This window comes from Arachis hypogaea, chromosome 7 (genome assembly GCF_003086295.3).
Source record: "Arachis hypogaea cultivar Tifrunner chromosome 7, arahy.Tifrunner.gnm2.J5K5, whole genome shotgun sequence".
In the NCBI taxonomy this organism is placed as follows: Eukaryota; Viridiplantae; Streptophyta; class Magnoliopsida; order Fabales; family Fabaceae; genus Arachis; species Arachis hypogaea.
The window spans coordinates 44,368,371-44,440,459 of NC_092042.1; the positions used below are offsets into that span (position 1 = coordinate 44,368,371).

General features: G+C 39.4%; 1 pseudogene; it reads right to left on the bottom strand.

The window, feature by feature from the left end:
* Nucleotides 1–6,553: 6,553 nt before the first annotated feature.
* Nucleotides 6,554–57,286, bottom strand: LOC112701426 (uncharacterized; annotated as a pseudogene).
* Between the last annotated feature and the right edge of the window lie 14,803 nt (nt 57,287–72,089).

Genomic DNA, 72,089 nt, shown 5'->3' on the forward strand with positions numbered 1-72,089 from the left:
TTCTTTCCTGTGACATATAAATCAATCACAAGGAATACACAGTGGTATTTTTGAGAATAGAGTGTAGTTAATTGAGACAAAACCTCAAACAGTTAGCGTGTTAATAGAGGCAAATCTTCAAACAGTTAGTGGGTTAGTCAAAAATAAAGAAAAAGTGCTTGATCTAAACTACCACCTCACTTAATCATTGTCAATCTAATCAATCCTCGGCAACGGCGCCAAAAACTTGATGTGCGGAAAATGATCCGACACAAAACTCACCGGCAAGTGCACCGGGTCGCATCAAGTAATAAAAACTCACGGGAGTGAGGTCGATCCCACAGGGATTGAAGGATTGAGCAATTTTGGTTTAGTGGTTGATTTAGTCAAGGGAATCAAGATTTGGTTGAGTGATTTGTGATTTGCAGAAATGAAATTGCATTGAAAGTAAAGGGAATGTGTAAATTGCACGAAATTAAAGAGGGCAAGGAATTAAAGTGCTGAATCTTAAAGAACAAGAAATTAAATGGCAAAAACTTAGAATGTAAGAAATGTAGATTGCGGAATCTTAAAGTGCAAGTAATGTAAACGGCTGGAATTGTAAAGGGGATTGGGGATTGGATTTGCAGAATTTAAACAAGGAAAAGTAAATTGCATCAAACAGAAGCATAAAAGAGGGTTTGGGTTGAATTGGATCTAAAGCAAAACAAGTAAATGAACATGAAAAGCAAAAACAGAATGTAAACTTTGGAATCAGATCTCAGGACCCAGAGACTAGAAAACCAAGTCTAGATCTCAATGCCTTCCTAGATCCAACAAGAACAATAGCAAGGGAAATGTAAATTTGCAAAGAAAGTAGATGAAGAGCAATTAACCGACACTAAAATTCAATTAAGCAGTAAATAAACAGAGAGATCCAAGGATGAGATTGAAACATAATTTCTTCAATTCTCCAACCCAAGATCCAAGACAATTGTAATTGAAATTGAAAGCAATAAAACTAAGAGGAAGAGAAGTGAATTCTCCTTCCCCGAGACTAAGAAACTAAAGATCACTCAATACCAAAAGCTCTCCGAAAACTATTCTAAAAACTAAAAGGGAAAGCTCCCTATGAAAACTAAAAGAAAAAAGCTCCCAGAAAACTTGAATTCTATCCTATTTATACACTTTCTTCAAATGATCTTCAAGCCTTGAGTTGGGCCTTTGCTCTTGGTGGAATTGGGTTGAGAGAGGCCTTGGTTGATTGCTCTTGGAGTTTGGAGAGGAATCAAAGTGAACCAATTGAACCGGGTTGGAGTTTTGCAAAAGTTTGAGTAAAAGTTTGAGTAAAAGTTTGAGGCTAACTTTTACTCCAACTTTTCACCTCAGCTTCCTCATTTTGCTGATACCAACGTTGGTGCAAAAGTTAGGGGTCTAACTTTTGCTCCAACGTTGGCCTTCCTTAGTGTACTTATGGCGCCAACGTTAGCCCAAAAGTTAGAGGCTAACGTTGGCGCAAACTTTTGCTCCCCCTTTGTGATTTTCATGCGCCAATGTTAGCCTAAAAGTTAGGGGCTAACGTTGGCGCAAACTTTTGGTGGCCAGAGGGTGTTTTTTCATGTGCCAACGTTAGCCACAAAGTTAGGGGCTAACGTTGGCGCAAACTTTTGGTTCCCAGGGAGTGATTTTCATGCGCCAACGTTAGCCAAAAAGTTAGGGGCTAACGTTGGCGCAAACTTCTGGTGCCCAGGGAGAGTTTTGCATGTGCTAACGTTAGCCCAAAAGTTAGGGGCTAACGGTGGGGCAAAGTTTTCACCAAAAATTTGTGCAAAAGTTTGAGGCTAACTTTTGGTCCAGCTTTTTGCTTCCTGGTTCATTTTCACTCATTCCAAAAGTTTGAGCTAAAGTTTGAGGCAAACTTTTGCTCAAACTTTTTGTCCTCTCTTCCTCTTAGCCATTCCTTCTTGCTTCAACCTTTCTCCAAGCTTTCTTCACCTATCATTAATCAACCAAACACATCAAAGCTATGCTCAAAATCATGAGATATTCATTCTTTCACAATATGTAACAAATATAGCATAAAACCTCATGAAATTGCATTAATTCATCTATGGTTGATTCAATCAAAGGAATCATGAAAATCTACCCAAATTGGCTTGCTTAGAGCTCAAGAAAGTGCATAATTCAAGTGAAAACAAAAGAAAAAGACTAGTGAAACTAGGCTAAGATGACTTGTCATCAATGCTCATTACCATTAGATACCAGTGATCATTCTCCTTGATTGGGACATATATATGTATAACAAATAGGCACTAATATGTATAAGTACAAGTTTGAGTACTTTTATTATAAAAAAAATATTCCAATAATCAATGAGAACTTACAAATTGAAGGTCACGGGTTGGTGGCATATTATGTGCATATTTTTTCAGAAGGTCATAATCCTCCATATGTAACCACACGTCATCCTAGGAATGTTTGAGCACAATGGTTATTTATATTACTTAGTTAAAATGAGAAAATCAAGATAATGACTTACTGCAAATGATGGTGGAAGGGACCAAACATTTTTTAATTTGGTCATGCTAATATTTGATGTTATCTTCAATGCCATCAGCTTTATTACCAGTTCAGACACTTGCTTTTCAGGTATGAGACAGAACAAATCTTCTCTAGTTGCAGTTGTATCGTGAATATGAACCAAATCCTCTCTAACACAAAGCCAACATGTTAGCCACAGAGAGAACTAAAATTAAAAATAAAAGATAAAAAAAGATGCTCATGCTATATCATTATCAGCAGCAAAGATGTACATAGCCATATTGACCAAATCCTCACTCAACCTCATATCTTGCGGTGGTTTGAATGAACAGTTAAGATTTTGCACAAAACATAAAGGTTATCCACAATATCCATATTTGAATACTATGCCAATAAATTATTTTTAACTAAATCAAATCCCTTTGGGATATGAGTGTTCTTGAAAGCCATTTTTTTCGTTTTGCAGAGGTCGTTAACTATGAATTGTCTATGGTGAAAGTTAAAGGTCTTTTGTGTACTCTAGTTTCTGCCATCTTGCTTGATAGTTGACATTTGTGCTCAATTTTTGGCATTTTAGCGGGTCGTGCAAACGCCATATTTTGGATAGATGGTGGATTATTGACTCTTGCCAATTTGTTCTTTTGCTTTACAAACGTACTCAGAAGTTCTTGCACAGTTTTATTAGTTTTGCTATTTCTTTGAAAATCGAATCTTGGCTTTGGCTTCAATTTTTCTTCTCCATCTGGTATGTTTGCGTCCCTTTGTAGAACGATGGTGGCAGATTGTGCAAAATCTCAACGTCCTTATTCTCGTCGGATAAATCCATAAACACACAATGTTCGGACTTTACTTGCAACAGGCAAGAGTTTTTCTTTGTTACATCATCACAGGATTTATTCTTCATCTCATATAGATTCGTATTGTCCAATTTCTCATGCTTCTCATCAGTTTTACATTGAAGGGCGGTTAATTTATCAAGTGACATCTTTGCCATCCACATTTTTTTTCCATCTCATCAACTCTCTTGGATAAAGACTACATTATCAAAAAGAAAATTAGCATTGGTATATATAAATAACATTGTAATTTATCATGAGATGGATATATTACCTCTATTGCATGTAGTATTTGTTTCAACGGAGAATTTTCAATAATTTTCATCGAAGAAGATCCAATGTGATTGTCTACTACTTTTTCTTCCATTACTCTACTAGATTGTAATTTTAGTTTTAGTAGAGATAGTTAATAGTATTCTATGCTTGAGTGTTTATATATAGGAATAAGATTATGTTTCACACAACTAATTCTCTTTTAATAATTTAAATATGATAACCAATAATTAGTTATTTAACTTTAAATTAAAAATAAAAATATATCCAAAATTTAACAAGTTTCAACGGCATATATTACTATCCCTTTATCTTGTATTAAAAAAAATAATAAATTTGAGATTATAATTTAAATATTATCTTTTTAAAAAAGATAAAATTAGATTATTTTATATAATCTTATTATTCTTAACTTCTTATCTTCTTACTCTAATTAGATAACTTTTTAAAAAAAAAGATAAAAATAAAATATCTTAAAATTTGTATTATTTTTATGTTATCTTATCTTATCTTTTATAACCGAATTTGCTATATATTCATCTTAATGGGTTATATGGCACCGTACAAGACAAAATACTATCCGAGTGAGTAGTAGAAGATTATTCCAATGAAAAATATGCAGGTCAAGAGTATGTTTAATGATATAACAAAAAGGATAGAAAACTTAGAATCGGTTATTCATGTTCTACACCAAAAAATTGATGTGATCATGGCACAACAAAAAACTTCCACAAATAGTAGTTCGATATTGGATCCTACTGTAGTTGTGCATTCTTCAGAAAGTACAAAAACTAGTGATCTTACTAGTATCATGCCAATTCAACCCAAAAAGTTATTCCACTCGAATATTACTCGTGAAGCTATAACTCCACCTAATGGACAACCACATGTTAGAGTAGGAGCTGTACTGCCAAAGGTAACCTTATTTTTTTTCTTCTTTCTTTTACTTTTTTTCTTTATTTTTTAGTGTAATCTTGCAACTATTTTTTTTAACTGCAGTGGTGGACACTTATTGCATTTGAGCCTACTCCTTCGATGATGTTAACCGATTCTCAAGCTGCTGTTGCAGCATATATTTTTTCGGATACGTTAGATCCGTATGTGTCATTTATGATTATGTGTAATATGTAATGGTTTAAAAATTCTATGATTCTCCCAGCTAACCATTTTATGATTTTGGCAGTTCTGAAAAGTTGGTAATCTCAGGTGAAAAAGACTATAGAAGTACATTTAGATGTTTTGTGCCGGAGAGATGTGTCGGATCACGAGTAAGTATAGAGGTCAATGCATATTATATAATTTCTTGTAATTATATTTTTAAGCCTCTATTTACCTATAAACATGTTTTACATATAATTTTAACATATTGTAGGTTATAAACCTGGTGGCACTTATAATGACACGTGTATTTCGATGTAGGAATGAAGATCCAATTTGCTGGTTCATGTCTAAACATTTTGCAGTAAAATTATCCCTATAATATTTCTAAATTATTAGTTAATATTTTTGTCTAATAGTTTGAGTGGATATACTAATTTATAAGGAAGTTCTTTTTTCTAGACTAAACCATGCTATGTACTCACATGAGTAAAGTGTATAATTAAATTATCAATTCAAAAATAGTTGTTAAATTGAAGACATATTTTCATTTAACAATTTTTTTGTATGCAGCGATATGCTTTAAGTGACAAATACACACCGGCTGAGGTTATCTGTGATTTCCTTGGAGCATATATGTCACTGAAAATTAGCCACGTCATTAGGGTACAAGTGACCAATTTGTTTTCCATTAATATACTGTTATATTTCTTTAGTGTTTATAATGGTTTAAGGTTTTTTGCAGGTTTTTATCCCTATCTGTGAGGAAACACATTGGTATTTAGTTATTGTTGACTCTACGAGTCGTCGTCTAATCGTATTGAATTCATTGCCTTGTGTCGGAAAACATTAACAATGCAAAAGGAACGTAATTAAAGTGGTAATTATTTGTTCTAAATCAGTACTCAATCATCTAGAATCACTTAACAATTTAAATAACCATTTGTTGTAACTAGTACTCTTTGTCAATTAAAATCATTTACAATTCACTCTTCTTTTTTTTCATGAATTTACTCTTGTACAGGTAACTTATTTAGAAGCGATGTTAGATGATCATATTTTTTATGATGATAAGTCTAAAGTTGTAGATTGCTCCACTTTTTGGCCTATGACACCTTTTGGCCTACCCACTCAAAAAAATAGATCGTAAGTCTAATATTAAATTTTTTTTAAATATCATAACTCATTCAATAGATTATATCTTATATGTATATAATAACTATTTGTTGAATGCTTTTTATCATAGGAATGATAGCGGAGTTTGGGTGACTGGTTGAATCAGAGAATGTACTTTACAAGATGACTTCAACATTCAGGTCATATTTATAAGAAAGTATTTTTAACATAATTTTTCCAACACACTTCTAATTAGAATTATATTGTTGGTGCTCTAAGCAGATTAACGACTCCACACGAATGAGACTTGCCGTGGATTTGATTTTAGAGAAGTACAACGATTTATGTCTCGTAATACAAGAAAATGCTTGGCAATATAGGACCAAGGTGGAAGCAGAGCGTGAAGACATTTGGGAATGAGGAATTATCTTTTTAGATATTTTTAATATTTTCTTTGAAAGACAAAGTACTAAGCTATGTTTCATTTGTTTTTACACTAATTTATCCTTGTATATATTACAATTCTATATTACTAATTTTCTTTACTTTATTGGTTAATATAAATTATTCATAACATATATATTTCCGTAACTAATTATTGCTGAGTATGATGAATACAATATATAACTAATCCATGGTGACTTTATTGTGCTAGTTCACCCAGGAAACTGAGGTACAAACTTATTTAACTAAGCCAAACTTAATATATAACTATTTTATTCAACCTTTAACTATAAAAATATACATATTTCCATCATTCTGTATCAAATTTGAAAGACAATGCTGGCATAGAGAGTAAAAAGACAAGCGTAATCTCTATATCATTGAAGAAAATATTTGACACAGTAGTCAGAACCAACAAGCTGTGTATAATATGGCTTCTAAGCTTTAGCTAACAACCACTTGTGAGAACCGATATCTCATGTTGATGAAGAGGACGATATTTTGGATAGTAAAGCATCAAGTGAGGATTAATCAGTCACAGGCGGGCTACAAGTGAAGTTTTGGCATACAAGAGCTACAACCTTGTTTGCTGCATGATTATTTTTCGCCATCAAAGCAATGTTGCTGTTATTCTGTTCCCAAAATTCCATTTTTTCTTTGTTGTTGGGATCTATATGAAGAACCTACAACCAACATCCACACAGATGTTATTGATGACAACCAAAAACAAATATGCAGTATCAAATCAATAAAGGAGTTAAATATACTCACCGTTTTGTTTGGATCATATGATGCATGTGATGCTGCAAGTATTCTTTCAAATTTCTCAGAATTCCTTTCTCCAACCACAACCACTTGCTTTCTGGAAGGTACACGCAACATATCTACTGCACAACACATGAGGGGCACCGCCATAAGCAAAGCTTTCAATCTTTTCTCAAAAACAGCCTGCACTACCATGTAAAGGGGAATCTTAGACAACTACCAAGTGATAATCACTTTCCACCCTTGGAAACTTGTACAAAGAAGAAAACAAGTTTTCTAGGAGGAAAATGGTGGCAGTTTACGGACCAAAAGGTGCTCTGCATTTCGCTTATAGTGCTCAGCCTTACTTTCAGCAAGCATGGAAGCCAACCTAATAAGATTTAAAGCTGACACCGAGTTCCCAAAGGGTTCTGCCCCATCATGGTCTTCTTTCACAGGGAGAAGAACTGATGTATCTTCCCCAGTATTATTGAAATATCCACCTCCATCCCCATCAAAAAACAAAGCATCCTGCAAGTAACACATCTCAGGAGGAACTCGATGTCTGGCAAAGCACCGTGAAATTTCTTTCAGATTCAGATATCAATCTTTACCTAAATGCCCTACAATTCAATTGCCGATTGAAGCCAGTTGATTTCACCACCAAACTCATAGAGATCCAGTAATCCAGAGATCAGAAAAGCATAATCATCCAAGAAACCGGGTATTTTACATGGAGAATTTCTGAAACTATGATTCAGCCTTTGAGTTTCAGCATTGTGAAGTTCCTTTTTAAAAAATAATGTTGCTTTTTCTGCAATTTGCATGTATTCCTTTGGCTGGAATTTGCAAAACAAAAAGGAGAAAGTTGAATATATTAGCAATTACTCAAAACTAAAAAAAAAGAAGAGAATCTAATTGTCTCCAAGTGTTCCTTTAACAAGCTTCATCCACAATTTCCTTATAACTACCAATGCCAACTAACTCATAAATTGCCAATTCCCATTTTGATCAACAAAACAATATGTGAGTCTTTGGTGCGGTATAAAAGCAGTGTGTCTTTGGTGGGGTATTTTATAACCCACACTACTAACCGGCAAGTGCACCGGGTTGTACCAAGTAATACCTTACGTGAGTAAGGGTCGATCCCACGAGGATTGATGGATCAAGTAACAATAGTGTTTGATAGGATTAACTTAGTTAGGCAAGCAGAAAATGGTTTTGAGATGTTCAAAGAGCATTAAACAGCAAATTTGGAATATTAAAGACAGACAGATAAATAAGTTGAGAATAAAGTATTGAGAAAGCAGTTAAGGTTTCAGAGTTATCTATTTTCCGAATTAACTTTTATTACTAATTAATTCAATCATTCAAGATTTAATTTCATGGCAAACTATATGTGACTAGACCCTAATTCTTTAGACCTTCCTAGTCTCCTCTAAAATTTATTAATTGCTAATTCCTTGGTCAGTTAATTCCAATTAGAAGGTGATGATCAATTTCTAGTTTATATGCCAAAAGAATCCTAATTATCCAAAAATAAGGGAATTATATGTCACGTATCCTGTTAAATACAAACAATTAGGAATTCAGTATAAAATGTTTTCAAGCTGTTGTTCAAGTAAAGAGCTTTTCCAAGTTTTACGAGAACTCAATTAGAACATGGGTCATACTTCCGTTCCACCCATTTTCATGAAATAAACAACGAAAACAATTATTGAAATATAAATCAAGACATGAATTAAATTAAAAAGATCAAACGAATCAATCCATGAAAGTAGACAGAGCTCCTCACCTTAACAATGGAGGATTAGTTGCTCATGATTCAGAGAAAAATAAGGGTTCTGATAACAATGTGTACCATGTCTAAATGTACAGAGTTCCTATTTATAACTAATCCTAATAAATTTAAAATCTAATTATCTAAAACTAAAAATAACATCTTTTCCTAAAAGATAAGATTTGAATTTTTAAATTTGAATTAATTAACAAGTCTTCAGCTGATGGGTGGAGACCACTTGCTTTGTCCATTCTGCAACTTCTAATCTGTGTTTTCTGGGCTGAAAGTTGAGTCAAAACACGACCCAAAATCCACACCAGCGATTTCTGTAGATTCTGCAGATCACGCACGTCACGTGTACGCGTTAGTCAAGTGTACGCGTTGCTGGTCTTCTTCGCAAGTCACGCGGACGCGTCGCTGAGAAAATCTTCAATTCATGCGTACGCGTCGCCATGGATACTTCCAGATCACGCGCACGCGCCAGGCACGCGTGCGCGTCGCTCCTCGCAGCCATCTCCTTTGATTCTTGTGCTGCAGAAACTCCATCAAATCTAGCCGAATGCTACCTAAAATAAGCAGTATTGCACAAAACTCAAAATAGCATCTATAGTGGCTAAAATATAGTTAATTCTTGATTAAACTCAACAATTTAAGTGCAAATTCACTAGGAAAAGATAGACAAGATGCTCACACATCACAACACCAAACTTAAACTGTTGCTTGTCCTCAAGCAACCAAAACTAATATAAGCTTATGATGTGAATTTGCATGAGAATGAGAGTTCGATTAAGCTCGTGTCTCGTCTTATAGTGGGGTTTACAACTGCAATCCTGAATAGGTTTGGCATCTCACTCTCCTTTGAATCAGAAGAGTGTTAGTATCATTCAAAATTAGAATTCGGATAATATTATGAATTATCTGATCTTTTATATTTCAGTTTAATCCTTGAACACAACAAAATTTACTTTAGTTTATTTTTCTTTGGTGCTTTGCACCTTGAGCCTAGTCGTAGACTTTAAATGTTTTGTCTCAAGGGTAACTTGACACAGAAACACCACAAGCACTTAACTGGGGAACTCTTTTTGAGTTCTGATTTTTCTTTTAGTTACTCCCAGACATTGGTGCTCAGAGCCTTTGGCATACTCTGTTAAATGCACTTGGTCTCGACTCTAAGTGTTCTGTCTCAAGGATTACTTGACACCATCACACCACAAGCATGTGACTAGGGAGGCAACTCTTTGAGCTTTTAAACATGTCTGACCTCCCTAGTCATTGATGCTCAGAGCCTTGGACCTTGCTTTTTTATTTATTTATTTATTATTTTTTTCTTTTGCTTCAAGGATTAAATTTTTCTAGATTTCAGAGAAGTCATAATAATTCTCTAAATTCATGTTCCTTATTCATTAACATCCCTTGATTCAAATTCAAATATACACTGTTCATATCATGTATTCAAAAATCATAGAAAATACCACCACTTATAAGTAAATCAGACCATTCTTGAAATTAACTCAAATTCTCATGCAATACATCACTTCTTTTTCCTTTTTTATTATTTTTTTTATATTCAAGTTCAGTGAGTGGTACATGAAACATCTTTTCAGCATTAAAGCAATTAAAAGAAAACTACTAGTCCTAGGATTCTAACTAATAAAGAATCATGCAACAGACAAAGCAAAATAGCAAAAAATCGGAACATAACATAGAAGAAGAGGAGAGGAATAAAAATGAAAGGAACTCAACCACCTTAGTTATCCTAGCGGTCGCTTTATTCTTCAGGTTGTGTTCCTTAGTGAAGATGATTCACCTCCCTTTTGTGCCAGAAAACCAATAAGCGCAGCGTCAATACCAAACTTAAAGGTTTGCTTGTCCTCAAGCAAAGAAGAACTAAAAATAGGAATACATAGTGCTAGGGGAGAGGAATATAAAGATAAAAGAATAAGAGAGACTTAGGATTGGGAGAGAGAGAGAGAAAGAATAGTGAAAACGGTGCGGCGATGGCGATGCGTACTGATAAACCCATATTTTGTGCTTAGTTTGAGTGATTTATTCAATCCTTCACCCACTTATTCATATTAATTGCATGGTTTTACTTTCCCTTCCTTATTATGCGATATATGTGAAAAACATGTTTCTTATGCTTTAAAATTAATTATTTTAGTTACCTTTATTTTCCATTCGATGCCATGATTAGTGTGTTGAATAGTTCAGATATTCTAAGGCAGGAATGACTTAAAGGATGAAAAAGGAAACATACAAAAATGGAAGGAAAGCGTAAAATGGAGTTTTGGAGAAACTGGCATCCACGCGATCGCATGGACGACGCGACCGCGTGCCAAGAGCGAAGAAGCAGCGAGCGGCCGCATGACTGACGCGACCGTGAACCTAAAGAAGAACACCTATGACACGGCCCCATGACTGGCGCGACCGCACGACAAGAAAAACTCCAATTGACGCGACCGCGTGACCCACGCGGACGCGTGACAGAGGCCACACACCAGAAATTGCAGAAAACGCTCATAGCAAATTCTAAAGCCCTTTTTGGCCCAAATCCAAGTCCAGAAGGCATAGAGCAGGGGTTATGAAGTGTGGGAATGCATCCATTCGTAGGAGTCTCCGAATTTTAGTCACTTTCGATGATTGAGGTTTAGTTGGAGAGAGGTTCTCTCCTCTCTCTTTAGGATTAGAATTTAGATTTAGGATTTATTTGCTTTGAGGATTATCTTTTTATCAGGTTCAATATTCCTTTTTCATTACTTGCTTTCTCAATTTAGTTTATGAATTCTTCTATGTTATATATTACTCTTTCGAATTAATGTTATTTGAGGTATTTTAGTTAATATTGCTTTCTTTTATTTATGTTATTGATTATTCCCAATCTGAAGACATTTTTATTCCAGTAGATTTAATCCCTTTCCTTTTGGTCTTGGTTAAGAAATCAGTAATTCAGGAGTTATCTTAGCTCAACATAATTGATAACTGTTATCTTTGCTAATTGAATTGAACTTCAATAATCCCAACCTTTTCTTAGGAAATAAATAGGATTCGAAGGTCAAAACTAATTGGCCCCTTGACTTTCCTTTGCTTTAGCAAAGGTTAACTAAGTAGAATTAAGATTCAACTTTCATTATTATTGATAAGAATAACTAAGTCTGGACTTCCAATTTCTCATACCATGCCAAAGGGTTTGCTTTACAGTATTTATTTATTTTAATTGCCATTTAAATTATTTGCCATATTGATTCTTCATCCTCAAACCCCAATTTACAATCTCCATAACCAATAATAAGAACATACCTCCCTGCAATTCCTTGAGAAGACGACCCGAGGTTTAAATACTCAGTTATCAATTTTAAAGGGGTTTGTTACTTGTGACAACCAAAACGTTTGCACGAAGGGATTTCTGTTGGTTTAGAATCTATATGTACAACGCGACTACTTTTATAAAATTCTTTACTAGCAAAAATCCTAACGTCAAAATGGCGCCGTTGCCGGGGAATTGCAAACGTGTGCCTTATTATTGGTTATTGTAAATATTTTTCAAAAAAAAATATATTTTTCTTTTACTTGTTTATTTGTTTCTCCTTTTTCCCCCTTATTTCTGATAACTACTATGAATTCTCACCCCTCTCGCTTTGAGTTTGGTTCTAACTTTGTTGAAGGAAATAGAAACCACAGAAGGAATATGCATCAAGGTCAGACCAATCAAGGATGGATGGAGCCAAGAGGATCTAATCAACCCTTTAGGCAACAACACCCTCCAAGATATCATGGACAACGACCATTCTACAATGCATACCCAGCTGAAAGATATGGTGGACAACCTTGTAACTACCAACAAGCCCCACCCTGTGCTCTGAGACCATCCTCTCGGCATAACTTCGAACCACCACACTCACAAGCTTCTTTTCACCATTCACTACCACATGATCCTTATCCACCCCAACGCCAATCCAATTACTCCCACGAACCACCACTCCCTTATGCACCATGTCCATATCCATCAAGCCAACAATCACAGGTTCGCTTCGAAGAATCAGTAAACCAATTCAATGCAACCCTTCATCAACTGGAGCAAGCAATAAATCAATTATCTTCCAGACGTTCAGACACTCAACAGACTCCCATGGCTTCATGTGGAGAATCTAATGAAGAACGCATCACGAAGAAAATACTAGAGACTCCAGTGGACAGCATAGAGCATAACTTCGTACTGGAACCAATAGAGGGCGCTATCATTGCAGAAGAAGAAGAGTTGGTTGAAGATTTAGGAGATGCCGAACCGCCACCTGAATCCAGAGTTGTGGAGAACTCCGTCAAGGATGTTACAATTGATGCTAAAGAGGATGTTGCGCAGCCCCCAATGTAGATATCTTATGAAGAACTAAACGGAATTACCCAAGACACATGTTTCCTTGATGATGATGATCACCAGTCAAGTCTTCCTAGTGACGAACTTGCACCCACAAGTGAATTCTTTGAGACAGAAGAATCTTCCCCAAGTGAATACGACCATAATGCAGAGGTCGACCTTTCTCAACCTCCTAATTATGACTCAAGTGATGAGGAAGATATGGAAGACTTTGACCAGGACATGGCTGGAATGGAAAAGGTTTGCAAGGAAGTGGAGGAATTCACTGAAGACCACAAGGGAGTAGAGCTTGTAGAACCACTGAAAACATTGATCCCAAGGCCACTACCACTCAACACAAACTTCAAGTGGGTATAATCCTTGACCTTTATCTTCAATTTTCCACTTGAATATGGTTTGCTTGAGACAGATGGCCAGCTTAGAGCTCTTTGCGGCTTTAAGAGGAAAAGGGAAATGACTCGCACTCAGCGCTGGTATGCAAGATTCAATGAGGTTTCGCACTTCAATTTGAGGTGCAAGAATTGGTGTCAAGCTCAATCTAAAGGATCTCGAAAGCTGTTTGGTCACTGCAGTGAGAATTCGGATTACTCATCACCCGGCTGGAACGATGTAGATCAAGACAAAGATGGGTGTAGAAGAAAAGTTTGGGATCCTGGAGTCTATTCTGACATTCAACACTCCGGGAGCCTGCAAGCCTGTTTGAACTCACACAAGGGCTTTACGTACTTTGTTTGGGACCCCGGAGGATGCTGGCATTCCAAACACTGGTGGAGATTTCTGGACGAATTCAAGCACAAGCCACCATGACAGGAAGCTCATCAAATGTCCAACTTAAGGACTTTAACTAAAAGTGCTAGGTGGGAGACAACCCACCATGGTATGATCGTTTTTGTTTCCATTTTATTTCGTTTTTGTTTATTTTATATTGTTTATTTCTATTGAACCTGGATGTTATTCATAACATTTGCATTTATCACTGCATACTGCATAATTACATACCTGCATAAAAAAAAGAGAGAGAAAAAGGGCGTGCGACGCGACCGCATCGATCATGCGATCGCGTCAGTTGTGACAAAACACCTCCCACGCGTCCGCGTCACTCACGCGGCCGCGTGACCTGGAAATTGGCGTAAAGATCCAACGCCCAGAAAGTTGGGCTGGAATCGTGTGGCCATTGTGCGTTTCGCACAAGACGCGACCGCATCAATCACACACAACCAATCCCACGTGACAGCGTGAGCGACGGGATCGCGTCGCATGGATTGCACAACCCCCAACAAGGAGACAGAGAGTTGCGCCGACACGACGCTGGAATCGTGCGTTTAGCACAATTTCAAGCGATGCGATCGCATGCCTCAGGCGATCGCGTCATCCCCTCTTTTATCCGTTCCATGCGATCGCGCGACCCACGCAATCGTGTCAACCCCTATTCCACCCCAACCACGCGACCGTGTGCCCCATGCGATCGCGTGAATCCAAATTCGATTACACCCTGTGACCCAAAACCCTACCCATTCGCATGCCCCCCCAAACCCTTCTCCTCCCTCTCTTCTCCCCAACCATCCAGCCACCACCACCGGCCACTGCCGCCCCCGTTGACCACTCAGAACCCACCGCCACGCCACCCCCATCCTTCCTCCCCCTCTTTCTTCTTCTCCTCTCCTCTTCTCCCTCCACCTCCGCTGCCCCACCTCCGCGATCGCCACCTACCGCGCCGCCATCACCGCCACACCCCTATCCGCCCACAACCACCACCCTCAACCCCCGTCCCAACCCTTTCCCCCTTCCCTTTCCCGAAGCCCCTACCCCCAACCAGCAGCCACCGCCACCGCGCCACCCTCCTCCATCGCGCCAGACGCCTGATGATTGGATTTTTGACGGTTTAGAGTTTCTCAAATAAAATCTCGTCGAAGTATAGTTTCTAAACCAAGCAATAATCTTTTCATACAAAAAGTTGTTTGTCACTAAAACAAACCCCTAAATTTATAAACCGAAGTATTGAAACCTCGGGTCATTCTCCCTAGGAATTACAATAGAGTGTCTTGTTATTGGTTGTGAGTTATTTTGGGGTTTTGATATGAAGCATGAAAAGTAAAGGGCAATGAAAATAAACTAACAACTATAAAAGGCTCTTGGCAAGGTATGAAAATTAGAAGTCCTATCCTAGTTATCCTTCTCAATTGTGATGAGAATTGTTCATTGCTACCACTTAGTTAACCCTTACTAAATAAAGGAAAGTCAAGTGGATGAATTGACTTGAGCCACAAGTCCTAGCCAACTCCCAAGGAAAGACTAGCTTTAGTGCACTCCAAACCAATCAGTAATCTCTCCAATTACCAATCAACAAAGGAATTAGATAACTCAAGTGTCACTAATTACTCTACCTAGGCCAAGAGGGACAAAACCTACCCTAAAATCCAACCAAGCATTTTATCAAACACTTGGAAGGCATATAAGAAAAGCATAGAAAATTGATAACAAGAATAAAATCTAACAACAATTATTGCAAAGAATTAACAACAACAATCAAGGAAATCACAATTATCATAAATTACTTCAAATTGCATTATTCAAAGAAAACAAAGTAACAACAATCTATCCAAAACAAAATGAAGAATTACAATTATTAAAGCACATAACTAGAAAGAGGAGGAGGAGAAGATTGAGAATTGGTAAAGGAAAAGTGAATCAAAGCATGAATTAAACCTAGATCTAAGAAGAGAGATTAACCTAAACCTAATCCTAATTCTAGAGATAAGTGAGAGCTTCTCCCTCTAAAACTAATCCTAATTATGCTAGATTGATTGCCTTCCCCTCAATCCTTAATCCTTTTATTCCTTTCTATCAGCATTTGGCGCCAAAATGGGTTCAGAAACCCTCTCAAATCGCCAGGCACGTGTTGCTTTAATGAAGTCATGTGCAGTCATCGACGCGTGCGCGCACGGTACGCGTGCGCGTTCCTGGTCGATTCTGCAATGTGCGCGCGGGCGCCTTGTGTGCGTGCGCGTGCATGGCTGACTTTGCTTCTTTGACTTTTTATGCTTCTCTCCACTTGTATGCTTCCTTCCTTGCTTCCTTTGATCCATGCCTAGCCTATTTCAATCCTGGAATTACTAGCAAACACATCAAGGCATCTTATGGAATCAAGGAGAAATTAGAATTCATCAAAATAAGGCTTAAAAAGCATGTTTTTACACTTAAGCATAAATACAGGAGAGATAACAAAACCATGCTAATTCATAGGTTAAATGCGAGAAAAAGGTCATCAAAATACTCTAAATTCAATACAAGATAAACCCTAAAAATGGGGTTTATCAACGCCACCACCCCATTCCCCATCCACCTCTCTGCCTCAATCTCCTTCATTAGCCTTCCAGGTTCCGCAAAACGTCACCCTTCTATCCATTCGTAGTTACTTCATATTTTTCTGTTCATGTTCATATTTAGGCTAGTTAGATATGCATGTTGTAGTGGATTCTAGGTTGTTAGGTAGCCTAGGATGTGGTTAGTGGATTTAGGCCTGATAATTGCGCTGTTCGTGTTTCTTGCTTTATGATTTTCGCAATTCTGATGATTCTGTGATGTTGCCATTGTTCATATGCTATACTTGCTTATTTCATGCTACTTTTTACATTGCCTTTTTCATGTTCATACTCCTTATATGTGATTGCAGCTATGTTTTAATTTTCATTCATATGAACTGTTTTGTTGATGTTTATTTTCCGGGATAATCCAATTTTAGCCGTAATGCTGCCCAAATTTCTATAAAATGTTTCCATTCATGTCTTGGTTTTGGCATTTTCAACTGTGCTTTCCTTAGATTTTACCAAACCAATTCATGAATGCCAGGGAACGCATTCTTATTCTCTTTGATCTCCTGGTTCATAAATTGCATTTTGGATGTTTGATTCCAATTTTTGCTATTTCTATATCTATCTAAATCAACATCAACCTATTTTCCTTGTTTGGTTATGAGTTACCTGTAGCTTCTAATTATGAATGCTTGTTACTTAGAAACTTATCCTTATGCCACTTACCTTAACCCATTTTTCACTAACTCACTAATTTTAACTTCCTAAACTCTTTCTCAATTCTAACCAAACTAACCTTTTAAAACATCTCTTCTGGTTTTTCACTTTCTTTTAACCTTCTAACTATGGCATACTGATACTTTTTCCTAATTAACATGCCTTCTATTACATTTTGGATTGTCAATTCTTCCTTTCGAACTTTTAACTCCTATACAATCCTTAATGCACATTTACTTAACTCATTTTCCTCATTCTAATTCTCCTTTGCCACTTTGTGTCTCTTTTGACTATTTGCCTATTTGTTTTCCTATTTTTTATTATATCCTGGTTTTCTGTTTTTCAGGATGTCAGATTCCCAGAGAAAGGGAAAAGAAAAGGCTACCACTGGCAAACGTAAAAGAGGAGATTCATCTATGTCTATCATAGATCTTATGCATGATGCCTCCTAGCGGGAGAAACACTTTACCGCGCAGGAGAAGGCTGACCAGCTACTCCCTACTACTGATCCAATTAAGTTTGCAAACCGGTACTGTGAGCTAAAGTTTCCTAAGTTTGCTACCTCCAGAAACCTGTACCTGGAGAGGACTTTGAAAATCCCAAAAGAACTACAGCAGTACACCTCCGATCAGATCAAACAGAGAGGCTGGTTCTTCTTGGAGCGAAACTTGACTGAGGTAAATGCTTCCTGGGTAAGAGAGTTTTACTGCAATTACTTCAAGACTTCCCTAGATGCCGTGCACCTAAGAGGAAAACAGATACTGGTCACTGAAGAGGTCATTGAGGATATTCTGCACCTTCTACCAAAGTCTGATCAGCCTGACGGTTACCACAAGGCTGAGGAGGACATGCGCTTCATGAGGTTTGATTGGGATGCTGTCAAGGCAAGGATAGCCCTTGACCCGACTGTTCCATGGGAATTGGGTCAGGACACCACCATGCCTAAGGGAATCAAGCGAATTTACTTAAATGATGAGGCTCGGCTATGGCATCAGATCCTGAGCAACTTTGTTATGCCAAGTACCCATGAGACTGTGATACCTGCTGCCATGATCACCCTCCTCTGGTGTGTGATTGAGGGTAAGGACCTGTACCTGCCACGTTTTATCCGGTCCTACATGGCCAGGGTCCACATCTGAGCCACTCTACCCTTTCTGTATCTGATTACCCAGCTCGAACGTCGAGCTGACGTACCGTGGGAGGATACTGATGAGAGGCCACCTGCTGCAGAGTGTAGGAAGATTATTCCTCACAGCAGGAACTTTCTGGCCTTGGGCTACAGACCTAATTTCCTTACTCCTTTAGATGAGACAGCACACCTTCAGCTGCCCCCTCTTCTTCCACTGCTGTACCTACCCCGCCCACTGCTCCTCCAGCTACTCATGAGCCTATCTACCATTTAGTGCATCGACTGTTTGCCCACTTGGACCGTATGGAGCGTCGCAGCAAGCGACGCTATGAGCACATCAAGTTGATGATTCGGTCCGGCGGCGACATCCCCTCCAAGCCTGACACCCGTTCTGATACATCTGAGGCGGAGGCATTCGATCACGAGGAGCCGGCACCCACACAGGCTGCGCAGGCAGGCTCAGAGTAGACTGCACCCCAGCAGGAGGACCCACCTCAGATTCAGGCTGCAGACCCTGAGATCCCTATTCAGATAGCCCCTCCTCTACAGCAACCAGATCCTCAGACCACCACCACAGAGACTCTAGCTACCCATCCTTCTGGAGATGACACTCCTTCACACCCAGCTTGAGTGAGCATCGAGGACGATGCTATTATTTAAGTGTGGGGAGGTTGCCATCTCTGGCATATCTTTATTTTGGTGAACCACTACAAACTCTCTCTTATTTTGTTCATTTTCTGTATTTTTGCATATTTTTCTCTTTTTTTTGCTTTTTATTGTACTTTTTGCATTTTGCACTTTGAGCTATATGTATACTATTTTGGATATTTTAGCTTGATTTGCACATTAGTTTACTAGTTATATTTTAAGTGGATTAATTAGTATAGTTTACCCTTTTTAGTATATGATAGTTGACTTGATTGAAAATAAGAAAAGGAGTAAGCTAGAGACCTCAACAGAAACAATCCACACACCTTGTATATATAGCATTACATGTTAGATAGTTAACAACATTTCATCAAGGAGAAACACTAAAACCTTAAAGGCCACCCAAAACAATTTTTTTTATGAGAATAATGGGAATTTTTAACTAAACCTGCATGACATATATGAATGATATATGATGTTTGAGTTAGAGAACACACAGCCTGTGAGTTTTGAGCTTAATTGTATGGTTACATTCAAACCATAAATTTCATTCCTGTGTGTTTGCCCTTCTTTTTATTTTTCTGATGTTCTTTACTTTGCTTTAATCTATATATCCAGTATAGAATATAGATACATACCAAGATAGGATTGAGGCCATTTTTTATTAAAACTCACTTATCCCAAATAAAGCCTACCTTTTATACCATCCTTGTTAACCCCCTTGAGCTTTTAAATCCCCCTTGTTTTATAACCACATTACTAGCCTTAAGCAGAAAAATAAATTAAAAATCTCAAGTTGAATCCTTGGTTAGCTTAAGATAGAAATTGTGTAATTGTTTAAGTGTGGAAAAACTTTATGGAAACATGGATGATAGAAACAAAGGTAGTTGAAAAGAATAAATATGTTTTGGGAAGCATGCTCATGTGAAATTAAAATAATTAATTACCATGTGCATTTAAAAAAAATGCAAATTAAAGCAAGTGCACATGGAGCAAAAATTAAAAGTAATGCATGAGCATGTAACATAAAAAGTGGGAAATATGGGAAAATAGGTAAAGAAGCTTTGCTTTATAAAATATGTATGTTAGGTGAGATCTTAGACTAATCAAGGATTCACTTAATTAGCTCACTTGGCCTTATACATATACCCTTACCTCTACCTCGGCCCCATTACAACCTTGAAAAGACCTCATGATCTTTGTATGTCTATATTTTATGATTGTTGATTGGTTAGATGAAGAACAAAGTTATAGAAAGCAAGGATAAAAAGAAGAATAGAGTGATTAACCCAATAAACACTGAGTGATTAGAGAGTAAACACAAAATCCAGTGAGGGTTCAATAACTCATCAACATATATCTATGCTTAATTTGTTAATTGTCTTGCAAGTTTATAAAATATTTTTCTTCCCATCTCAAGTGTAAAAGTGCTTTAACATTATCTAAGGTTGGCTATGTATATATGATTCCTTGAGAATGTGAATTGATTTAACTACATGTAAGCTTTATATATGAGTGAATAAAATTAGAATTGCATTGCATGGTATTCCACCACTTCAACCTTATTTTTATCTTGGATATAGCATGAGGACATGCTATTGTTTAAGTGTGGAGAGGTTGATAAACCCATATTTTGTGATATATTTTGTGCTTAGTTTGAGTGATTTATTCAATCCTTCACCCACTTATTCATATTAATTGCATGGTTTTACTTTCCCTTCCTTATTATGCGATGTATGTGAAAAACATGTTTCCTATGCTTTAAAATTAATTATTTGTTACCTTTATTTTCCATTCGATGCCATGATTAGTGTGTTGAATAGTTCAGATCTTCTAAGGCAAGAATGACTTAAAAGATGAAAAAGGAAATATACAAAAATGGAAGGAAAGCGTAAAACGGAGTTTTGGAGAAACTGGCATCCACGCGATCGCATGGACGACGAGACCGCGTGCCAAGAGTGAAGAAGCAGCGACGCAGCTGCATGACTGATGCGACCGCGCACCTAAAGAAGAACACCTATGACGCGACCGCATGACTGACGCGGCCGCGCGACAAGGAAAACTCCAATTGACGCGACCGCGTGACCCATGCGGACGCGTGACAGAGGCCATGCACCAGAAATTGCAGAAAATGCTCATAGCGAATTCTGAAGCCCTTTTTGGCCCAAATCCAAGTCCAGAAGGCATAGACCAGGGGTTATGAAGTGTGGGAATGCATCCATTCGGAGGAGTCTCCGAATTTTAGTCACTTTCGATGATTGAGGTTTAATTGGAGAGAGGTTCTCTCTTCTCTCTTTAGGATTAGGATCTAGATTTAGGATTTATTTGCTTTGAGGATTATCTTTTTATCAGGTTCAATATTCCTTTTTCATTACTTGCTTTCTCAATTTAGTTTATGAATTCTTCTATGTTACAGATTACTCTTTCGAATTAATGTTATTTGAGGTATTTCAGTTAATATTGCTTTCTTTTATTTATGTTATTGATTATTCCCAATCTGAAGACATTTTTATTCCAGTAGATTTAATCCCTTTTCTTTTGGTCCTGGTTAAGAAATCAGTAACTCAGGAGTTATCTTAGCTCAACATATTTGATAACTATTATCTTTGCTAATTGAATTGAACTTCAATAATCCCAACCTTTTCTTAGAAAATAAATAGGATTCGAAGGTCAAAACTAATTAGTCCCTTGACTTTCCTTTGATTTAGCAAAGGTTAATTAAGTAGAATTAAGATTCAACTTTCATTATTATTGATAAGAATAACTAAGTCTGGACTTCCAATTTCTCATACCTTGCCAAAGGGTTTGCTTTTCAGTATTTATTTATTTTAATTGCCATTTAAATTATTTGCCATATTGATTCTTCATTCTCAAACCCCAATTTACAATCTCCATAACCAATAATAAGAACATACCTCCCTGCAATTCCTTGAGAAGACGACCCGAGGTTTAAATACTCAGTTATCAATTTTAAAGGGGTTTGTTACTTGTGACAACCAAAACGTTTGCACGAAGGGATTTCTGTTGGTTTAGAATCTATATCTACAACGTGACTATTTTTATAAAATTCTTTACTAGCAAAAATCCTAACGTCACTGATGAGAGAACTTTTGCGTGGTCTAGAATTCAGAATAAATTCTCGTTGCAGGTATAGCTTCTAAACCAACAAAAGTCCTTGCATACAAACATTTTGGTTGTCACAAGTAACAAACCCCTTAAAATTGATAATCAAATATTTAAACCTTGGGTCGCCTTCTCAAGGAATTGCAGGGAGGTATGTTCTTATTATTGGTTATGCAAAAGTATGTTTGGGGTTTTGGATTAAGGTATAAGGTATGTTGAATGACACTTAAAATAAAATAATAACAACTGTAAAATAAACTCTTGGTAAGGTATGAGAACTGGAAGTCCTATCCTAGTTATCCTTATCAATTGTGATGAGAATTGGATTTTTCTCCCACTTTGTTAACCTCTAACTATGAAGGTAAGTCAAGTGAATGAATTAATTCGAATCCTCAAGTCCCAGTCTTTCCTTGGGAAAAGTCAGAGTTATTGGATCTCGAATCAATTCTTGAAGAATTCCAATTTTCAATCAACAATGAGTTTGATAACTCAAAAGTCACCAATTAATCAACCAAAGCCAAAAAGTAGAAAAATCTAAATTATTTATATCATAAATAAGAGAAATAAATCATAGATCTGAAGATATCTCAAATTATATTTAAATAAGAAAATTAATCCAAACTTGGAACATTGAAAATAAATAAATACAAAGAATATTGAACTTGAGATGCAGAAGAAATATTCATAATCCAAATAAAAATCCTAATCATACTCCTAATCCTAATCCTAAGAGAGAGGAGAGAACCTCTCTCTCTAAAAACTACATCTAAAATTGTGAAAAGTGAATTATGAGAGCCTCCTCTCAAGTCCCCTTCATTCCTCCACTTTGCAGCCTTTAATCTGCATTTTCTGGGCTTGAAACTGGGCCGGAAATAGCCCAGGATTCGCTGTTTGCGAAATCTGTCACGCTGATTTTCGCAGATGCAACGCGTCCGCGTGGATGACGCGTTCGCGTCGCCTATCTGTATGGCCACTATGGAAAATTATATATCAAATTGAAGCTCCGGATGTTAGCTTTCCAACGCAAGTGGAACCAGGTCATTTGAACCTTTGTAGCTCAAGTTATGGTCGTTTTAGTGCGAGAGGGTCAGGCTGATAGCTTTGCAGTTTCTTCAACTTCTTGTATTCCTTCCACTTTTGCATGCTTCCTTTCCATCCTCTAAGCCATTCTTGCCCTGTAATCCCTGAAATCACTTAACACACATATCAAGGTATCTAATGATAATAAGAGAGGATTCAATAAAAGAAAATAAAAGCCAAAGAAGCATGTTTTCAATCATAGAACAAATTCTGGGAAGGAATTGTAAAACATGCAAATAGTATGAATAAATGGGTAAAGAGTTGATAAAATCCACTCAATTAAGCACAAGATAAACCATAAAATAGTGGTTTATCAGTCACGTATGCATGCAGCATGCGTATGTGTCGGTCACGAATTTTTCATAATGACGCGTAAGTGTCAGGCACGTGTCCGCGTGCTCTTGATTTTGTGTGATTCGCGCGAAGCCAGCCGAGCGCCCGCGCGACTCTCTGTTTGCATGGCTTGGGAGCCAATTTTTATACGATGCATTCACGTCGTGCATGCGCTCGCGTGGATGGCCATAAGTGCAACTAACACGAACGCGTCGGTCACGCGTCCGCGTGCCCAAATTTGTGCTTTTAGCACACTTCCTGCCCCAAGGCAGCACTACTATCTGTCCAAACACTCTTTGACGTTGATTCTGCAGGTCACGTGTCTGCGTTAGTGACGCGCACGCGTGGATGGCGAAAATTCCAAACGACGCACACGCGTAGAGTACGCGTACGTGTGGTCATGTAAGTGCGCCAAGCATGAGACCAGCGCCATTCCCGCGCAACTCTCTGTCAATTATTGTTTTTCACGCACACATGATTGACTAAGTGCGCCAAGCATGAGACCAGCGCCATTCCCGCGCAACTCTCTGTCAATTATTGTTTTTCACGCACACATGATTGACGCGTTCGCGTCAGTGATGCTTGTGCATCGTGTGCTTTTTCTCTCTCTCTTCTTTTTTTTATTAGCTTGAGGTGTTCGATTCCTGTGATAAAATAGCTGCATGATCAGAAAATTAGTGAGAACTCAATAAAATACTAAGAAGACTACTATTACAAAAAATAGCTAAGGATACGAATTTATCGGGTTGCCTTCCGACAAGCGCTTCTTTATCATCACTAGCTTGACGGTCAGTTCTGCTAATTCAGCAGATGAGTGGACCTCTGGCGATCAATCTCGCCTCCAAGATAGTGCTTCAACCTCTGGCCATTCATTGTAAATTTCCTGTCAGAATTCTCGTCCTGTATTTCCACATGACCATATGGTGAAGCTCTGGTAACCACAAACTGTCCTGACCATCGGAATTTCAGCTTCTCGGGAAAGAATTTGAACCTTGAATTATATAAAAGCACTCTTTGTCCTGGCTTAAAGACTCTTATGGCAATCTTTTTGTCATGCAGTAGCTTGGTTCTTTCCTTATAGAGCTTGGCATTCTCATAGGCTGAATATCTGAATTCATCAAGCTTATTCAACTGAAGTATTCGCCTGATTCCTGTAGCTTCCGAATCAAGATTCAGATACCTGATTGCCCAGTAAGCTTTATGCTCCAGCTCAACTGGCAAGTGACAGGCTTTGCCATAGACCAATTGATAAGGGGACATGCCAATGGGAGTATTGTACGCTGTCCGGTATGCCCAGAGAGCATCATCAAACTTCCTAGACTAGTTCTTTCTGGAAATACTGGCGGTCTTCTCTAGAATCCTCTTAAGTTCCCTGTTGGAAACTTCAACCTGTCCACTTGTCTGAGGGTGATAGGGGGTTGTCACTTTATGACAGACTCCATATCTCAACAGAAGAGAGTCCATATGTCTGTTGCAGAAATGGCTTCCTCCATCACTAATGAGTGTCCGTGGGACACCAAACCGGCTAAAGATATATCTCTGAAGAAAGCTCATTACCACTTTGGCATCATTGGTGGGTAAAGCCACAGCTTCCACCCACTTGGACACATAGTCAACTGCCACTAGAATATAGTTGTTTGAATGTGAGGGTGAAAAAGGTCCCATGAAATCAATACCCCACACATCAAACAACTCAACCTCAAGAATTCCCTATTGTGGCATTTCATGGTTGGCAGGGAGATTTACAGCTTTTTCACATCTGCCACAGTGCTTGATAAACCCCAATTTGACGGTTTATCTTGTATTGAATTTAGAGTATTTTGATGACCTTTACCCACATTTATTCAATGAAATAGCATGGTTTTATAACTTCTCCTTTAATTGTGCTTAAGAGTGAAAACATGCTTTTTAGGTCTTAAAATAGTTAAATTTAATTCACCTTGATTCCATTAGATGCCTTGATATGTTTGTTAAGTGATTTAAGGTTTAGGAGGCAAAGATTGGATCAAGGGAATGAAGAAAGAAAGCATGAAAAGTTGGAGAACTCATGAAGAAATAAAAGAACCGGAAAGCTATCAAGCCGACCTCTTCGCACTTAAATGACCATAACTTGAGGTACAGAGGTCCAAATGATGCGGTTCTAGTTGGGTTGGAAAGCTAACATCCGGGGCTTCAAAACGATATAAGATTTGCCATAGTTGCTACACGTATGGTGGCGCGCACGCGCATAGTACGCGCACGCGCCGTTGCTGCCACCTGGTTCAGTTAAAGCAAAACGTGGCCAGCGAATTCTAAAGCCTTGTGGGCCCAATCCAACTCATTTCTGATGCTATTTAACCCAAGAAATGAAGAGGGAAACACATGTTGGTTACCATTAGTCATAGTTTAGTTTCAGAAGTAGTTAGAATTAGTTTCTAGAGAGAGAAGCTCTCACTTCTCTCTAGAATTAGGATTAGGATTAGGATTAGTTCTTAGATCTAGGTTTTAATCTTTGCTTTCTTCTACTTCTACATCTCAATTCCTTGTTGTTAGATTCATTCTTCTTCCATTCTTTTGTTGTAATTTCCTTTATGTTGTTCTTGTGTTTTTGTTGTAGATCTACTTTTGTTTCTTCTACTTTCTTCCAATTCAATTCAAGGTAATTCATAATAGATGTGTTTCTTTTGATTGTTGTTATTAATTCTTTTCAATAATTGTTGTTAGAATCTACTCTTGTTATCAATTTACTATGCTTTTCTTTCGTACCCTCCAAGTGTTTGATGAAATGCTTGGTTGGATTTTAGAGTAGAATTTTATACTCTTGGCTTGGAAAGGTAACTTAGGAACCCTTGAGTTACTAATGTCCAAGTAATTGAAATTGGGAGCCATTTACTCTAGTTCTCACTAATTGAATTAGTGGAGAGTTAGGACTTATGGACTAGGATTGATATAGCTCATTTGACTTTCCTTTACTACTAGTTAGAGGATGATTTAATGAGATTAATCCTTGCCAATTCTCATATTGTGGTTAGTGATTAGGATAGAGATCCTTGACCACCAACCCTTGCCAAGACCTTTTTTGGCCTTAGTTTACTTTCTTGCCATTTATCTTTCATGCTTCATATCAAAACCCCAAAATAACTCACAACCAATAACAAGACACTCTATTGTAATTCCTAGGGAGAACGACCCGAGGTTTGAATACTTCGGTTTATAAATTTAGGGGTTTGTTTTAGTGACAAACAACTTTTTGTATGAAAGGATTATTGTTGGTTTAGAAACTATACTTTACAACGAGATTTCATTAGTGAAATTCTAAACCGTCAAAATCCAATCATCAAAATGGCGCCGTTGCCGGGGAGTTGCAATGGTGTTGTGTTATTGGTTATTGTATATATGAGAATATTGTGAATATGTTTGCTTTTTTCTTCTTTGTTAATTTTTAGTTTGTTCTCTTTAATTGTTCCTATTTTTTTGTTTTTCTTGCCCTCTCTTGCTATCATGAATTCTCATTTTGGCTGTGTGTGATTACAATTATGTTATAGGTGATGAGGACTATAATGGAGATGTGTATCAAGGATGGGACAACCAAAGGTGGGAGGAGCCATATGCATATGATCAATCTTCTTGGCAACAACCTCCACCAATGCACTATGAAGAAGAGCCATTCCATGATGCATATCAATCAAATGGCTATGGTGAATCACCTTGTGACTTTCAAGAACCACCACCATATGCCTATGAACCATATCCTCAACATAACTCTCAACCATACTCACAAGCCCCTTCTTACCAACCACCTTCATATGACCCTAACCCATATCTATCTTACCAACAACCATATGAGCAATATGAACCACACATAGAGCAACCACCACAACATCAACATTTTCAAGAGCCACCCCCTCCATATTATTACCAAGATGAACCACCTCCAATAAATGAAAATTTTCAACCACAAGATGAATACTACTTTCCACCACAACCTCCCATGGAAGAATACTCATATCTATTGAACCAAGAGCAACATGATCCTAATCATATTATCCAAGAGGAACAAGAGTCAAGGGATCATCTCAAAGAAGCATTAGATCAATTTCAAGCAACCATGGAGTGTGTTGTGCAACAAGTAGAAAGAGTGGAAAACATTGAACCACCACAACTCTACCAAGACGAACCACCTTCCTATTATAAACCCTTTCCCCAAAATGAGGAACCCTTCCACCCACCCCAATCTCTAATGGATGAAACCCTTGGTGTTCTTGTTCAAGGGCAAGAAGAGATGAAAAGGGATGTGCAAAATTTCATGGCCGCCTTGGATGCGGTAACAAATCAATTAGCCTCCCAATGCTTGAACACTCAAGGAACTCCCATGGCTCAAGAAGAACATAGCATGAAGGAGAGATTGGAAACTCTGGTGGGAAATGAAGGAAGTTGCTTTGTATTGGAACAATTGGAGGAAGCTTTAATTGTTGAAGACAAGGAAGAAGTGGTAGAAGACTTAGGAGATGCGGAGCTTCCATGGGAACATAGAGTTGAAGAAAACCCCTCCAAGATGATTGAAATTGATGCTAGGGAGGAAAGTGCACACCTTCCAAGGCATACTCCATATGAAGACTCGGACGGGATAGAGCAAGAATTGAGTTCCCTTGGTGATGAAGATCATGCATCCAATCTTCTTAGTGAAGAATCCTTTGAATTTGAAGAACCTTTTCCCAATGAATTCAAAAGTGATGTGGAGGTAGATTTCTCTCAACCTTCCATTTATGACTTGAGTGATGGAGAAGAGTTAGATGAAGTTGTTGAACAAAGGATTGAGAATGAAGAAGTTTGTGAAAAGGTGGAGGCAATCAAGGATGAAAACAATGGAGTAGAGCTTACTAGCACATTGGAAATACCTCTCCCCAAGCCACCACCATCCACTCTCTCATTCAAGTGGGTAAATTCCTTATACTCAAGCTTTATTATTCCCCTTGAATATGGTTTGCTTGAAACGGATGGTCAACTTAGATATATTTGTGGCTTTAAGAGTAAAAAGGAGATGGTTAGTGGTTGGAAGCATCATCCTAGGTTCATTATGGTCACATGTCCAAAGCTTGATAGCAAAGGTTGGTGTATAACTAGAGTACATGGGCCTAGAAGGATGTTTGGTCACTTTGTTGAGAATTCACCTTGCTCACCACCCACATGGATTAATGATAATCAACTTGGAGATAGGTGTGAAGATAAAATATGGGATCCGGGAACACATGAGGATCAACATTGGGAGCCCATGGTTTGTGAAGAACTCCATCAAAGCTTGGAGATATTAATCTTGAATGATGGAGCTTATTGGAAGTCCAAGCATTGGTGGAAGTTCCAGGATGGGTACGAGCACAAGCCACCTTGAGAGGAGCTCCCCATAAGTCCAACTTAAGGACAATAAACAAAAGTGTTAGGTGGGAGACACCCCACCATGGTAAAATCCTTTCATTTTCTCTTTTGTACATATTAGTAGAATTAGTTTAATTTCTTGTTTTGATTGTTTTAATGAGTCTAATTGGTAGTTTAGTATGTTAAATAAGGTTTTATGGTATTTTGGTTGCTATTTGGAGGTTTGGAATGCTTGGATTGGTGCAAAAACATAGCAAAAAAATTTTTGAAAAACAGAGCACCATCCACGCGTACGCGCACTGCGTGCTTACGCGTGCATCAAGCGTTTTGGACCATCCACGCGAGCGCGCCATGCACGCGTACGCGTGGATTGAGAAGTTCTACCTTCCATACCTTGACCCGCGAGTTAGGCCTGCACTGTGCGGAAATTGGGCCTGAGGCACAAACCAATTTAACGATTTATCTTGTATTGAATTTAGAGTATTTTGATGACCTTTACCCACATTTATTCAATGAAATAGCATGGTTTTATAACTTCTCCTTTAATTGTGCTTAAGAATGAAAACATGCTTTTTAGGTCTTAAAATAGTTAAATTTAATTCACCTTGATTCCATTAGATGCCTTGATATGTTTGTTAAGTGATTTAAGGTTTAGGAGGCAAAGATTGGATCGAGGGAATGAAGAAAGAAAGCATGAAAAGTTGGAGAACTCATGAAGAAATGAAAGAACCGGAAAGCTATCAAGCCGACCTCTTCGCACTTAAATGACCATAACTTGAGGTACAGAGGTCCAAATGATGCGGTTCTAGTTGGGTTGGAAAGCTAACATCCGAGGCTTCAAAACGATATAAGATTTGCCATAGTTGCTACACGTATGGTGGCGCGCACGTGCATAGTACGCGCACACGCCGTTGCTGCCACCTGGTTCAGTTAAAGCAAAACGTGGCCAGCGAATTCTAAAGCCTTGTGGGCCCAATCCAACTCATTTCTGATGCTATTTAACCCAAGAAATGAAGAGGGAAACACATGTTGGTTACCATTAGTCATAGTTTAGTTTTAGAAGTAGTTAGAATTAGTTTCTAGAGAGAGAAGCTCTCACTTCTCTCTAGAATTAGGATTAGGATTAGGATTAGTTCTTAGATCTAGGTTTTAATCTTTGCTTTCTTCTACTTCTACATCTCAATTCCTTGTTGTTAGATTCATTCTTCTTCCATTCTTTTGTTGTAATTTCCTTTATGTTGTTCTTGTGTTTTTGTTGTAGATCTACTTTTGTTTCTTCTACTTTCTTCCAATTCAATTCAAGGTAATTCATAATAGATGTGTTTCTTTTGATTGTTGTTATTAATTCTTTTCAATAATTGTTGTTAGAATCTACTCTTGTTATCAATTTACTATGCTTTTCTTTCGTACCCTCCAAGTGTTTGATGAAATGCTTGGTTGGATTTTAGAGTAGAATTTTACACTCTTGGCTTGGAAAGGTAACTTAGGAACTCTTGAGTTACTAATGTCCAAGTAATTGAAATTGGGAGCCATTTACTCTAGTTCTCACTAATTGAATTAGTGGAGAGTTAGGACTTATGGACTAGGATTGATATAGCTCATTTGACTTTCCTTTACTACTAGTTAGAGGATGATTTAATGAGATTAATCCTTGCCAATTCTCATATTGTGGTTAGTGATTAGGATAGAGATCCTTGACCACCAACCCTTGCCAAGACCTTTTTTGGCCTTAGTTTACTTTCTTGCCATTTAACTTTCATGCTTCATATCAAAACCCCAAAATAACTCACAACCAATAACAAGACACTCTATTGTAATTCCTAGGGAGAACGACCCGAGGTTTGAATACTTCGGTTTATAAATTTAGGGGTTTGTTTTAGTGACAAACAACTTTTTGTATGAAAGGATTATTGTTGGTTTAGAAACTATACTTTACAACGAGATTTCATTAGTGAAATTCTAAACCGTCAAAAATCCAATAGGTCGGGCAACGTTAAATCAACTCGGTGCAATAGTCTCGACTCCGCATCTATGCATGAAGTTCCCAACCACAGAAGGAATAGCCACAGTAAAGGCAGATCAGAAGATTGCCCGCCGCTGTTACAACGAAAGTCTAAACCTCAAATGCAGAGGAGAAGAATTCCACACAATTGAGCTCGGGGGAGTTCGGAGGCGGGAGGAGCTCCGCCCACAACCTAAAGGAGAAATAGAGAAAATACAGATTGGGAACACCCCGGACCAAACAACCAACATCGGCGCACTCCTAAAAGGGGACATGAAAGAATCATTCATACAGTTCCTATGCGACAACACCGACCTCTTTGCCTGGAAGGCCGCAGACATGCCAAGCATAGATCCCAAACTAATGTGCCACAAGCTAGCAGTCTACCCAGGATCTCGGCCGGTACAACAAAGGCATAGAAAGCTAGGACCATAACGCTCTCAAGCAGTGGAAGAATAGGTACGAGCTCTACTGGAGGCAGACTTCATAAGAGAAGTCAAATACCCGCTATGGCTTGCTAATGTCGTTTTGGTAAAAAAGTCAAATGGAAAGTGGAGAATGTGCACCGACTATACCGATCTCAACAAAGCTTGCCCGAAAGATCCTTATCCGCTCCCAAACATCGACGCACTGGTAGACGCCTCCTCCAAATACAAATACCTCTCCTTTATGGATGCATACTCGGGATATAACCAAATTCTAATGTACCCACCCGACCAAGAAAAAACCTCTTTCTTAACCCCAAAGGCAAATTACTGCTACATCGTTATGCCCTTCAGTCTCAAAAACGCGGGAGCCACATACCAAAGATTAATGAACAAAGTTTTTCTGGATCACATCGGAAAGATCATGGAGGTCTACGTAGACGACATGCTAGTGAAGATGCAACACGAAGAGATGTTATTATCCGACATGACACAAGTATTCAACACCATAAGACGACACAGCATGCGGCTCAATCCCATGAAATGTACCTTCACAGTAGAAGCTGGTAAATTCTTGGGTTTTATGATCACACAGAGAGGAATCGAGGCAAACCCAGACAAGTGCAGGGCCGTACTCGACATGAAAATCCCGACTTGTATCAAAGAGGTATAACAACTCAACGGACGGTTGGCAGCCTTGTCCAGATTCCTGGCTGGATCAGCAATAAGATCTCTCCTCTTCTATGCCATTCTAAGGAAGGGAAAGGAGTTTGAATGGACAGCTGAATGCGAGCAAGCCTTCCAAGACTTCAAAAAATTTCTGGGACGGCCACCTATATTAAGTCGGCCACGGGAAGGAGAACCACTCATCTTGTACCTCGCAGTGGGAAATCGGGCAATAGCCTCAGCACTGGTCCGAGAAGACAACAGTGGGCAACAACCCATATACTTTATCAGCAAAGCGTTACAAGGGTCCGAGCAGAACTACAAGAAAATAGAAAAGTACGCTTACGCTCTCATAATAACATCTCGACAACTTCGCCCATATTTCCAGTCTCACACCATTAAAGTTTGGACCAACCAGCCCATAAAAGGAATCTTACAGAAAACAGACCTGGCAGGTAGAATCTTGCAATGGGTAGTCGAGTTGTCCGAATTCGACCTTCAATACAAAGCTCGGACGGCCATCAAATCTCAATATCTGGCCGACTTCATTGCGGAATTTACGGACACACCGGAAATGCTCGCAGAATAGAGTCTATGCATGGACGGCTCCTCAAATAAAATGGGAAGTGGCGCATGCGTAATAATTGAAAGCAACCAGGGGACCCAAATCGAACTCTCCCTCAAATTCAGGTTCCCTGCCTCAAACAATCAAGTGGAATATGAGGCACTACTAGCTGGTTTGAAGCTGGCTAGGGAGGTTGGAGCTCAAAAACTTATCATCTTCAGCGACTCACAGGTAGTCACTTCACAAATAACAGGAAGCTACCAAGCCAAAGATCCCACTATGAAAAAGTACTTGGACAAAACCAAGGAATAGCTCAGACAACTCGGAGAGTATGAAATTCGACACATACCCCGAGAACAGAATGCCCGGGCCGATGCACTCTCAAAACTAGCCAGCACCAAACCAGGAGGCAACAATAGAAGCCTCATCAAAGAAATTCTACAGAATTCATCAATCTCAGAAGAAGAAAAGGTCCTAGCCATAGCAGGTCGCGATCAGGGATGGATGACCCCCATAATTAGTTACCTCACGATAGAAGCCCTCCCTACAGATGAGAAAGAGGCAAAGAGGTTAAAACGAGAAGCACAATACTACACCATCATAAATAATACGTTATACAAAAGAGGGATTTCAGCACCATTGCTAAAATGCATGCCGACCTCCAACACTAAGGATATCCTAGAAGAAGTACACAGTGGCATTTGTGGCAATCACCTCGGAGCGCAGGCACTCGCCAAAAAAGTACTTTGGGCAGGATTCTATTGGCCAACTCTACAAAAAGAAGCCACAGAATTTGTAAGGACATGTTCGCCATGCAAAAGCATGCCAACTTCCACGCCGCTCCACCAGAGGAACTCATCAGCGTAACCTCACTTTGGCTATTCACAAAATGGGGACTCGATCTCCTCGAACCTTTTTCTCAAGGATCAGGACAAGTCAAATTCCTCATAGTAAGAATAGACTACTTCATAAAATGGATCGAGGTAGAAGCCCTAGCCAATGCCACAGCTCAAAGAAGTCGGAAATTCCTATATAGAAACATCGTCACAAGGTTCAGAATTCCATACTCCATCACTACAGACAATGGTACCCAGTTCACAGACGCAGGCTTCAGAAAACTAGCGGCCGACCTGAATATAAAACAACAATTCACCTCTATTGAGCACCCCTAAGCCAATGGGCAAGCAGAAGCTGCTAACAAAGTTATATTAGCAGGGTTAAAACAGAGATTACAGGATGCAAAGGGAGCCTGGGCTGAAGAGCTCCCGCAAGTCCTATGGGCATATCAAACAACTCCACATTCCACGACAAAAGAGTCACCTTTCCGATTAGCCTATGGAATGGAGGCAATGATCCCAGTGGAGGTCGAAGAAGGATCACCCAGAGTAATCCATTTTAGCAAAAAAGCCAATTCTCAACTTCAAAGGGAAGAGCTCGACTTACTTCCAGAAATTCGAGAAAAAGCTCGGATAAGGGAAGAGGCGCTGAAACGACGAATGGCCTCCAGATACAACCGAAAAGAAATACGGCGGGTCTTTGCTGAAAATAACCTCATCCTAATTCGAAATAATATAGGAACTCGACCTGGAGAAAAAAGCTGGCAGCAAAATGGAAAGGACCCTTCCGAGTCATGGAAGTACTGGGAAAGGGTTACTACAGGCTTTCCGAACTCGACGGGCAAGAGCTTCCTAGATCATGGCACGCCTGCAACCTAAGAAGGTACTATAGCTAGGGTGATAAAAGATCTTGGACAAGGCACACTCTTTTTCCTGAAAAAAGGTTTTTTAACGAGGTGTCTCGCCAAGACCTACAAATCACCCGACTTAGGAAATTAACTCCTCGTGTATATTTGCATTTTCTTTTAATAAAATTTGTTCAGATTCTCTACAAACGCTCAAGTCGTATTATTCTGAAAACATTCATCGCCCGATTATAAAGCTACAGATCGACAAAAAGTGAAAACCAAATTCACTGCGCGATCACGATAAAAACGAGGGCTAAAAACCCAAATTCTACAAAATCACAAAGATGAAAACAGAATAATGCAAGAAGTTATAGAAAGTGATCCATAGAAAGGACCTGACGAGGACCTAATAAAATGGATTGCTATAAAATAACTTAAAAACTGGCCGGCACAAAAAGTCGGACCAGCCACAACAACCCAAGTTATAAGTAAAGCCCTGGAAAGAGGTCTGGCCAACCCTATAAAAGAGGATTACTATAACTTCGAAGGGCCCGACATGAGGAAGTCGGACTCCTACAAAAGTTACAAAAGATAATCCCTGAAAGAGACCTAAACAAGGTCCAAGAAAGAGGATTATCAAGTAACTGGACAGCGCCCGACGTGACAAAGTCGGCCCGGAAAGATAAAGTTACGAAAGATAAATCCCTGAAAGAGACCTGAACAAGGTCCAAGAAAGAGGATTATCAAGTAACTCGACAGGGCCCGACGTGACAAAGTCGGCCCGAAAAGATAAAGTTACGAAAGATAAATCCCTGAAAGAAACCTGAACAAGGTCCAAGAAAGAGGATTATCAAGTAACTCAACAGGGCCCGACGTGACAAAGTCTGCCCGAAAAGATAAAGTTACAAAAGATAAATCCCTGAAAGAGACCTGAACAAGGTCCAAGAAAGAGGATTATCAAGTAACTCGACAAAACCCGACATGACGAAGTCGGTCCAAGATACAAAGCTACAAAGGTAATCCCTGAAAGAGCCCTGAACAAGGTCCAAGAAAGAGGATTATCAAGTAACTCGACAGGGCCCGACGTGACAAAGTCGGCCCAGAAAGATAAAGTTACAAAAGATAAATCCCTGAAAGAGAGCTGAACAAGGTCCAAGAAAGAGGATTATCAAGTAACTCGACAAAACCTGACATGACAAAGTCGGTCCAAGATACAAAGCTACAAAGGTAATCCCTGAAAGAGCCCTGAACAAAGTCCAAGAAAGAGGAGTACCGAGTAATTTGACAGGAACCGACACGATAAAGCTACCCTTGGAAGAGACCTTAAGTAAGGTCCAAAAAGGAAGGGCTACAAACAAAAAAAAACCAAGTTGGAAAATCGGCAATCTCAGTATTACGATAAACAATAGTTTAAGATTGATGAGAGCAGCGTCAGGCCAAAGAATCAAGTTAATCATGACAGATAAAAACCTACGAAGGTGCCAAGATGAGCGCAAAGAAGACAGGATATAAAAACTACTAAGTTATGATAATAGCAAGCTTCAGAGGCCACCCAAATCAGTCCAGGAAGCATGAAAGTCACTTTGTTTTTCAAAACAAAGTTGCTAAACAAGCAACAGAAGTATCAACAATCAATAAAACACCATTTACAAAATAAAAGAGTTCAAAGCCCACAGACCGGGCTATAACCAAATTCATCAGAAATAATCAAAGAGAGTCCAAAGGTTTCCCAGTAGCAGCATCCCGGGGTGAAGGAGGATGAGTCTAAAGAGGCACTGCATCTACTGTCCCATCATCCCGGTTTAGGACCTGAACATCAGGATCGGACTCAGGCTGAACGACTTCAGCAGCCTGAGAGGAAGAGGGTGGCACAACCGAGACTTTGGTAGAAGGAACAGGAGGAGGCTCAACATCATCATCATCATCAGGGTCCTCGGGAACGATTTTTCCATCCTTCACAACATTATCCAAGCTAAACAAGGCAAGGTCAGCCTCCGAGGCAATAACCCGAACCTGTTCCTTCAGGTTCTCATAGGCAACAGTTACGCTGCCCACAAGATGACCCTGGAGCTCGGAATAATCAACCCGGACCGACTCTAGCTCATCCCGAAGACGCATCACTTCTCGGTAGGACGCAACATAGCTTTCTTTGTGCTTCACAGCCACATCCTCAGCCAATCGTACAGAGGCCGCCAGGGCAAGAGAGCTGGCCTTCTCCCCTTCCATCTCCTTCTTCAGTTTAGTCACCTCCGCTTCAAACTCCTCCTTGAGACCCTTCATCCGATCAAATTCTCGCTTAGCTTCCTCTATAAAAGCTTTGGTAACATGCAGAGGTAGATTTTGGGTAATGCGGTACAAAGCAGCTCCCATATAAGCCATCTTGACACTACTCCGAGTTATAAAATCCAAGTGATGAAGGAGAGATACATCATCCATTGAAAGAGCACCATAAGGTGCGATCTGCTGGTCCACAAAACCAACAGGATCAAAATCTGGGGCATCTAGATTGAAAGGTTCAACAGTTCGAGGTCTTTTTGGAGGAGGGGCGGCCGAAGAAGAAACCACAGCAGCAGTAGAAGACTGAGGGGGATCCACTAAATGGACCCGAGGTGTAGGGATCATTCTCCTTGGGCCAGGAGAGCTCGGCACGGATGGCTTCAAAGGAGCTTGGGAAGTTCCTCCCCCATCAGCCCGGGCCGAGATGTTTTGAGCCGTAGTAGCTTTCCTCGCCTTCTTAAAGGCCTTCATTGCATCATTATTTTTTGCCATCTCTGCAAAATGAAAAACAACAATTTATCATGCCAGGAAGAAAGCAGGAGAAAAATAAGATAAACAAGATATATCAAGGCAGTACGCAAAATAGTTCGAATAAGGGACGGATCTCCCAATGACTTTTTAGTATCCAAGTGAGGAGGTTTTCCCCAAATATCCTCCAAAACACTCACAAAGGACTACTCGACCTCGCTCAACATCTCCCAAGTATATCGGGATACCACTACGTTCCTTTGCCACTCTAAGGGAAAGCAGGGCTCATTATTTTCATCCAGAAAGAAAGGTCAGGCTCCTTCAACAGCCCGGACCTTAAAGAAGTAGTTCTTAAAATCTCGAAAAGATTCGTCATACATGGGAAAAACCTTGTGCCCCTGGGTAGACCTAAAAGAAATCCAAGAAGTTTTCTTCTTGGTAGTCCCAGGTTTGGTCAACACAAAAAGATATAGAAAAAGAGTTTGAGAATGCGTAACACCAAATTCTTGACAAACAAGCTGAAAAATCTTGATGAAGCCCCATGAATTCGGATAGAGCTGTGACGGGGTTACGTTACAAAACCATAACAGGTTAGTTTCAAAAGAAGTAAAAGGAAAGGTGATGTTCATTTGGCTAAAAAAGAAGTCATAAGCATAGAAGAAGGGATGCTCCCCCTGGATCAGGACTGGGAAGTGGTGCGCGAAATTGCAATCACACCTTTGCAACCCCGCACAACTAACCAGCAAGTGCACTGGGTCGTCCAAGTAATACCTTACGTGAGTAAGGGTCGATCCCACGGAGATTGTTGGCTTGAAGCAAGCTATGGTTATCTTGTAAATCTTAGTCAGGATATCAAAAATTATCAGGGTTGATTGTGAAAAGTAAAAGAACATGAAGTAAGTACTTGTTTTGCAGTAATGGAGAATAGGTTGAGGTTTTGGAGATGCTCCATCTTCTGAATCTCTGCTTTCCTACTGTCTTCTTCTTCAAGCACGCAAGGCTCCTTCCATGGCAAGCTGTATGCAAGGGTTTCACCGTTGTCAGTGGCTACCTCCCATCCTCTCAGTGGAAATGTTCAACGCACCCTGTCACGGCACGACTATCCATCTGTCGGTTCTCAATCAGGCCGGAATAGAATCCAGTGATTCTTTTGCGTCTGTCACTAACGCCCCGCCCTCAGGAGTTTGAAGCTCGTCACAGTCATTCAATCATTGAATCCTACTCAGAATACCACAGACAAGGTTTAGACCTTCCGGATTCTCTTGAATGCCGCCATCAGTTCTAGCTTATACCACGAAGATTCTGATTAAAGAATCCAAGAGATATCTACTTAATCTAAAGTAGAACGGAGGTGGTTGTCAGGCACACGTTCATAGTTAAGAATGATGATGAGTGTCACGGATCATCACATTCATCCGGTTTAAGAACAAGTAATATCTTAGAATGGAAGCAAGCATGATTGAATGAAAAACAGTAGTAATTGCATTAATCCATCAAGACACAGCAGAGCTCCTCACCCCCAACCATGGGGTTTAGAGACTCATGCCGTGGAAGGTACACAACGAAACGTGTAAAGTGTCATGAGGTACAGATACAATGTCAAAAGATCCTATTAATAGTAAGCTAGTAACCTAGGGTATACAGAAATGAGTAAATGACGTAAAAATCCACTTCTGGGTCCACTTAGTGTGTGCTTGGGCTGAGCATTGAAGCTTTCATGTGTAGAGACTTTTTCTGGAGTTAAACGCCAGCTTTCATGCCAGTTTGGGCGTTTAACTCCAAGTTTTATGCCAGTTCCAGCGTTAAACGCTGGGAATTCTGAAGCTGATTTGCAACGCCTATTTGTGCCATCAAATCTCGGGCAAAGTATGGACTATTATACATTGCTGGAAAGCCCAGAATGTCTACTTTCCAACGCCGTTGAGAGCGCGCCAATTGGGCTTCTGTAGCTCCAGAAAATCCACTTCGAGTGCAGGGAGGTCAGAATCCAACAGCATCTGCAGTCCTTTTCAGTCTCTGAATCAGATTTTTGCTCAGGACCCTCAATTTCAGCCAGAAAATACCTGAAATCACAGAAAAACACACAAACTCATAGTAAAGTCCAGAAAAGTGAATTTTAACTAAAAACTAATAAAAATATACTAAAAACTAACTAGATCATACTAAAAACATACTAAAAACAATGCCAAAAAGCGTATAAATTATCCGCTCATCACAACACCAAACTTAAATTGTTGCTTGTCCCCAAGCAACTGAAAATCAAATTAGGATAAAAAGAAGAGAATATACTATAGACTCCAAAATATCAAGGAAACTTAGCTCCAATTAGATGAGCGGGACTAGTAGCTTTTTGCTTCCGAACAGTTTTGGCATCTCACTCTATCCTTTGAAGTTTAGAATGATTGGCATCTATAAGAACTCAGAACTCAGATAATGTTATTGATTCTCCTAGTTAAGTATAATGATTCTTGAACATAGCTATGTCATGAGTCTTAGCTGTGGCCCAAAGCACTCTGTCATCCAGTATTACCACCAGATACATACATGCCACAGACACATACTTGGGTGAACCTTTTCAGATTTTGACCCAGCTTTGCTAGAGTCCCCAATTAGAGGTGTCCAGGGTTCTTAAGCACACTCTTTTGCCTTGGATCACAACTTTATTTCTTCCTTTTTCTCTCTCTTTTCTTTTTTTTCGATTTTTTTTATTTCACTGCTTTCTCTTGCTTCAAGAATCAATTTGATGATTTTTCAGATCCTCAATAATAGTTCTCTTTTTCCCTCATTCTTTCAAGAGCCAACAATTTTAACATTCTCAAAAACAACAAATTCAAAAGACATATGCACTGTTCAAGCATTCATTCGGAGAACAAAAATTATTGTCACCACATCAAACTAATTCAACTGGTTTCAGAGATAAATTCGAAATCCTGTACTTCTTGTTCTTTTGTGATTAAAGCATTTTTCATTTAAGAGAGGTGATGGATTCATAGGACATTCATAGCTTCAAGACATGAATTTTAAATTTTATTAATTATGAATTAAGAACAAGACTCAAAAATAGATATAAGATGAGATTAAAAAAATAGAAAACAAAAAATTTTAAATAGGCTCCTAATGATAGAGGTTTTCACAGAGTTAGAACTCAATAACCTTGATTTTGAGAAGTGGATGCTCCCTCAAATTGAGAGGGGAATTTCTGGCGTTTCAGCTCTTGGAGTTCACGCCCCTGCTTCTCTTGTTCCTTCAGCAATTTGCAGAGCATGCAGTTCTGATTCTGCTGTTCTTCCTTAAGTTGCTCCATAGTCTCTTGCAACTTGGTGATAGATGCTTCTAGGCTGGCCCAGTAGCCAATTTCAGGAAATTCAGGGAGGAACTCCTGCGCCCTCCTTTTGATAGAGTTGTCTTGCATTTGTCCTTCCATTGATTTCTTGGTGATTGGATGTTCAATGGGTATGAATTCATCTACTCCCATCTTTACCCCAGCCTCTTTACAGAGCAAGGAGATCAAGCTTGGGTAAGCCAATTTGGCTTCAGTGGAATTCTTATTTGCAATTGTGTAGATCTCACAAGCAATCACATGATGAACCTCCACTTCTTTTCCAAGCATAATGCAATGAATCATCACTGCTCTCTTGATAGTGACCTCAGAACGGTTGCTAGTGGGCAGTATGGAACGCCCAATAAAGTCTAGCCAACCTCTTGCAATTGGTTTGAGGTCTCCCCTCTTGAGTTGGTTTGGGACACCCTTTGAATTGGTTATCCACTTAGTTCCAGGGAGGCATATGTCCTCTAGAACTTGATCCAACCCTTTATCTGCTCTCACCATTCTCCTATTAAAGGATTCAGGATCATCCTGCAGTTGAGGCAATTTGAAGATTTCTCTTATTTTGTCCAGATGGAAGTACATAACTTTCCCTCTGACCATGGTTCTGTAAGTATGGTAAGCAGTTCCAGTCATTCTCTACTTATCTGTTAGCCACAGATTTGAGTAGAATTCCTGAACCATATTTCTTCCAACCTTTATCTCAGGATTGGTTAGAACTTCCCATCCTCTGTTTCGAATTTGCTCTTGGATCCCCGGATATTCATCTTCTTTCAGATCAAATTTAACTTCCGGGATCACTGACCTCAGACCCATTATTTTGTGATAATGGTCTTCATGTTCTTTGGTTAAGAACTTCTCTTGATTCCAAAGATTCTTTGGATTATTCTCTTTCTTTTCTCTTAAATTGGTTTGTTTTCCCTTAGGAGCCATGATCTTGATGAATCTTGGCTTAATGATCACGGAAAAGCACACCAAACTTAGAGGTTTGCTTGTCCTCAAGCAAAAGAAAGGAAAGAAGAGAGAGAGGGGAAGAGCAAATTCGAATGGTGTGGGGGAATGAGGAGGCCGAACGTGTTTTTATAAGGGGGGGAAGGAGATTTCGAAAAAAAATTGAAAGGAGATTTGAGAAGATATGGAGAGAATTTGAGAGAAGGGTGAGTTTTTGAATAAGATTTGGGATTGATTTGAGAGAGATTTGAAGAATGATTTTGATTTTTGAAGATTTGAAAGTGAATGATGAAAGGTTGAGATGTGTTTATGTAGAAAAGTATGGGTAAGAAAAGGAAAGTTTGAAAAAAAATTTGATCGGAAAGCAAAATCTTGGTCCCCCACCTTTCTGGCATTAAACGCCCAGAATGGTATCCATTCTGGCGTTTAACGCCCATTTGCTAGCCAATGTGGGCGTTTAACACCCAGCCAGGTGCCCTGGCTGGCGTTAAACGCCAGAATCCCCTTTGTTACTGGGCGTTTTGCTAAACGCCCAGGATGCTGCACACCTAGCGTTAAACGCCCAGAATGGTGCCCATTCTGGCGTTTAATGCCCAAAATGGCACCCTTACTGGCGTTAAACGCCCAGAATGGTGCCCATTCTGGCGTTTAACGCCCAAAATGCCCCCTTACTGGCGTTTTTTCGCCAGTAAGCTCTTTTTCTCTTCTTTTTGCGCTGAATCCTTCTGTAACTCTGTGAATTCCTTCAATTTTGATAATTGCCTCTGTAGAAATAAAACATATAACCTGCTAATGACTGGGTTGCCTCCCAGCAAGCGCTTCTTTATTGTCTTTAGCTGGACCTTTACTGAGGATCATTCCAGCCTCAGTTTTGAGCATTCCTGCTCAAAATTGCTTTCAAGATAATGCTTGATTCTCTGTCCATTAACAATGAACCTTTTGTCAGAATCAATATCCTGAAGCTCAACATATCCATATGGTGATACTCCTGTAATCACATACGGACCCCTCCATCGGGATTTAAGTTTTCTTGGAAACAATCTGAGCCTAGAGTTGAAGAGCAGAACTCTTTGTCCTGGCTCAAAGACTCTGGATGACAACTTCTTGTCATGCCACTTCTTTGCCTTTTCCTTATAAATTTTTGCATTTTCAAAGGCATTGAGTCTGAACTCCTCTAGCTCATTTAGCTGGAGCAACCTTTTTTCACCAGCTAACTGAGCATCCATGTTTAGGAACCTGGTTGCCCAGTAGGCTTTATGTTCCAGTTCCACGGGCAGATGACAGGCCTTCCCATACACCAGTTGGTATGGAGAGGTTCCTATAGGAGTCTTGAATGCTGTTCTGTATGCCCACAGAGCATCATCCAAACTCTTTGCCCAATCCTTTCTTCGGGCCATCACAGTCCGTTCTAGGATTCTTTTTAGCTCTCTGTTAGAGACTTCAGCTTGCCCATTTGTCTGTGGATGATACGGAGTTGCCACTTTGTGGCTAATTCCATATCTGACCATAGCAGAGTATAGCTGTCTATTGCAGAAATGAGTGCCCCCGTCACTGATTAGTACTCTGGGAACACCAAACCTGCTGAAGATGTGTTTCTGGAGGAATTTCAGCACGGTCTTGGTATCATTAGTGGGTGTAGCAATTGCTTCTACCCACTTAGATACATAGTCCACTGCTACCAGAATGTAAGTGTTTGAGTATGATGGTGGGAATGGACCCATGAAGTCAATTCCCCATACAACAAACAATTCTATCTCTAATATCCCTTGTTGAGGCATGGCATATCCGTGAGGCAAGTTCCCAGCTCTTTGGCAACTGTCACAGTTACGCACAAACTCTCGGGCATCTTTATAGAGAGTAGGCCAGTAGGAGCCACATTGGAGGACTTTAGTGGCTGTTCGCTCACTTCCAAAATGTCCTCCATACTGTGATCCATGGCAGTGCCATAGGATCCTTTGTGCTTCTTCACTGGGTACACATCTGCGGATCATTCCGTCTGCACATCTCTTAAAGAGATATGGCTCATCCCATAGGTAGTACTTGGCATCTGAAATTAATTTCTTTCTTTGCACTCTACTGTACTCCTGGGGTATGAACCTCACAGCTTTATAGTTTGCAATATCTGCAAACCATGGAGCTTCCTGAATGGCAAAGAGTTGCTCATCTGGGAAAGTCTCAGAAATCTCAGTAGAAGGGAGGGACGCCCCAGCTACTGGTTCTATTCGGGACAGATGATCAGCTACCTGGTTCTCTGTCCCTTTTCTGTCTCTTATTTCTATATCAAACTCTTGCAGAAGCAACACCCATCTTATTAGCCTGGGTTTTGAATCCTGCTTTGTGAGTAAGTATTTAAGAGCAGCATGGTCAGTGTACACAACCACTTTGGATCCCACTAGATAGGATCTAAACTTGTCAATGGCATAGACCACTGCAAGTAACTCTTTTTCTGTGGTTGTGTAATTCTTCTGTGCATCATTTAGAACACGGCTGGCATAATAAATGACGTGCAGAAGCTTGTTATGCCTCTGTCCCAACACTGCACCAATGGCATGGTCACTGGCATCACACATTAGTTCAAATGGCAATGTCCAATCTGGTGCAGAGATGACTGGTGCTGTGACCAGCTTAGCTTTCAGGGTCTCAAATGCCTGCAGACACTGTGTGTCAAACACAAATGGTGTGTCAGCAGCTAGCAGGTTACTCAAAGGTTTTGCAATTTTCGAAAAATCCTTTATAAACCTTCTGTAGAATCCTGCATGCCCCAGAAAGCTTCTGATTACCTTAACATTGGCAGGTGGTGGTAATTTTTCAATTACCTCTACCTTTGCCTTATCCACCTCTATTCCCCTGCTTGAAATTTTGTGTCCAAGGACAATTCCTTCAGTCACCATAAAGTGACATTTCTCCCAGTTTAAAACCAGGTTAGTCTCTTGGCACCTTTTCAGGACAAGTGCTAGGTGATTAAGACAGGAGCTGAATGAGTCTCCATATACTGAGAAGTCAACCATGAAGACTTCCAGGAATTTCTCCACCATATCAGAGAAGATGGATAACATGCATCTCTGAAAGGTTGCAGGAGCATTACACAGACCAAAAGGCATCCTCCTGTAGGCAAACACGCCAGAAGGGCAAGTAAATGCTGTTTTCTCTTGGTCCTGAGGATCTACTGCAATTTGGTTGTAACCTGAATAGCCATCCAAAAAGCAGTAAAAATTATGACCAGCTAGTCTTTCTAGCATTTGGTCTATGAATGGTAAAGGAAAATGATCCTTTCTGGTGGATGTATTGAGCCTTCTGTAGTCAATACACATACGCCACCCTGTGACTGTTCTTGTAGGAACCAGTTCATTTTTTTCATTATGAACCACTGTCATGCCTCCCTTTTTGGGGACAACTTGGACAGGGCTCACCCAGAGGCTATCAGAAATAGGATAAATAATCCCAGCCTCTAGTAATTTAGTGACCTCTTTCTGCACCACCTCCTTCATGGCTGGATTTAGCCTCCTCTGTGGTTGGACCACTGGTTTGGCATTATCCTCCAACAGGATCTTGTGCATGCATCTAGCTGGGCTAATGCCCTTAAGATCACTTATGGACCACCCAAGAGCTGTCTTGTGTGTCCTTAGCACTTGAATCAGTGCTTCCTCTTCCTGTGGATTTAAAGTGGAGCTTATAATCACTGGAAAAGTGTCACCCTCTCCCAGAAATACATACTTCAGGGATGGTGGTAGTGGTTTGAGTTCAGGTTTGGGAGGCTTATCCTCCTCCTGAGGAATCTTCTTGATCAGGCTGAGCATCCTTGAAGATGTCCTCAAGCTCTGATTCTAGACTTTCAGTCATATTGATCTCTTCCACCAGAGAGTCAATAATGTCAGCGCCCATGCAGTCATTTGGTGTGTCTGGATGCTGCATAGCTTTCACAGCATTCAACTTGAACTCATCCTCATTGACTCTCAGGGTTACTTCCCCTTTTTGTACATCAATGAGGGTTCGTCCAGTTGCTAGGAAAGGTCTTCCTAGAATGAGAGTTGCACTCTTGTGCTCCTCTATTTCCAGCACCACAAAGTCAGTTGGAAAGGCGAATGGCCCAACCTTGACAATCATGTCCTCTATTATGCCTGATGGATGTTTAATGGAGCCATCAGCAAGTTGGAGGCATATCCGGGTTGGTTTGACTTCTTCAGTCAACCCAAGCTTTCTGATAGTGGATGCAGGTATTAGATTGATGCTTGCTCCAAGATCACATAGGGCTGTCTTGGTGCAAGCACCTTCTAATGTGCATGGTATCATAAAGCTTCCTGGATCTTGAAGCTTTTCTGGTAAGCTTTTCAAAATGACTGCACTGCATTCTTTAGTGAGAAATACTTTTTTCAGTTTCTCTCCAATCCTTCTTATGACTTAAGATTTCTTTCATGAACTTAGCATAAGAAGGTATTTGCTCAAGTGCCTCTGCAAACGGAATCTTTATTTCAAGAGTCCTTAGATAGTCTGCAAAGCGGGCAAATTGCTTATCCTGTTCCGCTTGGCGGAGTTTCTAAGGATAAGGCATCTTGGCTTTATATTCTTCAACCTTAGATGCTGCAGGTTTATTCCTTACAGAAGTGGTTGAAGAAGCCTTTTTAGAGGGATTACTGTCAGCACTCTCAGGTGTCTGATCCTCCCTTGGCGTCTGAACGCCAGTATTGGGTGAAGATTGGGCGTTTAACGCCAACTTCTCTCCCTTCTCTGGCGTTTGAACGCCAGAACTGGGCAGGGAATGGGCGTTTAACGCCAGCTTTCCCCCCTTTTCTGGCGTTTGAACGCCAAAAGTATTCCTCTCTGGGCTCTTACTGTCCTCAGAGGGATTTTGGACAGTGGTTTGGTTATCCTCTGTCAATTGTTCCTTGTTTGGCTTTTTACTACTTTGAGCAGTGTTATTCAATGTCTTTCCACTCCTCAGTTGAACTGCTTGGCATTCCTCTGTTATCTGTTTAGATATCTGCTATTTTGCTTGATTCAACTGCAGTTCTATGTTCTTGTTAGCAACTTTAGTTTCATGGAGCATCTCTTTAAATTCTGCTAACTGTTTTGTCATCAGGAGCAATTGTTGATTAAGCTCAATCATCTGTTCTTGAGGATTAGGATCAGTGGCTACTGCCATGACTTTCTCTTTTGGGGAGAACTCATTGCTAGAGTACAAATATTGATTTCTAGCAACAGTGTCTATAAGCTCTTGAGCCTCTTCAATTGTCTTCCTCATGTGTATAGATCCACCAGCTGAGTGGTCTAAAGACATACATCTGAGCTTTTTCTGTAAGCCCATAGTAGAAGATGTCTAACTGTACCCACTCTGAAAACATTTCAGAGGGGCATTTTCTTAGCATACCTCTATACCTCTCCCAGGCATTATAAAGGGATTCATTATCCTCTTGTTTAAAGCCTTGGATGTCCAGCCTTAGTTGTGTCATCCTCTTTGGAGGGTAAAAGTGATTCAGGAATTTGTCTGATAACTGTTTCCATGTCTTTATGCTTGCTGTAGGTTGGTTATTCAACCACCTCTTAGCTTGATCTTTTACAGCAAATGGAAACAGTAATAGTCTGTAGACATCCTGATCCACCTCTTTATCACGTACTGTGTCAGCAATTTGTAAGAACTGTGCCAGAAACTCAGTAGGCTCTTCCTGAGGAAGACCGGAATACTGGCAATTTTGCTGCACTATGATAATGAGTTGAGGGTTTAGCTCAAAGCTGCTTGCTTTGATGGGAGGTGTACAGATGCTACTTCCATATGCAGCTGTAATGGGGTAAGCATATGACCCCAGAGTCCTTCTGGACTGATCAATCCCACTTAGGTCCATAATGGATAAAGGGAAATGATATGGATTGCAAATAGATAAATTTTGTTGTTTTTTTTTTGAATTGACCGAAAAATTAAAATAAAACAAAAGGAAAATAAAATAAATTTTCGAAAACTAAAAGAAAATAAGATCAAAGCAAATTGAAAACTAAATCAATTAATTAATTAAAAAGATTTTGAAATTAGCAATTAAAAAGGTATGATTGAAAAATTTTTATGAAATAGATTTGATTTTTGAAATGAGGAAAGAGAAAAACAACAAAATGACACCAAACTTAAAATTTTTAGAAAATCAAACACTAATTTTCGAAAATTTTAAGGGAAAAACACAAGGAGGACACCAAACTTAGAATTTTTACGGATCAAAAAGGGACTAAAGACATGAAAATTCGAAAATTAGAAGAAAAACAAAAGCATGCAAGTGACACCAAACTTAAAATATGAAACTATACTCAACTAAAAGACTCTAAACCAACAAAAATAAAACAGTCCTAATCTAAGCAACAAGATAAGCCGTCAGTTGTCCAAACTCGAACAATCCCCGGCAACGGCGCCAAAAACTTGGTGCGCGAAATTGCAATCACACCTTTGCAACCCCGCACAACTAACCAGCAAGTGCACTGGGTCGTCCAAGTAATACCTTACGTGAGTAAGGGTCGATCCCACGGAGATTGTTGGCTTGAAGCAAGCTACGGTTATCTTGTAAATCTTAGTCAGGATATCAAAAATTATCAGGGTTGATTGTGAAAAGTAAAAGAACATGAAGTAAGTACTTGTTTTGCAGTAATGGAGAATAGGTTGAGGTTTTGGAGATGCTCCATCTTCTGAATCTCTGCTTTCCTACTGTCTTCTTCTTCAAGCACGCAAGGCTCCTTCCATGGCAAGCTGTATGCAAGGGTTTCACCGTTGTCAGTGGCTACCTCCCATCCTCTCAGTGGAAATGTTCAACGCACCCTGTCACGGCACGGCTATCCATCTGTCGGTTCTCAATCAGGCCGGAATAGAATCCAGTGATTCTTTTGCGTCTGTCACTAACGCCCCGCCCTCAGGAGTTTGAAGCTCGTCACAGTCATTCAATCATTGAATCCTACTCAGAATACCACAGACAAGGTTTAGACCTTCCGGATTCTCTTGAATGCCGCCATCAGTTCTAGCTTATACCACGAAGATTCTGATTAAAGAATCCAAGAGATATTTACTTAATCTAAGGTAGAACGGAGGTGGTTGTCAGGCACACGTTCATAGTTAAGAATGATGATGAGTGTCACGGATCATCACATTCATCCGGTTTAAGAACAAGTAATATCTTAGAATGGAAGCAAGCATGATTGAATGAAAAACAGTAGTAATTGCATTAATCCATCAAGACACAGCAGAGCTCCTCACCCCCAACCATGGGGTTTAGAGACTCATGCCGTGGAAGGTACACAACGAAACGTGTAAAGTGTCATGAGGTACAGATACAATGTCAAAAGATCCTATTAATAGTAAGCTAGTAACCTAGGGTATACAGAAATGAGTAAATGACGTAAAAATCCACTTCTGGGTCCACTTAGTGTGTGCTTGGGCTGAGCATTGAAGCTTTCATGTGTAGAGACTTTTTCTGGAGTTAAACGCCAGCTTTCATGCCAGTTTGGGCGTTTAACTCCAAGTTTTATGCCAGTTCCAGCGTTAAACGCTGGGAATTCTGAAGCTGATTTGCAACGCCTGTTTGGGCCATCAAATCTCAGGCAAAGTATGAACTATTATACATTGCTGGAAAGCCCAGGATGTCTAATTTCCAACGCCATTGAGAGCGCGCCAATTGGGCTTCTGTAGCTCCAGAAAATCCACTTCGAGTGCAGGGAGGTCAGAATCCAACAGCATCTGCAGTCCTTTTCAGTCTCTGAATCAGATTTTTGCTCAAGACCCTCAATTTCAGCCAGAAAATACCTGAAATCACAGAAAAACACACAAACTCATAGTAAAGTCCAGAAAAGTGAATTTTAACTAAAAACTAATAAAAATATACTAAAAACTAACTAGATCATACTAAAAACATACTAAAAACAATGCCAAAAAGCGTATAAATTATCCGCTCATCAGGAAGCAAACTCTATCGCCAGAATCAGGTGCTACCAACTCATAATTGCCCTCCTGATCCGTACTACTACAAACACGATGATGCTTTCTAAGCGTCGCACAAAATTCTGAATCAACTAAAGAAACACATAGCAAGACAAGAGAGTCCAGCCAATCGGACATTCCTTCGGGAACCTCAGAAGACGCCTCGACAATATTTTTTCTAGAAGACATGGCCAACTAATCCTACAAAGCAATAAAAATATTGGGTTACTAAAAAGGTAAAGACAACCTAGACGAAATCAAAATAACTCGGACAGCACATTCCAGCGCGGTACAGCAGATAAAAAGTAAAACTCCAGGACACAACCCAAGGTCCAGAGGCATCCTTTGGAGGCAATCAGGGAATAAAGATTCAGGAAAATCTACAAGACTAAGGTCTCAACAGAAACCCTTTCCAAGAAAAACAAATGCGAAGAAGATCAAATGAGTCGACAAAAGAAAAGGCTACAACAGTTCAGAAATCAGCAGTAGCACACAAAGCCATAAAAGAGCCAAGCCAAGAAAATACACTCAGAAGCATATATAAGGTCAAAAGGGAAAAAGCATGCATCACAGTAATCAACTAGGCGCGATAAAAATTCAAACTTTCCAACATGCACTCAGTCAAAATCAAAGCTCCAAAGTCAAACACAACACAGCTGAAATAAACGGCGAAGGGAAAGAAAAACCAACCTGAGAAAGGAGAAGAATACGCAAGAAGGTTGAAGACGAGGATGTTAGAAATCGCCGTCGAAAGCACTTACGATCACCGAACAAACGTTGCAAGAAGAAACACCAAGAAACGTAAGTTTTCAAATGAAAACAGAAGGAGAGGAGAACAAGGGAAGTCACAGCAAAAGCAAGTGAGGAGAAAAAACGTTTCTCGAGAGTAAAATTCAAAAATAAAAGCCAAGAGAAACATAGCATCAAAAACCAATTAATGGGGCATTAAAAACCCTCGCAGTCCTAAAAGCGCGCATTTTCAAAAGGAAGCGAAACATTCTGCATTCAAAAAAGGAACCCTACAAAGGTAAAATCGACAAAATGCTCGAGTTTGGCTTCACCTGAGAAGGTCAAAGTCCTAAAACTAAGACTTGAACTCCAAATAAAGACCGAGCTCGAGTAGGGGCACTGTTCATACCCTGGATCAAGTTGTCCGACTCGGGATGTTCTACAGACAAAGCAACCGACCTCTTCAGGTCAGGACAATCCGACCTCTTTCTTGAGAGCTCGGCCAAGTCATCAGAAAAGCCCAAAAAAGGGCCCAAATAGAGGAATACGCCCCAAATCCTAAGGCAACCCAAGCCTACAGAGGGAAGGGCGGTTCCCATGAAAGATAAGCTGACCTCACCTAGAAGGTAAGATAAGATAAGATAACTAACTTATCTAAAAAGGTCACGCCTCATCACTATAAATACATTGGAGCACCCAGGTATAACTCATACTCTAATTCTACTAAATACCTGCTTAATACCCTTGCTAACTTAAGCATCGGAGTCCCTTGCAGGTACCCCCCACCCTCTGGGGATGAAGGATCAGCACCGTCACCAAGTCGGACACAACAGCCCCGACCAGCACAAAAGATCTCGTCCGAGATCGACCTACAGTTTCAGGTAACCCTCGGAACAAGTACCTCTTGAACAAGTGGTTCAATAACATCTATTTTCATACACCCTTCAGAATCATTAGGGTGCTTGAGAGCTTCAAAAACATGAAGGACCACCTGTTCTTCATTGACCCTCAGGGTTAATTCACTGTTTTGTACATCAATCAGAGCTCTACCTGTAGCTAAAAAGGGTCTACCAAGTATAATAGAGGATTTTACCTCCTCTTCCATGTCTAATATAACAAAATCAACAGGAATGATGAATGGTCCTACTTTAACAAGTAAATCCTCAACAACTCCCACAGGTAATTTAATAGAAAGATCAGCAAGTTAAAGAGAAATACGAGTGGGTTTTACCTCCTCAATTTGAAGCTTTTTCATCATTGAAAGTGGCATGAGATTAATGCTGGCTCCAAGGTCACATAAAGCTCTCTGAATGGTGACATCTCCAATAGTGTAAGGAATGACAAAGCTCCTTGGGTCTGCCATCTTCTCAGGAAGGTTGTGTTGAATAATGGCACTGCATTCCTTGGTTAACACCACTCTTTCTTGTTCCTTCCAGTTCCTCTTGTGGGTTGATAGGCAAAATTGTGATTTACTCTTTTCATAACTTGAACAATTCTTAGCAATGGCTCCAAAGACTTGGTGCACACTACTATGGTTCACTTACATTCTTCACAACTTCGCACAACTAACCAACAAGTGCACTAGGTCGTCCAAGTAATAAACCTTACGTGAGTAAGGGTCGATCCCACGGAGATTGTTGGTATGAAGCAAGCTATGGTCATCTTGTAAATCTCAGTTAGGCAGATTATAATGGTTATAAAGATTTTCGAAAATTATAATAAATAAAGCATAAAATAAAGATAGAGATACTTATGTAATTCATTGGTAGGAATTTCAGATAAGTACATAGAGATGCTGTGTTCCTTCTGAATCTCTGCTTTCCTACTGCTTCATCTAGTCATTCTTACTCCTTTCCATGGCAAGCTATATGTAGGGCGTCACCATTGTCAATGGCTACTTCCCATCCTTTCAGTGAAAATGGTCCTCTACGGTTTCCCACATGGCTAATCAGCTGTTGGTTCTCGATCATGTCAGAATAGGATCCATTGATCCTTTTGCGTCTGTCACTATGCCCAACAATCGCGAGTTTGAAGCTTGTCACAGTCATTCAATCCCTGAATCCTACTCGGAATACCACAGACAAGGTTTAGACTTTCCGAATTCTTATGAATGCCGCCAATGGATTCTAGCTTATACCACGAAGACTCTGATCTCATAGAATGGAAGGCTCGGTTGACAGGCGAGGGTGACCATGCGTCGTGCATCAGGAATCCAAGAGATATACACTCTAGCTCTCGCTTGTAGAATGGAGGTGGTTGTCAGGAACGCATTCATAAGGACGGATGATGATGAGTGTCACGGATCATCACATCCATCTGGTTGAAGTACGAGTGATATCTTAGAACAAGAATAAGCGGAATTGAATAGAAAACAATAATACTTTGCATTAAAACTCGAGGTACAGCAGAGCTCCACACCTTAATCTATGGTCTGTAGAAACTCCACCGTTGAAAATACATAAGTGATCAAGGTTCATGCATGGCCGAATAGCCAGCCCCCAAATTCTAAGAACTAAACGTCCAAAGATAGATACCAAGATGTCTAATACAATAGTAAAATGTCCTATTTATACTAGACTAGTTACTAGGGTTTACAAAAATAAGTCTAAATCCAGAAATCCACTTTCGGGGCCCACTTTGGTGTGTGCTTGGGCTAAGCTTGAGCTTTACACGTGCAGAGACTTCTCTTGGAGTTAAACGCCAAGTTGTAACGTGTTTTTGGCGTTTAACTCTAGTTTGTGACGTGTTTCTGGCGTTTTACTCTAGAATGCAGCATGGAACTGGCGTTGAACGCCAGTTTGCGTCATCTAAGCTCAAACAAAGTATAAATCATTATATATTGCTGGAAAGCTCTGGATGTCCACTTTCCAACGCCGTTGAGAGCACGCCATTTGAAGTTCTGTAGCTCTAGAAAATCCATTTCGAGTGTAGAGAGGTCAGAATCCAATAGCATCAGCAATCCTTTGTTAGCCTGAATCAGATTTTTGCTCAGGTCTCTCAATTTCAGCCAAAAAATACATGAAATCACAGAAAAACACACAAACTCATAGTAAAGTCCAGAAATATGAATTTTGCATAAAAACTAATAAAAACATCCCTAAAAGTAGCTAGATCCTACTAAAAACTACCTAAAAAACAATGCCAAAAAGCGTATAAATTATCCGCTCATCATGGGTCAACAATTCTTTCATAAATTTAGCATAGAGAGGCATTTGCTCAAGAGCCTCTGCAAATGGAATGTTGATTTGTAGCTTCTTGAAGACATTTAAAAATTTAGAGAATTGCTTTTCTTTTGAAACCTTCTGAAGTCTTTGAGGATATAGAATTTTTGGCTTGTATTCAGGAGCCTTTGGCAATGTAGGATACGTGTCTAGAGAGTCAAGGAATGGGTTGTCTGCACGCTTTGGTGGGGCGTGCTCCACTTCTTCCTTTTTCTCCTCTGGAGCTTTCTTTCAACTAGTTCTTCATTGGCCCTTGTCTTAGAGACAGCTGTTTTACCACTTCTCAATTGAATAACCTTGCAGTCTTCTCTTGGGTTTACCACTGTATCACTTGGAAATGTACTTGCAGACCTCTCAGGTATTTGCTTGCTCAGCTGGCCCATTTGCACTTCCAAGTTTCTAATGGAGGCTCTGGTTTCCTGCATAAAACTCCTCATCATCTCCCAATTAGAATCTTCCTTGGATTTAGAGTTAGCCTGCTGAGGTTGAGATTGACGGTTATTGTAGTTGTTCTGTTGGAAACCGTCCTGAGAGTTATTGTTGAAGTTCTGAGGTCTCTAGGGTTGGTCTCTCCACCCAAAATTTGGGTGATTTGTCCATCCTTAATTGTATGTTTGAGAATAGGGATCATTATTGGGATTTTTGGAACCGCTCCCCATGTAATTAACTTGTTCAGAAGAGGATTGAGCATAATCATAGTTGTCATTTTGCACTAAATGTCCTGCCATGTCATAAGAGATCTCTTGAGGTGGATTTTGGGTGTTGATAGCTGAGACTTGCATGCCACCCATGTATTGAGTAAGCAGATTTATTTGCTGAGACATAAGCTTGTTCTGAGCAAGAATAGAATTAAGAGCTTCCACTTCCATGACACCCTTCTTCTGAGGAGCCTCAGAGTTCACAGGATTCCTGTTAGATGAGTATAAATATTAGTTGCTAGCAACCAATTCAATAAGCTCAATAGTCTCCTCTGGTGTCTTCTTCTTGTGCAATGAACCTCCTGCAGAATTATCTAGGCACATCTTGGACATTTCACCCAAGCCTTCATAAAAGATGTCTAGTTGAGTCCATTTGGAGAACATGTCCGGAGGGCATTGCCTAGTCAGTAGCTTGTATCTCTCCCAAGCTTCATATAGAGTCTCACCATCTTTCTACCTGAAGGTCTGAACCTCCATCCTAAGCTTAGTCAGCTTCTTTGGTGGGAAAAATTTTGTGAGAAACTCAGTAACCACCTTGTTCCAAGTATCCAGACTTTCCTTGGGTTGGGAATCTAGCCATAGCTTTGCTCCATCCCTCAAAGCAAACGGAAAGAGCATGAGTTTGTACACATCTGGGTTTACTCTATTTGTCTTCACAGTATTACAAAATTGCAGAAAACTTGAAATAAAATGATTTAGGTCTTCGTGGGGAAGACCATGATACTAGCAGTTTTGTTGCATCAGAGTGACCAGTTGAGGCTTCAACTCAAAGTTGTTCGCAGCAATAGGAGGCACTACAATGCTTTTTCCATAAAGATCTGCTGTAGGAGAAGAGTAAGAGCCAAGAATTCTCCTTCGTTGCTCATTCCCATTTGGGTTTGCCCCATTGGCATTCTCAGTATTATTCGGATCCATAGTGGATTCTACAGCCTTGTAAAGCCTTGCTTGTTGTAAATGCCGCCTGAAAGTCCTTTCGGGTTCAGGATCAAGGTCTAAAAGATGTTCTTTGTCTCTGTTCCTATGCATAAACAAGCAGAAAACAAGAAAGAATGGGAATCTCTACGTCAGAGTGCAGAGAATTCCCAGTGAGGTGATCTGTGTAAAATAACAAAATAAAAATACTAAATAATAAATCATAACACCAAACTTAATTTCAGAAATTAAGAAAAATATTGGTGCTGTTTATAAAAAAATTATTTTTTGAAATACCTTTTTTTGTCTTAAAATTTAATTAAAATATTTGTTTTTTTTTTCGAAAATCAAGTAAAAAAAGGAAAAATTCGTTAAAACGAAACAGGGGGAAGGGGGTTCACGGAGAATAAGAAAAAAAATATTTTTATTTTTTTTCAAAAATAATAAAACAAAAGTTAAATAAAATTAAAACTAAAATGCATAATCTAAGCAATCAAACAACCAATAGTTGTTAATCACAGTCAATCCCCGGCAACGGCGCCAAAAATTTGGTGCGGTATTTTATAAGCCACACTACTAACCAGCAAGTGCACCGAGTCATACCAAGTAAGCAGAAAATGGTTTTGAGATGTTCAAAGAGCATTAAACAGCAAATTTGGAATATTAAAGACAGACAGATAAGTAAGTTGAGAATAAAGTATTGAGAAAGCAGTTAAAGTTTCAGAGTTATCTATTTTCCGGATTAACTTTTATTACTAATTAATTTAATCATGCAAGATTTAATTTCATGGAAAACTATATATGACTAGACCCTAATTGCTTAGACCTTCCTAGTCTCCTCTAAAATTTATTAATTGCCAATTCCTTGGTCAATTAATTCCAATTAGAAGGTGATGATTGATTTCTAGTTTATATGCCAAAAGAATCCTAATTATCCAAAAATAAGGGGATTATATGTCACGTATCCCGTTAAATACAAATAATTAGAAATTTAGTATAAAATGTTTTCAAGCTGTTGTTCAAGTAAAGAGCTTTTCCAAGTTTTACGAGAACTCAATTAGAACATGGGTCATACTTCCGTTCCGCCCATATTCATGAAATAAAGAACGAAAATAATTATTGAAATATAAATCAAGACATGAATTAAATTAAAAAGATCAAACGAATCAATCCATGAAAGTAGACAGAGCTCCTCACCTTAACAATGGAGGATTAGTTGCTCATGTTCAGAGAAAAATAAGGATTCTGATAACAATGTGTACCGTGTCTAAATGTACAGAGTTCCTATTAATAACTAATCCTAATAAATTTAAAATCTAATTATCTAAAACTAAAAATAACATATTTTCCTAAAAGATAAGATTTGAATTTAAATTTGAATTAATTAACAAGTATTCAGCTGATGGGTGGGGACCACTTGCTTTGTCCATTCTGTAGCTTCTAATTTGTGTTTTCTGGGCTGAAAACTGAGTCAAAACGTGACCTAAAATCCACGCCAGCAATTTTTGTAGATTTTTCAAATCGCGCACATCACGCGTACGCGTCAGTCACGCAGACGCGTCACTGAGCAAATCTTCAATTCACGCGTACGTGTCAGTCACGCGTACGCGTCGCCATGGATACTTCCAGATCACGCGCATGCGTCAGGCACGCATGCGCGTCGCTCCTCACAGCCATCTCCTTTTATTCTTGTGCTGCAAAAACTCCATCAAATCTAGCCGAATGCTACCTAAAATAAATAGTATTGCACAAAACTCAAAATCGCATCTATAGTGGCTAAAATATAATTAATTCTTGATTAAACTCAACAATTTAAGTGCAAATTCACTAGAAAAAGATAGACAAGATGCTCACGCATCAGTCTTCTGTCTTTTTAAATACCAAAAGTCATTCAGCAAAAGGGCAAAACTAAAATATCAAAGGCTCTCTAACTACATATATGGACACATCTATATAAGGGGAAACATAATTCAGTGCCAACAACAGGAAAATAGAACTTAATGCCCTCAGCTTCACCCAGGAGAATCTTGGAGTCCCTAGAAAAAAGATGAGATAGCCAGTCCATTCCAAGATACAATAACCTAGAAGCATAGGTCTCTTGAGACTCATACTAAAAAGTTGAAACCAGTATCATAATAGAAGATTCTTAAATAAATTATTAACCATGTTTACGGGGATACTTTATCATCCAAATGTGGCCTTGCCCGCCTTGACATTACTTCGAACAACTTACGCCTACATTCTCCAAGAATATCTTTATATGTTTCGATTGACATGCTATACTTTGATGTGATATCTGAAGGATTTATTGATTCTTTTCTCTCAATCAAGACATTCTTTTCCTTGAATTCATCATGAGGATCGCTCATGCTAGATAGGTCACAGTTACCATACTGCTTTGTGTAATAGTGCTCAATAAAAATATCATCATGCTCTCCAAGTATGTCTTCAACCTAAACCGAAAATTAAAATTAATAAAATGGTTGAAATTGAATATTCAAAGGTGAAAAAAAGTTGAAAGCCAACTGCAAATATAGCAAAACAACAAATGATAAATTACAACCATCTATTGCATATGGAGAAAAGCGTTTTGCGCGACGGCGGCAACATCTTGCGCGGCGTAGGCAGCGTCGTGCACGGCGGTGGCATGTTGTACATGGCGGTGGCAAGTTGCGCGTGGAGGCGGCAGATTGCAGTGGCAGCGGAGGCATGTTGCGGCGGCGAGGATAATGCTAATGAGATTTGCAGCATAGGAAAAGGAAGAGGAAGAGAGAAATGCAGGAATTAAAATTGTATAAAAACCCTAGCAGACATTTTCTTCTCTTCTCTTAATGCTTGAATTCTTCTAATGTGAGAATGAAAGGAAAAGGAACAAAGTTAAAAAACCAATATTGGAGGGGTCAAAATGTAATTAGTGATTTTTACGAAAAAATGGTATATTTTGTAATTATTTTGATGCAGGTTAATGATACTCCTAAAAAATGTAGGAGTAAGGAATCCATGGCCTAAACTTTAAATATAGAAATTATCCAATAATTATAAAATTAGATAAAAATTTTAATTTAATTCAAACTCAATTTATCAAAACTTAATTTAATTACATTTAATAAAATAATTTCTGAAATTAAAGTCTTTATTGAATAACATAAATTAAAATTAGCTCATAATAAAATTTTCAAAAGTTCTGAGCCTTATATTAATTCTTTGCGCCAAACACCAGATTTGCTTTATCATGTACTTGCGTTGGGCTCCCACCTTGGAATTAGACGTCGGCTTCTTGTTGCCCCTAGGTGCCTTCTCTGATTGCTTCTATTCACCTAACTTTCTTAAAGATTTATTCTGAATACATAATAATTCTAAAGTAATTCCAAATATAGAAATTAACTATGAAAATTTCAATTCAAACATAAAAATCTTAATTTAAACATAAAAAATTACTAAAAATAGATGAGAAAATCACTAAAAATGCCATGACATCAACGTATATTATCAATGGCCATAACTTGTGTGTTCAAAATCAATAATTTTAAAACGAGTTATGATTAACTCCCATTACTGAAGCACATCAAATACATCACATTATTTTTTTTGGTTTCTAAAGAAAGCGTAATAAAGGAAACCACAACAAAAAACAACAAAACTAAGAGGTTAAATAATCATTAAGGAGACAGGACTGCAAATCAAATTCAAACTCCAGACATTCGACATATTGATCCTTATTCAAAGCACCCTTCTTTATCAGTTTATCAGCAACACCATTTGACTCCATTCTGATGATGCTAAATTGAATATTCCAAGTGAGACATAATATATCCTAAAGTTTGCTGGCAATATTGGCAAGGGCAGACCCATTTTGCACATAGAAAAAAATATCTAGGGAATTAGTCTCACAAATAACAAATTTGAAACCACGCTTCCAAACAAGAACTAAACTCCTCCATAAAGCAAATATCTCACATCTATATATATACTCCAGAGTGGAAATGTGGGATAGAGGCAGAGTACCTTTTAATCCAAACACCATTAAAATCTAGCAAGATTCTGATTCAAAAAGACGCTTGCATCACATTTAACTTTGACACTACCAGTTGAAGACAGTAATGGCGAAATTTCATGGAGACAATGGGGGCATGACCCACCCAAATATTTTATAAAACTGTGACCATTTATTTTGTTTGGAACAAATTGTTCAATTAATTTTTTTTTGTTACAAATTTTTCACAAACTCTTGATCCTGAATTCAAAACTTCCTACAAACCCCTCTCTCTCTCTCTCTCTCCCTCTCTCTCTCTGTAAAACCCGGTTAATTAACGGCTAATTAACCCATAAATGAGAATTTATTCTAGAAAGCCTAAAATGTGATTTTTATGGCTAAACGTGATAGAGGAGACTGAGACAAGAATTTTGGTACCAATTTTATAGAATTCGGGCCAAGATTGGACCAAACGGGCCAAACCGGGCCAAACGGACCCAAAGTGGGCCCTTGGTCCAACATAACTAAACCAAAACCCTAGTTTTCAGCATTCTCTCTCCTCACTAAACACACTCACATGCTGAAAATGGAGGCCATGGAGGGAAGAACACTCTCTCAAGTTCTTTCTCTCACTTGATCTTCAAACCACCATAACTTTTGATCTAGAGCTCCGATTGCCGCTCCGTTTGCGGCCACGCGTTCACCGCGGAGAGCTCTACAAAACCCATACAATCAATCTTGAGGTAAGCCACGTGTTGCTGTTCGAAATTTCAGTCTTTATTTTCGAGTTTCATGGGTGAAATGTTGAGATTTTGGGTTCTTTGATGTTATAGGACCCAACTCTCTTGAAGGAGAAGGTTAATCTTGTTTCCTTGGACCTTGGGTGTGGTAAGATTCTCAACGCTAGTGTGATTTGTGATTTTATGATGTTTGGGTTTTGAGATGTTGTGTATGGGTATGATGATTGTGGCTTAGGTTGTGTATGTGTGGATATTGGAGCTTGATTGGTGATTTTGAAAAGCTTGGAAAGGGTTTGATGGTGAAAAATCTGTTCTTGGAGGTGTTGAGGCCTTGAGAGCTTGTGGATAAGTGATTTGGAAGTGCTCCGGTGGAGCTTGGGAAAATCGGCTAAGGTATGGTTTCGGTTTCCCGTATCTAATATGTAATGTGGTAGGAAATACTTAGGCTAGAGGCCCTAAGATAGGCATTGAATGGTTGGTGTTATTGAATTGTTGATATATATGATGTGGTCATATATATGATGATGATTATTGATGCCTTGGTAGTATGATGTATGAGAAATATGCATGTTGTGATATATGCTTGATGATTGGTTATGGTTGAATTGTGGGTTGAACCATGTTGATGGTGAGTATGATGTTGATTATGTACAATAATGATTTATTGGGATTGGTGTTGTTGGAATTGGCATGAGGAAGAGTATATGATATGTCAATATGTTTGAGTTTGAGCCACTTGGGTGAAGTGGGTTAAAATGATGAGATAGTGATTTTGTAATTTGTGGTAAAGTGTCAATGTGTGAGTTGAGGAGGCTTGATGTTGAAATTGATGTATTTTGATTGATTTCAAAGGAAAGGGATGAGAATGGCATGTTTTGATTGATTTTGAAAAGAGTTGGAAATGGCTTGTTTTGAAAATGGCACTTTGTGGTTTTTATGAAAAAGATGGTTTTTGGGCATACTTTGGCGGGACATAACTTGGACTACGGATCTCTGTTTTGTACCAAATCTCTTTAGAAATGAAATTGGATCCGGGATGTCCATGCCGTTCGAAGAACGGGTGAAAAACGATTTAAAATGAGAAAGTTATGTCCGTTGGAAGATTGGGGTTTAAATTGGTGAATTCTGCAGCTTTTAACTTAGAAAATTTTTAGCAGAATGACCCCTTGCGCGTGGGCACACTTGGCGCGTGAGCGCCGTTCTTCCCGAAAATGCCATCCACGCGTGAGCGTGATGTGCGCGGGCGCGCCGATTGTGCTGCACCCAATGCCCAGCCATTTTCCAGAGAGTTATGCCAGAACTGTGCCAGTGTTGTGCCTGGGGCACGAGGACGCCCACGCGTACGCGTGGTTGACGCGTACGCGTCGATTGGCAAAGTTTTAATCCACGCGTTAGCGTGCATGACGCTTGCGCGTCGATGAAGTTTTTGAGGCCACCCACGCGTGTGCGTGGAGTGCGCATACGCGTGGCCCTGTTTTCATCCCAAAGTTGATTTTTGAGTTTTAAAAGCCAAATCTCATACTTCTAAGCCTCCGATCTCACCACTTATATCTTAAATCATTATGATATACCTATCTATGAGAGAAGGAGCTAGTGGATGTGGTAACTTGCGAGTGAAGCAAGGGAAAATGAATAATCAATGAGGATCATTGAGGATTAAGTGAGATGTGGAGGATGGTGGTGGAAGTGCTTGTTATGTCATTGGCCGAAGGGCCGTAATTGTTTATGAATTGGCTGGTTCTAGATTGAACCGTGAGCCGGAATAGCTGTGTATGCTATGAATATTGGCTGGTTATGGATTTAACCGTGAGCCGGAATGGTTGATATGGATGTTGATCCATGGATGAGAATTCATGCATGTTTATGCTGAATTATTGATAATTGTGATTTGCACTTCCACTATCTGAGATACGAGTTTCCCTGGGTAGTAGCAGTGGCTAGCCACCACGTGCTCATGGTTGAGACTTGATACTCTGTTGACCCTATGTCGTAAGTGTGGCCGGGCACTGTGAAAGATCCAGATGAGCTCGCCCCCGTAAATATTCACCAGTGAGGGTGATGGATATAGATCATGATTATGATCAAGTTTATGACGAGTATAACTCGAGTTAGGGATGCATGACAGAGGGACAGTCCAATGGTTAGCGACCAGGACTTGTCGGGTTGGCTCTATAACCGACAAGATGATATCATCAGCCACTAGGGACAGGCATACATCATATGCATACTATATGAATTGTTTGAGATTGCCTATTTGACTGCATATTACTTGCTAATTGTCTAAATGCCTTACTTGTTCCTAAATGTATATTTCTTGCTTGATATAACTGTGTTTGCTACACTATACTCCTGCTGGTGGTTGGGAGGTCTGAAGGAATTGGAAAGGGAAGTATTAGTTAGACTGAAGTATCTTTAGTCAGATGTCCTTTATGGTTTAGTTTGTTTATAAGCTTTGATATTATTTGGAGGAAGTTCTAGGATTGCCTTCGGCTTTCCTCCATTATTATGTATTATATATGTGGAAGCTGTTACCATGCTGGGGACCTCTAGTTCTCACCCATGCGGATTTTGTGGTTTTCAGATGCAGGACGTGAGGTTTCCCGCTGAGGCATGCTGGATACTTCTAGATTTGCGAAGATCCTTTGTTCTCGGGGCTATGTTTTGGTTTATATGTTTTGCTTAGATACTTTTATCTCCATTAAATAATACAAACTGTGATGACTCCTCTTATGGGAGAATTTTGGAGAATAGGACTTATGTATTTGTGTCCCTTTGGGTTTCCTTTGGGGTTTTCCTTATTATATCATATGTATATATTGTTATGCTCGGATCGGTTATCTTTGCAGCCGGATCTTGAGTCTTGATAGTCCTGTTTTTGACACTCCTTTGTATATATATAATCACGCGTTGGTTATCCTTGTTCGTTACGTTATCGATCGGAGTGTTGCGCTTTGAGTTGCGATTGGTTTTTGTTTACCCCTTTTTCTACAAAGGCTCCTAGTTATAATCAATTATTCATACTACTATACGTACTAAATTTTTATTTTTAGAGGTCGTAATACCTTGCCATCTCTGAATTATGACTTAAGCATAAGTCTCTGTATGGTAGGGTGTTACATTATGGTATCAGAGCAGTTCGTTCCTGTAGAGCCTGAGGGATGGACTGATTATGCTTCTGTGCATTCTCTGTGTATGTGTTATGTGCTATTAGTATATCTGCTTGATATAATTGGCATAAACGTTCATGAGCATGCATTTGGGACTTTGAAGTACTAGACTTCCGATATTGAGACTGATCAACTTAATATCGATTGTTTGGTATGTATAGGAACCAGATGGCGCCTCGTGGACGCGGTAGAGGTAGTGTGAGAGGTCGTACGAACGCTCGTGCGCCGGAGAATAACCCTCACGACCCGGTGAACTTTATGACTGCGTTGGAGAACATGGCTGCTGCTATGCAAGCCACTGCTGAGGCTCTTGGTCAACAGATGAACAACCATGGTAATGATGGAGGTGGAGTTCATGGCCCGATGACGTGGCAAACTTTTTGAAGGTTAATCCGCCTAAGTTCAAGGGGACTACTAGCCCGACTGAGGCTGATACATGTTTTCAGGCTATAGAGCGAGCGCTGCAAGCGCAAGTGGTGCCTGAAGGACAGCGTGTCGAGTTTGCTACCTATATGCTTGTCGGTGAAGCGTCCCATTGGTGGCAAGGTATCCGACGTCTTCTGCAGCAGGGTGATGACTATATCACCTGGAATGTTTTTCAAGAAGAGTTCTATAAGAAGTACTTTCCGACTTCTGCTAGGACAGCTAAGGAACTTGAATTGTTACAGTTGAAGCAGGGTACTATGTCCATATCAGAGTATACTGACAAGTTTGAGGAGCTGTTCAGGTTCTCTCGTATGTGCCAAGGGACTCCGGTGGAATATGAAGAATGGAAGTGTGTTAAATATGAAGGAGGACTCCGGAGCGATATTTTCAGTTCAGTGGGACCAATGGAGATTAGGACCTTCTCCGAATTAGTGAACAAGTGTAGGGTTGCTGAAGAGTGTGTGAAAAGGGCAACTGCTGAAAAGGGGAGTCACAAAGGATCATTCTCACAGAATCGAGGGAAGAGCTTTGCACCTAGAGGTCCGTCTTTCAAGAGAGGAAGCTCTTTTAGGAGGCCCAACAACAACAACAACTCCCAAGGGAGGAAGTTTGGGAAGCAGCCTCAAAATGATCAAGCTTGTACTAGATGTGGGAGTCACCATCTGGGAGCACCATGCAAGGCCGGATGGGGTTTGTGCTACACTTGTGGAAAGGCGGGGCATAAAGCCGCAAATTGTCCTGAGAGGCAGAAACAAGGTGCTGGAAAGGCATAACAGACTGGTCGGGTGTTCACCACTTCAGCTGTAGGAGCTGAGGGATCTGAGACACTTATTCGAGGTAACTGTGAAATGGCTGGTCAAACTTTAAATGCTTTATTTGATTCGGGAGCATCGCATTCATTCATTGCATTTGAGAAAGCCCATGAGTTAGGATTGAAGATTGTAACTTTAGGTTATGATCTAAGAGTGTACAATGCTACCCATGAAGCCATGGTAACTAGGCTAGGATGCCCGGAAGTTTCCTTTAGGTTCAAGCAGCGTGATTTTGTTCATAATTTAATCTGCTTACCGATGATTGGTCTTGATCTTATCTTGGGATTGGACTGGTTATCTAAGAACCATGTTCTGCTAGATTGTTCTACAAAGTCGGTGTACTTTGTGCCGGAAGATACTGAAGGGCCGGTCGTGGTGAATAATTATTACTTGAATTCGATGATGGTGAACTGTTCCGGAACCTAATGTCAGGGTATCATGTTGTTAACCGCGGGTGTTTCGGGTGATGATCAAAGGTTGGAGCAGATTCCGGTTGTGTGTGAGTTTCCGGAAGTGTTTCCTGATGATATTGATGAGTTTCCACCTAACCGAGAGGTTGAGTTTGCTATTGAACTGGTGCCCGGAGCGGGACCAATCTCAAGTGCTCCTTATAGGATGTCACCATTAGAGATGAACGAGCTAAAGTCTCAGTTAGAGGATCTGTTGGGAAAGAATTTTATACGACCAAGTGTCTCTCCGTGGGGTGCTCCAGTGTTACTGGTGAAGAAGAAGGATGGGAGTATGCGGCTCTGTGTGGATTACAGACAGCTGAACAAGGTTACAATAAAGAATACGTACCCATTGCCGAGAATTGATGATCTCATGGATCAGTTACAAGGAGCTGGAGTTTTCTCCAAGATCGATTTGCGATCCGGTTATCACCAGATAAGGGTGAGGGGTGAGGATATCCCTAAGACCGCTTTCAGGACTCGTTATGGTCATTACGAGTACACTGTAATGTCTTTCGGGTTGACGAACGCTCCTGCAGTGTTTATGGACTACATGAATAGAGTTTTCCGTCCGTTTTTGGATAAATTCGTTGTTGTCTTCATTGATGACATACTGATTTACTCCAAGACTGAAGAAGAGCATGCGGAACACTTGAGGACCGTATTGCAGATTCTAAAGGAGAAGAAACTTTATGCAAAACTGTCTAAGTGCGAGTTTTGGAAGAGTGAGGTGAAGTTTTTGGGTCACGTGGTGAGTAAGAAGGGAATAGCCGTAGATCCAACTAAGGTGGAGGCTGTGATGGATTGGAAGCAACCAACCACCGTGACAGAGATAAGGAGTTTTCTGGGTTTAGCTGGATATTACCGAAGGTTTATCAAGGGCTTTTCACAGATAGCTTTGCCAATGACAAAGTTAACCCGCAAAGACACTCCGTTTGTTTGGACTCCTGAGTGCGAGGAGAGCTTTCAGACATTGAAGAAAAAGTTGACCACTGCACCTGTGTTAGTGTTACCCGAGCCGAATGAGCCATTTGAGATGTATTGTGATGCCTCATTGAAGGGTCTAGGGTGCGTGCTGATGCAGCATCGTAATGTGGTGGCGTATGCCTCACGACAGTTGAGACCTCATGAAGTTAGTTACCCTACGCACGATTTGGAACTCGCTGCGGTTGTGTTTGCCTTGAAGGTGTGGAGGCATTACCTTTATGGGGTTAAGTTCCAAGTTTTCTCTGATCATAAGAGCTTGAAGTATCTCTTTGATCAGAAAGAGCTCAATATGAGGCAGAGGAGGTGGATGGAATTGTTGAAGGACTACAACGTTGAGTTGCATCACCATCCGGGAAAGGCGAATGTAGTGGCAGATGCATTGAGTCGGAAGTCGTTATATGCGGCTTGGATGATGCTTCAAGAGGAGAAGTTGCTCAAGGGATTCGAGAGTCTGAAAATTGGTGCTCGAGAAGTATCCAGAACCTTGTGTTTGAGCCGATTAGAGATCTCAAGTGATTTTAAGTCCGAACTCCTAAAGGCTCATCAAAATGATGAAGCGTTATGGAAGGTGTTACCGGCTATTGAGCAAGGAAAACGGTGGAGAGTGTCGGAAGAAAAAGATGGGTTATGGAGATTCAAAGGTAGGATCATTGTGCCGGATGTTGGCACTTTGAGACAAGATATTCTAAAAGAGGCACACAAAAGCGGATTCTCCATTCACCCGGGGAGTACTAAGATGTACCATGATTTAAAGGCAATGTTCTGGTGGCCGGGTATGAAGAATGATGTGGCGGAATATGTATCAAAGTGCTTAACTTGTCAGAAGGTAAAGATTGAACATCAAAGACCTTCCGGGATGTTGCAACCTTTAGAGATTCCACAATGGAAGTGAGAAAGTATTGCAATGGACTTTGTGTCGGGATTGCCAAGGACTAGGGCTGGTTTTGATGCTATTTGGGTGATTGTGGACCGACTGACGAAGTCAGCTCACTTTTTGCCCATTCGGATGACTTACACCCTTGAGGAGCTAGCACGGTTATATATAAAGGAGATTGTGAGACTTCATGGTGTACCTGCTACTATAATCTCTGATAGAGATCCTCGTTTCACTTCAAAGTTTTGGGGTGCATTTCAGAAAGCTTTTGGAACCCGATTAAGCTTGAGCACGGCTTACCATCCTCAAACAGATGGTCAATCCGAGAGGACGATCCAAACACTAGAGGATATGTTGAGAGCTTGTGTTTTGGACCAACTGGTGAGTTGGGATCGGTATATGCCATTAGTGGAGTTTGCATACAATAATAGTTATCATGCGAGCATTGGAATGGCTCCGTATGAGGCCTTGTATGGGAGGAAATGTCAATCTCCACTATGTTGGTATGAAGCTGGAGAGAAAAGCTTGTTGGGGCCGGAAATGATAGCTGAGACTACTGAACAAGTCAAGGAAATCTGTGATAGGATGCTTACGGCGCAGAGTCGTCAAAAGAGTTACGCCGATCAGAGGCGAAAGCCCTTAGAGTTTGAGGAAGGAGAACATGTTTTCCTTAAGGTTACTCCGACCACGGGAGTAGGTAGGGCGATTAAAGCAAAGAAGTTGAATCCTCGATACATTGGTCCATTTCAGATCCTGGAGAGGATTGGGCCGGTGGCGTATCGGATGGCTCTACCACCTCATCTTTCGAATCTGCACGACGTGTTTCACGTGTCGCAGCTTCGGAAGTACACTCCTGATGCTAGCCATGTGTTGGAACCTGAGTCGGTTCAATTAAGGGAAGATTTGACGCTTCCAGTGACTCCAGTCAGAATTGATGATACTAGTATCAAACGGTTGCGTGGAAAAGAGGTTTCATTAGTCAAAGTGGCTTGGAGTCGAGGCGATGTTGAGGAACACACTTGGGAACTTGAGTCGGAGATGCGAACGGATTATCCGCATTTATTCTCAGGTAATTGCATTTGAATTTTGTGGGCAAAATTCCCAATTAGGTGGGTAGAATGTAAAACCCGGTTAATTAACGGCTAATTAACCCATAAATGAGAATTTATTCTAGAAAGCCTAAAATGTAATTTTTATGGCTAAACGTGATAGAGGAGACTGAGACAAGAATTTTGGTACCAATTTTATAGAATTCGGGCCAAGATTGGACCAAACGGGCCAAACCGGGCCAAACGGACCCAAAGTGGGCCCTTGGTCCAACATAACTAAACCAAAACCCTAGTTTTCAGCATTCTCTCTCCTCACTAAACACACTCACATGCTGAAAATGGAGGCCATGGAGGGAAGAACACTCTCTCAAGTTCTTTCTCTCACTTGATCTTCAAACCACTATAACTTTTGATCTAGAGCTCCGATTGCCGCTCCGTTTGCGGCCACGCGTTCACCGCGGAGAGCTCTACAAAACCCATACAATCAATCTTGAGGTAAGCCACGTGTTGCTGTTCGAAATTTCAGTCTTTATTTTCGAGTTTCATGGGTGAAATGTTGAGATTTTGGGTTCTTTGATGTTATAGGACCCAACTCTCTTGAAGGAGAAGGTTAATCTTGTCTCCTTGGACCTTGGGTGTGGTAAGATTCTCAACGCTAGTGTGATTTGTGATTTTATGATGTTTGGGTTTTGAGATGTTGTGTATGGGTATGATGATTGTGGCTTAGGTTGTGTATGTGTGGATATTGGAGCTTGATTGGTGATTTTGAAAAGCTTGGAAAGGGTTTGGTGGTGAAAAATCTGTTCTTGGAGGTGTTGAGGCCTTGAGAGCTTGTGGATAAGTGATTTGGAAGTGCTCCGGTGGAGCTTGGGAAAATCGGCTAAGGTATGGTTTCGGTTTCCCGTATCTAATATGTAATGTGGTAGGAAATACTTAGGCTAGAGGCCCTAAGATAGGCATTGAATGGTTGGTGTTATTGAATTGTTGATATATATGATGTGGTCATATATATGATGATGATTATTGATGCCTTGGTAGTATGATGTATGAGAAATATGCATGTTGTGATATATGCTTGATGATTGGTTATGGTTGAATTGTGGGTTGAACCATGTTGATGGTGAGTATGATGTTGATTATGTACAATAATGATTTATTGGGATTGGTGTTGTTGGAATTGGCATGAGGAAGAGTATATGATATGTCAATATGTTTGAGTTTGAGCCACTTGGGTGAAGTGGGTTAAAATGATGAGATAGTGATTTTGTAATTTGTGGTAAAGTGTCAATGTGTGAGTTGAGGAGGCTTGATGTTGAAATTGATGTATTTTGATTGATTTCAAAGGAAAGGGATGAGAATGGCATGTTTTGATTGATTTTGAAAAGAGTTGGAAATGGCTTGTTTTGAAAATGGCACTTTGTGGTTTTTATGAAAAAGATGGTTTTTGGGCATACTTTGGCGGGACATAACTTGGACTACGGATCTCTATTTTGTACCAAATCTTTTTAGAAATGAAATTGGATCCGGGATGTCCATGCCGTTCGAAGAACGGGTGAAAAACGATTTAAAATGAGAAAGTTATGTCCGTTGGAAGATTGGGGTTTAAATTGGTGAATTCTGCAGCTTTTAACTTAGAAAATTTTTAGCAGAATGACCCCTTGCGCGTGGGCGCACTTGGCGCGTGCGCGCCGTTCTTCCCGAAAATGCCATCCACGCGTGAGCGTGATGTGCGCGGGCGCGCCGATTGTGCTGCACCCAATGCCCAGCCATTTTCCAGAGAGTTATGCCAGAACTGTGCCAGTGTTGTGCCTGGGGCACGAGGACGCCCACGCGTACGCGTGGTTGACGCGTACGCGTCGATTGGCAAAGTTTTAATCCACGCGTTAGCGTGCATGATGCTTGCGCGTCGATGAATTTTTTGAGGCCACCCACGCGTGTGCGTGGAGTGCGCGTACGCGTGGCCCTGTTTTCATCCCAAAGTTGATTTTTGAGTTTTAAAAGCCAAATCTCATACTTCTAAGCCTCCGATCTCACCACTTATATCTTAAATCATTATGATATACCTATCTATGAGAGAAGGAGCTAGTGGATGTGGTAACTTGCGAGTGAAGCAAGGGAAAATGAATAATCAATGAGGATCATTGAGGATTAAGTGAGATGTGGAGGATGGTGGTGGAAGTGCTTGTTATGCCATTGGCCGAAGGGCCGTAATTGTTTATGAATTGGCTGGTTCTGGATTGAACCGTGAGCCGGAATAGCTGTGTATGCTATGAATATTGGCTGGCTATGGATTTAACCGTGAGTCGGAATGGCTGATATGGATGTTGATCCATGGATGAGAATTCATGCATGTTTATGCTGAATTATTGATAATTGTGATTTGCACTTCCACTATCTGAGATACGAGTTTCCCTGGGTAGTAGCAGTGGCTAGCCACCACGTGCTCCAGGTTGAGACTTGATACTCTGTTGACCCTATGTCGTAAGTGTGGCCGGGCACTGTGAAAGACCCGGATGAGCTCGCCCCCGTAAATATTCACCAGTGAGGGTGATGGATATAGATCATGATTATGATCAAGTTTATGACGAGTATAACTCGAGTTGGGGATGCATGACAGAGGGACAGTCCAATGGTTAGCGACCAGGACTTGTCGGGTTGGCTCTATAACCGACAAGATGATATCATCAGCCACTAGGGACAGGCATACATCATATGCATACTATATGAATTGTTTGAGATTGCCTATTTGACTGCATATTACTTGCTAATTGTCTAAATGCCTTACTTGTTCCTAAATGTATATTTCTTGCTTGATATAACTGTGTTTGCTACACTATACTCCTGCTGGTGGTTGGGAGGTCTGAAGGAATTGGAAAGGGAAGTATTAGTTAGACTGAAGTATCTTTAGTCAGATGCCCTTTATGGTTTAGTTTGTTTATAAGCTTTGATATTATTTGGAGGAAGTTCTAGGATTGCCTTCGGCTTTCCTCCATTATTATGTATTATATATGTGGAAGCTGTTACCATGCTGGGGACCTCTGGTTCTCACCCATGCGGATTTTGTGGTTTTCAGATGCAGGACGTGAGGTTTCCCGCTGAGACATGCTGGAGACTTCTAGATTTGCGAAGATCCTTTGTTCTCGGGGCTATGTTTTGGTTTATATGTTTTGCTTAGATACTTTTATCTCCATTAAATAATACAAACTGTGATGACTCCTCTTATGGGAGAATTTTGGAGAATAGGACTTATGTATTTGTGTCCCTTTGGGTTTCCTTTGGGGTTTTCCTTATTATATCATATGTATATATTGTTATGCTCGGATCGGTTATCTTCGCAGCCGGATCTTGAGTCTTGATAGTCCTGTTTTTGACACTCCTTTGTATATATATAATCATGCGTTGGTTATCCTTGTTCGTTACGTTATCGATCGGAGTGTTGCGCTTTGAGTTGCGATTGGTTTTTGTTTACCCCTTTTTCTACAAAGGCTCCTAGTTATAATCAATTATTCATACTACTATACGTACTAAATTTTTATTTTTAGAGGTCGTAATACCTTGCCATCTCTGAATTATGACTTAAGCATAAGTCTCTGTATGGTAGGGTGTTACACACTCTCTCTCTCTCTCTCTCTCTCTATATATATATATATATATATATATATATATATATATATATATATATATATATATATATTCTTTTTTCTTTTTTCTTTTTTCTTTTAAAGTCAATAAAATTTCATTTTTTTAAGTTTATAATAAAAAAGATAATCTTATTATTTTAAAGTATAATGAACTAAATAAAATTCAACTATGAAATAATAAATACTACAAACAAATAATTTCATACTATTTTATTAATTTTAATATTTTATAAAACAAAATTATTTTTCAACTAAATTATAAAATCGATAACATATATAAATATTTATTAAAATAAGTCTAATATTTTAATTTTTTTTATATTACTACTATTTTTAATATGTTGTACAATATAGTAATTGGTATTATAATATCAAATAAAAAAATTTATTATATTTTAAGTTTATAATTTTATATTTTTTTATTGATTTTCAATATTTTTTGAAAAAAAATTGATTTAGACAAAAAAAGTATATATTTATTATAGGTTTAGATGTTATTCTGTTAATTATAATTTTTTAATAACTTATCCCTATAATTATAAATTTATAATAATAAAAAAATAAAAATTAATATATTTAATTTAAAGGGTTAATATTTAAATTCGTCTCTAAAAGATCACTCATTCTTTAAATTAGTCCTTAAATGATTTTTTTAGTCATATTAGTCCCTGAAAGATAAAATATAAGTCAAATTAGTCCTTCCGTCAGTTGGATGATGACGTGTCACGTTAAGTGCCACGTGGCAGGTTAGTGACACGTGGCATGTCTCATGTCACTTGACATGTAAAAAAATTTTTATAATCAAAATAGTCCTTGAAAGTACAGACGTAAGTCATTTTAATCCCTCAAGTTTTAAAAATTAATCAAACTATCATTATATAATTTTTTTATAATATTAAATTTACAATATTTTTTATACTACTAATTTTAATATTATTTTTTAAACCTTAATAAATAAAATTCTCTTTACATAAATTAATAAAAATAATTAATTTTTTATAAATTTATGTTGTCATTTGTATTTTAAAATTTTACATTTTCAAATTATAATTTTTTTATGTGAATTTTTTTTATTTAAATGAGTTTATCAAATTATTATTAAATATATATTCAAAAATTTAATATTTTAAATTTTACTAAATAATATAGTAATTATTTTAAATTTTAAATCTTTTAAATTTTTTAAAATTATAATTTTTATTATTGTTTAATTTATATAGTAAAACTCAATAATTGAAAAACTGATTTATG